Here is a 69954-nt window from a genome sequence, read left to right as displayed (position 1 = left end):
GACTTCCTCCCTGCACAAAGAACCAGCTCAAAGCTTGCGAGGACGTTGCGGAAAATTCGCCGCGTCTCCGTCGCGACGAGCTTCGTTTAGGGACGCCATTAGTAGCGAAAAGTGGAAGCTTAAAAAAAAATCAAAGAAAGCCCATCGTGATTCCGGAAATTCGAGACCGTTCTAATATCTCCTTGGACTCTTATCCAAGAAAGTAATTATTCCGCCATCATACCGCAATACCTGCGCCAACACGATTACATGTTTATTTAATTTCCTTATTAGAAGCACTTGCAGTGAGAATAAACATTTCTTCGATGGAGAGAAAACAATTTTTTTGAATAAAACTCGATTTCGAAAAAAAGACAGGGTTTAATAGAAAGAACATGTAATTACCCCAATGAAATATTTGTTTTTCATTGAAACAACATGATAATATTCTGGGAATCTCTTGAAAACGGTATAGTGTTTAATTGCAACAAATGCGGTAGAATATTTTATTCGACCCATTGAAAGAAATGGTTTCTCAGGTATCAGAACATTTATCATTTCATTGGACAAATGAGCAACATATAACTTTTTGTTGTCAGAAAAGAATATTGCAACCATAAATAGAATTTGTGTTGTCCCGGTAATCATTTTTCTGTTCTCAATATAACAAAAATGTATCTCGATAAAAATGTTACTGGTCCATTTTCAAGGGTTCGGATTCGTTGAAGCAAGTAAAATTTCTTGTTAGGACTATGAATTCTTTTTCCGCGTGCAGCCAGGAGTTTTCTAGCACCACCGCGAGAATGCACTTTCCAGGAGTTCCGAGCTCCTCCGGAAGTTCATCGATGGTTTCGAGGAGTGGGGACTTCCGGGCAATCCCGGAAGGTCCTTCGGCGTATCCAAGTCCGAAAATCGCATTGTCGCCCCCGCGGTTCCCCGGCAACGGGCTACTTAAGCAATTTGTCTGCGGGGAGCGAGACTCTCAGTGCCCCGAATCAGATTTCGAAAACTTTACCTCTGCTCCTAAACTCGGCGGAGCCTTCGCCGCTGGCAGCATGCACCAGCAACGTCAGCAAACTCGGCAGCAACGCCAGCTCCCACGTGCGCGGCATCGCTTCCGGCTCTCCCCTCTTTGGTTTGTCGAAGAGAGAGAGGAAGAGAAGGAGAGACTCCAAACAGCAACGCCTGGAGGAGCAGCACTTCCCGACTTGCTCTTTCGAGCTCTTCGAGGTTCCCTTCAGGGTCGTCGGGGCGATTTTCACCTCGCGATCTCCTCGACCGCTATCGGCGTCGACCGGAAGCTCCGCGTCTCGACTCTTGCATCCGGAAACGGAGAATCCTTCCCCGGACACGAGACATTCTCCGATGACGACCCAGAAGTCCCGTCATCTAGTCATCGGACCTCGAAGAACGAGACGCCGTTCAGGACCCTGTCCTCCTATATCCACTTTTTATTCCCTGTACTTCACCTGTCACTTCTCATCTCAACTCGCAAAGAGAAGGAAATTCGAGCCCGCCTGTAACTCTAGCCAGGAAAAATATTTATTATCGAAAGGGGACCCCTTCACTTCTTGTCCCCGATTTCGGTATTCGGGACCTAGGGGCGCTTTAACTTTTCTCCTCCACCGAGATTCCACGGTTCAGGAGTCGAAATTTATTCAAGGTGGAGATTCACCATGCTGAAAGGAAGATGTCCTGGCGATTTTTGAGGTCCGCCTGGGTCGACCAAGGACTTTTTCGAAGACGCCTGATTTTTCTCCACGGTCCAGTAATGGAAATTTGTTCAGGGGAGAAATTCACCCCTCTGGACGAAAGATGTCCGACGCTTTTTCTATGGTGCGTTTGATTTAACTGGGGAGTTTTTGTCGGAGGCGCCAGATTTCTTCCACGGTCCAGGACTCGAAATGTGTTCAGGGGGGGAAATTCACCACGCTGAAGGAAAATGTCCTGACTCTTTTTTGGAATGCACGGTTGGTGACTTTTTGTCGGGGGCACCTTATTTTTTTATGACAGTTTTCGCTGTTCTTTCGGTCACTGCGTGGAACTCGTTCCCAATATTTATTGTATAGGACAGAGGAAAAGAATTTGGCAGTCCGAGGCTCCCATGGGACCCTATCGGCGGGAATTTCGAAGACGTCCCGAGGGACCCCTGTCTTCTTCCTTCGACTTTTCTTTTTGGACCCCTCAGAGTGGCGGCACCTCTCTCGACATGTGCTCGTTATTAAGCCGGACGCGTCCGGGAGCGACTCCGAAATCTTTTGATTGCCAAACGAGCCGACTTTTTGCACCGTCAAGCGCCTCCTCGCGCCTCTTCGGGACGTTCTTCATGGAAGAGCGAGAAGAGGAGTCCTTCCTCGTCACTCCCTCTTAATGTCTATTTAACGCAGCGAGAACACTTACGCCGTCTCCTTTCCCCTTCTTTCCGGGCCCTTTATTTCGGCTTCTTACTTTCGATGCTTTTTTCCGCCTTAAATCATAAAGAGCCGAGAGGAATGCCTCGGCGGCTTCGCCGAAGGAATTTAAATTCCGAGTCCTCGCACGATGGACGGAAAAAAGAGAAGGGGAGAGAGAGAGAGAAACTGAGATTTCCGCACGCGGAGAAACCCGCGAGGCCAGGTGAAGGAGCTTAATCGTCTCCAATTTCGAGGGGCACCGGCTAATTTCGCCGCTTAATTTGCGCCCCAGGAACTTTTCGCGTCCGGGGGTAGGGGGCGGAAAAAGAGATGATAAATCAGGAAACACGAGCCAGGACTCCCGGGAGATAATTCCCAGTGGATTTGCGACTTCCCTTAGGGAGGTCCTTCCTGATCCACGAGTCGACGACCTCGAGATTTCCGGCAATCCCTGTCGGAGACGATCCTCTTTGCGTCGAAGATGTATGCACACTCGCGTATATATAAACAAATAAATAAATATATATATAAATCCTTCTTGAGTGTTCTTTACGTTCTCTTGGCGGAGAGACGGAGCACCGGTCCAGAAGCGTCTCGATTCGGCGCAAACCTCGCACTTTCAAGATTCACCAAGGATCACGACACTCTCGCGGTCTCGCGTATTCGCAAATTCGCAGATTCGCAAAGTAGCAGTTCGCGGACCGGCCGCGAGGGGCGCACTTCGCGGGTGCCGCTTATGCGGGAAGCGACCCGCATCCCCGCGGTCACTCGCTCGCGGACCGTCGTCGAATACGGACGTCTTTGCAGTCGCTACCGGCGCCAAAGAGGAGTCGCCCTCGATGGACGCCTCCGTAGCAGGAAACGAGACGTCGCGACGCCTCGTGAGTTCTCTCGCACGCGCCGACTACGACTGTGGCCAAACTAAAACCAAACCAAAGACACGCGTGCTCTCTCTCTCCCCACTTGGCGGCGCACATGAACGCACGCATACACGAGAAGAGGCGCGCGTAGGCCTCGGAAATACACACGAGGCACGCGGCGCGTCACTCGGCCACTCTCTGGGAAGGGGCTAGGGGAATCGCCGAGCCCGAATAGGGGATTCGACCCGACCATTGCCTACTGTCTAGGCACGGTCATAATGGAGTCTCCCTAGGGGACCTTAGAGAGATCCCCCTAGGGGACCAGGGTGCGGCGCCAGAGACGGCTTCATCCCTGCTGCTCTTTCGATCCTCCTTATTGCGGAACGCTCACTTCCGTAATATCGTCATCGCTGCAGCTGCTCCGAGATAAAACTATCAATTTTATCAAAAAACTGTCAATTCTGCAGGTTTAAGAATTTACTTTACAGAGGAAAATCCAGATGATAAAACTTTGTCAAATTTATCTAAAGTGAATCGGTTTTGGGAATTTAAGCGTCTATTTTGCCGAGGAAAATATAGATGACGAGAAGTTATCAAACTTATCAAGAGGCTGTTGATTTTACGGATTTATGAACTCATTGTGCGGAGGTAAATGTAGACGACGAGAACTTATGAAATTCATCAAAAGACAGGGAAATTGTCGGATTGAAGAGTTTATTTTGCAGAGGAAAATGTAGATGACCCCTTGACTTCCAACTTTCACGTTTGATGAATAATTTACTGCCCTTTTTATTTCAAGTGGGGAGCCCTCGCTCGAGGTGCGCCCGCTAAGAAACTTACTCATCGTTTTATGATTCACTCCCCGTTTAACGCCGGGCCGCGCTTTAATGCGCAGCCGCGAATGAATGGACGCCGACCCGGCAGACGAGTTGAATTTCCACCCTTAGGCCACTTTCGCGATTTACTTCAAGAAGGAGGCGAGAATCTGAGACCGTTATCACGACCGCATCGTTATATCGGCGCTCGTCATCGAACGATGGCAATTCTTATTCTCGATCCATAAACAATATGGCCGCTCTTCACGGCGGTCGGGAAAACCGGGGCTACATCCTCGTTAAACCGACAGTATTCTGCTCGAGAGTTGGCGTTATATGGGGGAGTAAATAAGGGAAGGGAAGGAAGAAAGGGAGGGAGAAACCTCCTAACTCGGGCAGATAAGAAAATAAGTAAAAATGAAATCGCAATCGCACCCCTGATACCTCGAGCCCCACCCCCTGCGAAGACACGGAGGCACCAAGGAGTTCCTTCGTTCATCCGGGAGCAATATTTATCCCCCCTCGTTAAACTCCGTTTCATTTATTTTCCCTCCCGGCAGAGCCACTCGTCATCCACAATGACACCCGGCAGGAATTACAGTTATCGTGCCACCCCTTCGGAGTGAGCCGAGCGCGACTCCACCCTCGCCGATTCTGCAAGGGCCCTTATTCGAGCCTGTTGGCCCGACATGTGGTTAAGCCAGAACCGAGATGGACCACCATAGGCACCGGTCGTTGGCCAGATGGCTGCCCGTTTACAGGTCCATTCACAGAAGGTCAAAGCACGCCGTTTCCTCCACCCGCGAGGTCAAAGGCGCGTCCACCTCGAGAACGGTTCCCCGCGTCCATTTTCGGGAACCCAGGTCCGAGGAGGTTACTCTCGCACCCCCGGTAATTTCAATTATTTCGCAACCCCACTATCGCCTCCAGAGTAACGTTTGCTCATGGGTCCATGTGTACAGGGCATGGTAGAATTTGCCCGAAAAATGTACGTCCCTCTCCTCGAAAATGGAGTCGTAAAGCCCTACTGAATTTCCCTGTTTCCCCCGGTGCGTGTATTGAGAGAGAAGAAAAATTTCATTGGACCAAAGAAATATTTCTTTTAGTAGTAGCCCATTTCTTTTTCCTCTTTTATACGCTACACGTTTCTAAACATTTTCAAGCTCATGTTTGACTACGTATCATGCGATACACAGGTTTCGCCCTTCTAAGGGAATACACTGAATAAAAATCGCTCGGGGCGACGTCGGTCTAGGTGAAGAGATCAATCGCCGAGTCTCGTGGCCGATTTCATTCATCCTTTCGCGCTCCGTTCGCGAGTGACGCGGAATCGAGCGGAAAAATCCGTATGACAAGGGGAGGGGGTGGATGGGGAACCTAACCTAAAGGCGCCACGGAGCCGCGCGTATTTACACGCGAGGGGATTCGAGCTAGGGCCGGTAGTGGATTCTATTTCGAGAGAGCGAACTCTCCCTCCATCCTCCTCGCCTCTTGACCAGCGCGAAACCCGCCCACGCGTGCTCACGTGCGTCCGCCAAAAGCGAGGTCTCTGCTGGAATTTCTGGCCACCGAATGGTACGTGGCCTGGGCTAACCTCCTTTGCCCCCCATCATCCCCTTTCGCCTATTTCGAGAAGCGAGATTAACCCTTTCGCGCCCGGCAACACCGCCAAAAGGGGCGCAACCTTGCCGGTGAAATGGACTCGGTGGAAACGGCCTTGAAGATGCGCGTCACGTATGGACGTAACGAGGGAACTCTTGGAAGATTTTTGTCTGTTTCTTCATTCTTTTTTTTCTTTTCTTTTTTTTTCAGTGTTTCTTTAATTTTTTCTCGGTGTTTCTTTTCGCTCTTTTTTAGGTGCCACGGGATAGAGAGTCACGGGTCGACCCGGCTCTAATATAAATACTTGGGAATAATTTATTCCGGGTGGAGGAAGAGTCAATCCAGGGTTAGGAGCCCTAAGGAAGATCGGAGAACGGCTTAGACGAGCAGATACAACGCGCCCCTTTTTCTATCGTGCCCGTTCTTGTTTTCCTTACGACCCTCATTTACCCCTCTTCTTGTTTATTTATCCTTCCTCCACGGAGCCAGCGGAGAATATAAATGGCCCGCGAGATTTAAACCTATCGATGGCTCGCACCTATGCTCCAGCCAAGGCCCTGGACCGCCGCCCGATCCTCCGCGGGATCTTTATTAATAGCGTAATGCTGCGATTCCGATTTATATGCGGGGTAACTCATCCCTCGAGGCATGGGCCGATTTATGCGCGCACTTACCGCGAACGTCGAACTTTTCGACGAATCTTCCGGCGAGCTCGGATCGCTCGTAAATCTGGAGAAACGGGAGACCTAACCTGAAAAATCGGAGGCCCCCAAATCTGAAGAGAAAAAACGTACGAAATGATCTAGGGAATCGGAAGGAACGCGCGAAATAACCTGAAATAAAAATGCAATGCCCCAAAAAACTGAAGAAACGTACCACCTTATTTAAAAAATCTGATGCCCCGAAATCAGAGGGAACGCACAAAATAACCCGACAAAATCTGAAGAAACGTGCGAGCTAACCTGATGAATGTAATGGCCCTAAATCTGAAGAAACCTAAACTAACATTAAAAGCAATTCTTCAAATCAATGATGCCAAGAATTTCCCTTCCCTTGCCATCGCTGTGTATCGATAAATTATGATTCATAATCCGTGCAGTTTAACCGAATTCGCCCATGGCGCGCGCCCAAGGTCCACGCGTAGATTAAATCAGATCGGTTTAGATCGGTTTGCACGGATCAATCGGGGAAATTAATCGTAACACGTGTAGTCGCCTTACAACCGTAACGTCCCACCGTGGGAATCAATCCGCCGGAGATTCACCCAGCCGCGAAAAATCCCGGTAGATTGCGCGGCACCCCGAATTGTCTAGCCTCCCGGAGCTCCCCCGGGAGCGCAGTAAAACCTGCCGGGCGCAATTTCGCGGGCGAACTCGAACGTGCCAAGTAAGTGGCAGGGATCCGGCGATTTTTACGAGCGACCAACTCGCCAGGACTTCGGGTCTCGGAATGTCCCGAAGTTCGGCAGTCCTTGGAGAGAGGATGGTCGAGGCACCCCGTTAAGACTAGCCATAAACTACCGTGACATCTAAACCCCACCTATGCCTTGAGAGGGTGAGAACGCATGCCACGAAGTACGGATGCACAAGAACGGACAGTCGGGGGTGTTTCACCCCGTGGGGCGACACGATGCAAAGGAGACAAGAGAAGAAAAAAAGAAACACTGAGAAACAGAACTGCATGGAGGCAAAGGAATAATTCCTTGAATGGTCCCGAAGAAATGTTTTCTTAATTCAAAGAATAATGAAGTGGCCGGAATAAAGTGAAATAAATTGTCATAATTCCGAAGAAACGTCGCATCCAATTAATTCCAGGTCATTTCAGTCAAATAATTATTCTCTGAACTAACGAAATATTTCTTTCTTACTATTCCTGTTGAGTTAAATTTATATTCCCAGGGTACGACTGGTCGAAATCGACCAAAAGGGGGTGAGAATAACATCCCTTGTCTCCTTTACCCCATGACACCATTTCTCGGGTCCCTCAAATGGGCATCGATGGTTTCGATGCGTCGAGAAGTCGGATCGATATCCGCGGCCGGAAGTCGAGCCTCCGACCACCGTGGAGTTTGAATCCCTTCCAGGAAATAATAGAATCAGCGGGGGAGGGGGATCGACTTAATTGATACGAATTGGCCCGGAATTTATGGCCGGACTTAGGTGGTCCCGGGAGCGGCTACCGAGGAGCCGGGGTCCCGGGGAAGTGGTAAACTACCGGGAACGCTATGCGGGCTGCTGGAGTCCCTCGGGACCCCCTGGACCCCAGGGACCGGGACGCGAGTCGGGAAATATCGACGCACTCGCCGTCATAATTTAACCGGTCGCGATCGATCGGTTAAATAGTTAACCGAGACACGAGACACGTATAGCGACTGTTTGGCGCGCGCCCCATAAGTTGGCTGATTCGATTATAAACTCGGCCCCCCGGAGTGCCGGCAACTTGGCAATTCGATTCCCGCGGACTGATAATTTGATAAAAATGGCCCGCTAACGATCCCGCACTTCGGAATTTCATTAACGCCGCCGAATCGCCCGGTCCGACCAGTAATTAGCTAACTACCGAGCCCGGCGTTTTTGCGCTCGATTGTTCGTCCTTTCGATTTGTAGAGTACAGGGGAGATAGAAAGGTCCTTCGGGATGCTGGAGGAAAGACGTTTCTCTGGAATTTTGGAGCGGGAACGAATCTGCAGGATGCTGGTGGAAGGCCGTCCCTCTAAAATCCTGGAGAAAGGACGTTCCTCCGGTACGCTGGAAAATCGTTCTACCTTCAGGATGATTAAAAAAGATATTTCTTCGAGATGCTGAACATATGACGTTGCTACAGATGCTGGTGAAAATACTTTCTCTGGGATGTCGAAGGGATAGCATCCCTTTCCGATGCTGGAAGATGGATATTTTCCCGAGATCCAGGAGAAAGGACGTTCCCGCGGTACGCTGAAGATACATTATTCCTTCAGAAGGATGAGAATGGGACGTTCCTTTGGGATGCTGGAGGAATGACGTTCCTTCTGGATGTTGGAAGGTGATTCCTTTGAGATACTGGAAGAAAAATAATTCTTCTGAGATGTTAGCGAAAGGACCCTTTCTTGGGATGCTGGAGAAAAGACGTTCCTCTGGGATGCTAAAGAAAAGACGTCCCTCTTTGATGATAGGAAAGATCCTAGAGAATGGACGTTCGATCCGCTGGAGAAACACTCTTCCTCCATACCGATGAAGAAGAGACGTTCCTTCGGGATGCTGGAGTATCTCTCGTCCAGGAACCGCGGCTTCTGGGCTGCGTTCCCCCGGCAACATCCGAACACGTGAGCCCTTGAAGAGCCGCTTCATCAACGAGCAGTAATGTTGACTTAATTCAACGAGTGCGAGTTGCTCGGTCTGTGAAAATATCGCTAAGTACCGGGAATCTGGAAGTGTACCAACACGTATCCCGGTAAAATGACGCATGAGCTGGCAGGGGCTCCATAGGAGCTCCTATTACAAAACAGATTACTTGCTCGAGCCACCTCGTGTACTCTCGCCCTCGGTGCTCGTCTTATTATCCCTGCACACAACTTACTTTGCTCCCGAATAACATAATTCTCTCCGGCGGGCTCGTTATTCCACCATGAGAAATTCGGCCCTTCGAATTCGGGCTTAAATTAATCCGCCCTGTTTATTTCGCAATTTCCATTCAGGTTACAGAGCGATTACTCGGAAATGGAGGCTCGAAATGCTCCTTTGAATGTAAAAATGTGTACCGGTTAATCCTTTGGGAAAAAAAGAGGGAGAAAACCGACGCGATTTAGTTTCGCGGGTCGGGGATGCGTATGTATGAACATATTCATACGTGTGGTCATACGCACATGTAGCCGATTATTATCGGACGTACCCGCGGCCTGTGTTTGCGAGTCGATAGCACGCCTCGCTGATCCATTAAAAGCTACGGTCCACTCCTGGATCGCGGCTACAATTCGACTCTACTCGCGTTTACGAGACATAAAACGCCCCCCTCTGGCGTGCCCACTTCCGGTTAAAAGTGGCAAGTACTCGCACCTCCACCCGCTCTCGAAATGAACCAGAAAAACGCGAAAGCATTCTTCCAGTTGACGAGCTCCAGTCGACCTGAAAAATTGCTTAAAGTTCCCTCTCGCGCAAAACGGACAACAACGTCGCTTAACGTTAACGTTCAACGTTCCCTGTTAATAATTGTTCACCCCCGACCACGTCTTCCTGAGAGAAAAAATTCATTAAGGCAAAGGAATATTTTTTCGGATAGTCCCAAAGAAATGTTTCGTTGATATAAAAAATAATTTGCCTCAAATAAACTTAAGTAAATTCGATGCACCCCTTCTTTCGGAATTCTGACGATTTATTTAAGTTTATTTGAATCAAGTAACTATTCTTTGAATTAACAAGGTACTTCTTTGATACTATTTAAAGAGATATTTCGGAATATCGTGTTTAACAACCTCGGATAAAATGCATTAAAGGGACGATTGAAATGCAGAATTTCATATTGATCAATCGAATGAAGCTCGGTCCTTTTCCCCACCCTGTCCCGATGACGAGGACGTCTCGCGAGTTAACCCTCGACCCCAGATTTTCAGTTTCTCTCTCTTTCTCTCTCTACTCAATCGCTCGGGAGTCTTTGCAGCTTTACCGGCGAACGTACTTAACACACCCCGGAGGCTCGTACATCGGTAATACCCGCTCGAGTATTTACACGAGCGGTACACCTGGTTTACGTGAGAGCGCTCCGCGTTCTTACCCGCCGAGCGGGTGTAACGAGACGTAACGAGATGCAACCGCGGTAATTTCATTAGCGCTGAATTTCCGATTACTGGCGCCCGCCGGCTATTGTCCGCCGCGGTAATTCACGGGCCTCGTTAAATCGGCCAGCTAATCGGCCTCCGCGAAAGTGGCCCTCATTTATTAATGAATCATGGCCCCGCGTGCGAAGGTGGAGAGTCGAGTCGACGAGTCGTGGAAACGATGACTAAGACTTCCCGCCGGGGAAACGGCCTTTTTTCTATTTCCATATCTCCACGTCAAAGCCGACCTCTCCTTCCCGGAGGAGCATTAATCACTCGAGGGGCGTGCTGCAATTAGTCCGTCCACGAGCGATCGTCCGATCGAACGAGGGCTTTCTAATTTCTGGTTACGATTCTGGTTACATTTCTGGTTAAATTTCAAGTTACGACGAAACCGACGACCGCTCTTAACGAAGACGTCCGTCGTTCCGACTTCCTCGAATCCAATGGACCGCATGAATAATACCTCTGCCTCATCAAGGTTTTCCACTTCCCATGTCGAAAAAGGCCCCCAACGTGAAATTAACGACCGGCAATCAATCCGAGATAATCGTTTTAGGTGACTTTTCTATGCGTTGTTAATCGATCTGTATTAACACAGCGCAAAAATTCCTGGAATCCTTTGTCCCCGTTTTTTATTGCTTTTATTCCGGTTATGGTTTGGGTGGTAAAGGGTGAAGAGGATGTCGAAGAAGAGCAAACGTGGTCCTCTTCGGGATATGTTCATGTCCGCAGTCAAAGAGTGGCAATTTTTTCTTCGCGTCGTCAATCAGTCCCTATCGATGCAACGCAAAATTCCTGGAATCCTTTCTCGAAGGGTTTGTTTTTTTTATTGGTTTTCCGTTGATTTGTCAGAAGCGAGTCCTTCATTCTAGTTACAGCCTGGGTGGTAGAAACCGAAGAGGACGTCGATGAAGAGAGGCCACGTTTCTTCTTCAGGAAATGTCGATGCCGCAGTCGAGGAGTGACCATTACTCCTCGCTTTTTACGGCCCTCTGCAACGCGGTAAGTGCGCGAATTATTTGCATTGTTAACCGGCCGCCATTATCACGTGTATACCCATGGAATTTATTTTACACCTTCCTTTATCTCCCGGTGCCTTTGTTCACGTATCCTTTTATTTGTTTCAGGTCTACGGTGGAAAAGCTCCGGGATTGCGAGACTTCTGACGCGGCCAAGTGACAAAGGAAATTCAGTTTCGATGTAACACTCTCTGTTGATCAATTTCGTTATCACGAGTCCATGTAAAATACGTGGCAAGTAATTTCCCCCGTGCTTCCCAATTTCCCTTCGTCGCCGTGCACGTCGACGTTCCCGATATGGGGAAACGAAGAGGATCCACTGGAAGATCCCCTGCAACGAAACGCACGATTCTCCCCTCATCTAAGGGTTTCAGTTCTGACGGCGTCATAGGGCAAATGCATTTCCATTGTAACGCACCCTATGGGGGGTGGATGGGGGGGCGGTCGATGCAATCTACGGAAGTAAGATCCCGAGTTTCCACGGCTCGGCATGGATGACTCAGAGAGTCCATAACGTGACACAGGGTATTATTTTTATGGTGTTTCCGCGTGGCACCATGATTCACGGGGTTTCCATCCCTCGTGGCCGTCACGGTGCGGCGATACCCGACTCGCCCCCGCGGTGCGCCCTAACCTCCACCCCAAGACAATTGGAACGGCATGGATCCCGTGGCTAGTCCTATATGTAATTGCTTTTTCGACCGCCTAATTGTCGACGTTTCCTCAGGTTCACCGACCGAAAAACATTCTTCTCGAGAAAAATGATGTCATCTCCTGTGACGAAAACTGGAGCAACCGCTTAAGAGGAACCTGGCTACTTTCAAAGAGAAACACCTAGCGGTCGATATTTTACAAAAAAAATAAAGATAAATATGAAAAACTCACGCAAAACTGATTTTGACCAAGCCCCGCAATTGTCGAGAAATTTGATTGATCCCCCGATTGCACATTTTCATCACCTCATTTCAGGGAGAATTACTTCCTACCCGTCGACATTTGTCGAAAAACATTAAATCCGATATATCCACGGTAATTTCTCATGTCCTCGCCAACGACATCGAATGAGAGCACGTTTATATAACGCAAATCGATACCATTACATATAATTACCCTACTAGTAGCTTCCGGCTCGGGGTGATTAACCGGAGCCAATCGGACGCGAATATTAAATTAGAACTGGTGGGTTCCGATCAAAGATATCAACCGATTGGCTGACATGCTAGAAAAAGGCTCTCACTACGTACTCTAGGTACTCTAGGTACTCTAGTTACTCTAGTTACTCTATAAGTACCGTGCTCTGTATATAACCCACACTAGATAGGCTCCGTATATGTTACACATTCATGACCTATACTAGATAAGCAACGCACGTGTACACGTATATAACCTACATTAGGTAGGTCACGTACGTGTTCCATGTACATTACCTACACTAGATAAACCACATACCACGTACATACATCCACGTACATAACCTATACACTACATGGCATACGGCTACACAAAGACGGGCGCTTTCTGGCCGCAAGCGGCCTTACGTTTGGCGCTCCGCCGACGCGTTGGAACACCTGTTGGAACGGCGAGTTCCAGATGCTCCGAATATTAATTAGCAGGTTAAGGACGATCTTAGGCTATGAATATTTCAGAACGGCTCCCGGGCCGACGTATCCTGCGGTGCGGCGACGTCGGACCCCTTCGCACACGTCGCATTTAAATTCCTCTCGTAAACCCGCCGGCGTCTGACGCGTCGCTCCCGAGGGACTGCTTTTAATTGCTCCTCGTTACGACAGGAACGCGTGTACCGGCGTCCCCGTACACGCCGTTTGCGATATTGCTCATGTTTCCGACAATCGATCGCACCTCGCAGATGCTCCGCCCTGGGTAAACCGTATTTACCCCGGGAGGGCGTGGATCCAATTGCGAGGGACGACGTCGGCGCGTCGAAAGGAGGGGCGCCGTTCCTCAGGATAAAACTGCACCCTGAGAAAGTATTGGCCGAAAAGTCTTACGACACCTCCGACAAGATTTTCGCATTTATTTTGCACTCTTCCAATTACGTCGGTCCGCGATATATATTCTTGACTTCTATACGCGATCAATGATCTCCGATCTATTGGCTCCCATCGCCTCTCCACTGGCTTCCCTGAAATTTTTGAAATGATGATTCCCTGATTAAAATGCCCGTTTGAATTTACATGATCATTATTTCGATGCCACAATAAATTTCTAATTGATATCACGTTCGGCATCTAAGTTCAGTTGAAGAAGATTATAATGTAATGTTAAATTTATTTATGATTATGAATAAAATTCACGGTCCATTTCTGAGGGAGAAAGGACACGACCTCTCGCTCTAAACGTTCAATCCTCTCGCGGGCTCTTGGGGCAAAGTGATCCCGGGCGATTTTAAACGCAAAGGAACTGAACGTCGGAAAAAGAAGGCGGAAGAGCGCGAGTCTCTCCACGAGGGTGCCATGCGTCGGGGGAGCGAGAGAGTCGCCGTGAGGGCAGCGCCGCGAGTGGGAGGGAGACAAGGCGAGCTCGCTCGCCGCCTCGCGGCCGCCAGCGCAACGAGGTTTCCCGTAGGAATCGAGCGTCCCCGTATCCCAGGAGACGCAACTCCGTTTTCCGCGGGAAAGGCCCGGAAATTGGGAAGAATTGAGAGGACGGACCGGCATCTGTTTCCCACTTTACATAATACTCCTTGTGGGTATCCGTGGAACGGGATCGGCTCCTCTCCCGAGGGAAGCCAGCGCCATCCCGAAGGAGATCTTTTAGTTTCGCGTTAGTCGTACCAGTTTAAACGTAGAACCGTCTTCCTCCACTTTTTCAAGACCCACTTCCTCCCTCAGGACTCGCACGTGTCGAAACTCCTTCGACTTCCGGCCGTCACTCCTTTCGACTAGTTTCCCGACAAAATTTTAATCACCTCGTAAAACCTCCCTCCTCTCTTCTTCTGGTCCGAATTCCAATCGGACCCCAAGGTGCTCGGGACTCCCGTGAAACATTTCCACAAAAGACCCCCCGCGGTCTGCCCGAAAGAATTTTAAATGACGAATTCTCATCCCAATGAAAAACTGGGCGTTCATTGGGAATGCTAGAGTGAGACGTCTTAAAACGGCCGGATCTCGAGTTCCCCGTGAGAGCGCGCGTTAACGCGCGAGGCTTTCTCATTACGTAGTTTGAACCAATTTAGGGGATTCCATGATTCCCTTCGGGACCACTTAACTTCCAGGAGGAACCGAGCCACCGGGCGTTTCGACTCTTAGGCGTTTTCGGGGTACGATCCACGTGTTGCGCCCTCGGTGGCATCCAAATTTCGGGTACAATTCGAGCATCCACCCTGAGAAAATAAAAATTAGTTCACTTAAATATATACATAGGCACAGCGACAACAAAATCGTACAATCTAATACATCCCATGAAACCTCAGATTGAGTAATGAAAATTCGTTTAAATAAACATCAATTTTTCTTTTCAACGAAATAATTGTTTCTTGCAATTATATATGATTCAGATAAAATATGTCAACGATATATATTTGTTTCAGTTAACTAGCTTTTGTTTTTCAGGAACAAAATAACGTTTAGAAGCAGAATANATATATATAGTTATCTAATCTTTTTTCTGATCATCGGCTCATATCCTACGTTGTCTTCCAACAGCCTCCCATTGACATTTTCTAAATACAATAACGTGGTACATGGGACAGAGCGACATCAATTTGTCGCTCTTGGATCCACCACGTGTTCCCTTAGAAAAAAAGGGAAAATGGGGGAAAACATTTATTGCGCCCCACGAGCCCACTGGCGACACATCGCCGAGCGCGACATAAACTAGAGAGCCATACAAACGTAATAAAAGCATGACTACGAATAATGTGTAAAACATTGGAACGCGTCCCCGCGTCAAGATCGAGTCCGCAGGGGCCCCGCGCGGAAATCGCATCGCGGGGAAAAGCTCCCCGTCCAAGTTTCGTGGAACGCATCCCCTCAGCATTACGAGCGCGGTATAAAAAACTCCCTGGTGGCAGTAAAAGCACTTTACGGCCCTATGCGCAAAAGGACGCCCGATGTGTCAGGTGCACGAGGTTTCCGCAAGCGGTGCGCCGGCGACGCATGCGGAGCGCCGTCAACGTAAGCGATGCTCCATCTACGCATGTACTGCGATGCTCCGGTGCTTCATAGACGCGTGCGTCGCAGCCGCGAAATTTCCCCTGGATTTGGAGTTCCTAGAGCACGACGAGGCCGTTCTCGTCAACGGATCGTCGATCGATCGATTGATCGATCGCCTCTCGTCGGGGTTTGCGAGAAAAACGAAGGAAATGCGAAAAAGAGGAAGGGAATTCGAATGAAAAAGAAACGACTCCGCAACTTCCGTCCTCCCGGAAGCGACGAGGGAGTTTCCGCGCCAGGTCCTATCCGGGGCTGGAAAAATCGCGGAAAAAAAGAACGCGGGGAGACAGGGCGAGGGGACGTGGCGGAAAACCGGTGCATCGATTTAAAAGAGCAACGCGCCCGCGATAAATTAATTCCCTTTTTTTTTCGTCGGGACGCGAACCGACGGGGAACGCCTCCCGGAAAACGGCAGCGTCCTTGCCGGACGAGCGGTCGATAAATCACGCGGATCGACGGAACAGGAATGTGTATTATATTATTGGAATAACAAGCATAAATTTAAAAGGAATTTCAAATATTAACTTAGCAAGTGAAGAAAGATATTTCAACGTCCTTGAGGAAATCTTCGGGCGCCCTAACTTTAACCCCTAACCTCAACTTTATCCCTCCCTCTTACGTAAAGCACCGCCTCTACCAACTACCGCCACGTGCCGGCGTTTGATTTTTCGTTTCCCCCTTTCCCACTTTTTTCTTTTTTTTTTTTTAAATGCCCGCCATAGAAGGGATTCCGCGCATTTACGCCCGCGGGTCGGAGCTTTAAGCCGCGGCGTGTGAAGGCACGCGGCGCGACTCGCCCTCACGGGCGAAACTTTCCCTCCGCAAAGACGCGGGCCAAAATAGAGGCGTGCACCTGTCCCACCAGAAAAGGAGAAACGACGGCCCCCGCGAGCCCCTCGCTTTGATTCCGCATCGGTGCATCCCCGATGTACCGGCGTCTGCCCTTCTCTTCCTCTCTCTCGCGCCCCTTCGAGCGCGCCTCGCGCTCTCTCGCTCGCTCTCGAGTTTTTAGCCTTCGCCCCCTCCCGTGTTTCTCCCCTCCGGCCTCCAGGGGCTATTTCAGTCGCCGCGCGAGCCTGAAGCTCGCCGGACAAACGATCCCGCCGACTTCGGATAAATCCTTAGAGGAATTCTACGACGTTAACCCCTTCACTTTCCTATTAAATCCCCCGAAAAATGGCGGACTGGTCGAAGAAACCTCGATACGCCGGGGGATTAATTCACGGGCGGGACAATCCGCGAACGTGCGTCTCGGCCGCGGATTCTCGAGGGGATGCAGTTAGTGCGCAGTCGACGGAGTGCACTGACGGAAAGGAACGGTCATTAAAAGTTCCAGCCAAAGGAAATTGCGCCCAACTTGAGACGGCGAGTCGGGGCCGGGGCGCGATTAAAACGTAGAAACTCGTTAATCCTTCGGCAAACGAATCCGAGGGGACGTTCCCCCGGATTTCGTGGCAGATCCAAGCTCTCGAATCTTGAGGGACCGGCCTTGGCGCCGACATATTCGCGGCAAACAAACGCCCATCAAAAGTTCCCGGCAAAGGGAGCGTCGAGGAACAGCCGAGCTCCGGCTGAGCTTGCAATTAAAATTTCAGAACTCGCTAATCCCCTCCCCGAGAAACAATCCGAACGTGCAGTTTACTCTATGCACATTTCGGCCAGGATATATCTTCGGGCTGGGGCAGTTACTGCAGACTCGGCTTGCAAGTAAACCCGGTCATTAGAGATTCGAGGTGCAGCAGTCGATAGTCCCGCGAGATGCATTTCGTGACCCATCCTGCGTTTTTCCTCCATAACCTGATTTTTCCTCTCCACCGACTGGGCACGAAACTGCATTTTTCGAGCCGACAAATCCGGAACTAACGAACCGCCTTGTCGCTAGATGGAAATTTTCTGGGGTCCGAAAGGCCAAGTCGAGCCGCCAGGTTTCCCGGGAAGAGCTTTTTTTTTCCCTGGGACTTTTCCCGGAAACCCAACTTGCTCTTCGAGCTCTCGGTTTATTCCGCCTTTTTTTTTCCCTCTCTCCCTCCTGGCCAAAGTAAACGGTACGTTCTACTGATTAAAGTAGAAAGTAATTAAACGTCCGATCGGTCGTCGGGTTTTCCGCTGTCCGATGGTCCGGGCGACGCTTCGCCGCGATGAACTCGCCACAGCGTTTCTTCGCTCCCCGAAATCTACGTCCCGTTTTCTATACATACTTTTTCTTTTCTCCTTTTTTCCTTCACTTTTTATTTTAACGTGGCAACGATTATCCTGGGAAACTGAGTGAGCTCGAGTCCTGGAAATTCTGGACGCTCCCCCTGTGTACTCAGTGCGCGTGAATTAACGTCCTTCCTCTCGTAATAATCGTGTTTATCGAGTGCTCGTCCGCTCTCGTCCTGGGTGAAATATGGAGCACTAAACGGCAGGCTGACGGATAGGCGCGATTCCAAATGAGCCCTATTTTTAAGCGGCATTTTTTTACCGCATCTCCGTTCACACGAGAGAGCGAACGCCGGGGTGGCTCTCCTTTGAGCGGCAAAAGAGACCGATTCGATGACATCCCTCGAGAGTAATAATTACGACGGTTAAGAGAGACCCTCCCGAGGGATTTCAATTTCCAAAGGCCGTAGTTTGACAGGGGAGCTGGAAGAAACCTTTCCCTCTTCTGCTTTAGGTTTTTGCCATCATCCTCATTCCAAACGCAGCATCCGAGGCCTCATGGACCAGCCAGTCAAAATAGCCCGTACACGTTTCTGAAAAAATATTTCGTTGATTCAGTAAAATGTTCTATTTATTTAACCAAAAAATATGGTTATCACGTGAACGACCAAATATTCGGTAGACACGAGTAAAGGTTAATAATTTAATTGACCACATTAAATATTGCGTTAGAAATATTAATTAGTGTGGTACATTTAACCAAAATACCCGGTTTATTGACCAGAATATTTTCTTTAATTAACCAAAATATATCCATTCAAACGATTTTTATGAACAAACTAAATATTTTTTGTTTTCCTGCGCGTAGAGAGATTCGTGCAGTGGAAGAAAAAGGAAATATATGGAAATAGAAAATATCTCGGAACAATTCCATGTGAACATTACGTTCTCGTCCGTCTTCGATTCGTTTGGATTCTGGAGTTCCAGGGAGGCGACATTCCAGAATTCTTATACGACCCCGAAACGAAAGCCGTACCCGTCGTCGTCCACCTTTATTAAAGTCCTGGCCTTCCCCTCCCCGCCCCCTGGGGGGTCCTCGCGTCCTGAGGGAGGAATTTTAAGGACGAAGGTGCCACCGTCCGAACCGCCAGTTTTTTCTCTCGGCCAGAGGAATTCGTATTTCTAATTCCATTCGTAAAGGGCCACGTGTACCTCCTGGAGGCCCCTTGTTCCTGGAAAGTGACTTATTCACGAGCTCATCGAGCCCGCCCGATGACTCCTGATGTCACATCCGGCCGTAATAATATTCGGACGGCTTCATAGACCCGTCCGCGCCTTTTACGAGGTGCTCTCCCCCGGGGTAATTGCCGTCAAAGGACCACTCGTAAAAATCCGAAGAACATTAATTCCCTCCCCCCCCCCCCCCCCAACAACTGTAATTGACTTCGCGTCCGAACTATAAATTCCAAGTCCCTGCCTTCGAAACGTCTCCGTACGGGAATCCCATCCACGAGCGACTTCCGATTGAGACATCGAGACGAGCACTCTGGGGGATCGAAAACTGGGGCAAAAGTTCCGATGACTTTCCCCTGCAGCTTTTTCCATTTTTTTTTTCTAATTTTTTTTCATTTCATTTTAAAAGATTCTTACGTAATTCTATGTACAATACTACTGTACAAAGGATCGAACCCTGGAAGTTTTGCATTTATTTTTTTTTCACGTAGAATTACGTCGTTGCATATGGAGGTTCAATTTAAAATTCAAGTGAGACGGAAATCGGATACGCGGGATCGTGAACAGGACGAAAAATCCACACAATTCTACAAACATGTTAGCATTGCGCTACTGTTCAAAAAATCCAAGCTTCAAATTTTTGTTATGCATATATATGTATTTTTTTTAATTTTAATCCTTCAGGACCCGGTATGCTCGTTAAAGGGGAGCTACCTCGCCGAGTCATCAGCCCTGCTCGGCACGATCGCGCGGACAATAATATCGCGACATGGCCGACACGTGGGTTGGCAGGGCCGAAGGCGCCTCGGAAATGTCGCGGAAAAGCATAACCGGCGCATACTAATCTCGCGCGAGCATCGCGGCGTGAATTAAAAGAGGATGTACCGGTGGGGCCAGATATACGCGTTAACGAATCGCCGCGTCTGCCGGTCGTCTGCACCTTTGCGACACCTTTGCGAAATGATATTTCGGCTGGGGCCAAAACTCGACCTGACAGGTGTGTGTATATAATGCATGCCAGATTTACAGCGTGCGTAGGACACCGAAATTTTGCCAAGGAAATTCACAGGTGCCGATGGCGGATGCGCGCATTACCTCGTGAAGTGCGCATAACCTCGCACCCCTCTGTAACAAGAATTTTATGTACACCCTTTTGAGAGTTGGAGAAGGGCACAAATGAAGAGCAAAAATACAGAACCAAGAGAATAATTGATCTGGATAATTTAAATGCATCTTCCTCTCGATATTCACATTTACTTCTGTATGACTGATCTTTTTTTTTTTTCTCTCTCCCGGAGAATTTCATTTAATCTAGGAAAGCGAGGACGTCTCCCCGAAATCTTGACGGCCCGTGGATTAAATTAAATCCGCGTCTTACGTCCCGGAACTGCAAGGAGGAATTTAATTTCCACGGTGGAGGCACGCATTCCCGATACTGCATAGTTGCGGCGCACGCAGTTGCACTCGCAAGAGAGGCCTGCAATTTTCCCCTTTGATTTATGCGAGGGGAAAGTTACGTGACTTGCCGTCATTGGAACCAAGGATTCCCTTGGCACTTCACTCACCTTTGTTAGTGCAACCGAGCCGCGAGGTGTCAATGAGTTTATCTCTCAATCGGACCTAAAAGTCAAGGCTTCGAATATTCGAAACTACCATGCAAGCGTCAGATGCACCGACGACGCAGCGCGCTGCATCCGACTCTGTCGAAGCCCGGCGAGAGTACTCCACGGTAGTAAAACTAAGGTTAGTTATAAATATACCGGGTTCAGAAATAGCCGGAGTAAACGAACAAGCGGGACGAAAGGTCGCGGATATCATTCTAGGCTCGGCAGAAATTCGAATCGCCCGAAACACGGCGTTCCTGGCGCTCCTCCATACTTCCAAACCCCTCCACCCGAAACTCGCGATAAATCAACATTTGCATATGTTTCCCCGGTCCCCGGGTGTATCGCGAAAATAATTGGGGACTATGTAACCGGGGACTTGTCGGGGGAGTTCCCTGCACCGCGGCGTGCTCCCGAATAATTGGGATCCCTGGTCTATTCCGGGAGTGAATTTTCGCAGGATCGAGGGAAGGCGCTTAAATCAAGATCGCGGGGTTTTTTTCCTGCACATTTCGCCCACTCCAACGGAATATTTATACGTCCGAGTGCACTTCGCTCCCCGACTCGCCGATTCCCTCGCGCCTTTTTATCCTTTACTTTCCGTATCCACAAGAGCGGACCCCGTCACGCTGGATAAGACAAAAAGTGGAGAGAAAAAAGAGACGAGTAAATAAAGATCCCACGATTCCCTAGGCCGAGGGACCGGAAATGAGTGAACGCGTATTTTTAGCCGGCATCTTCCTCGGGGAACTTTCTTCTCGAGTGCCCGTAGCCCTCTCTACGAGTACTCATAGCCCATTCTCGGTGTAATTGTCATGGGCGACGCCGGAAGGCGGTGTCGACATGGCCGACGACAGGTTCGAGGGGCTTCACGATGTTCCAGGCCCTGATCCTCCGAGTCCGAGAACGTGGGATTATGCACGTTCCTGGGGGAGATCCTAAAAGATCTGGGAAAAAGATGACGTGCACCTGTCTCGAGGAAGGGTTCTTTTAATAACCCCTGGGACTTTCATGGGTGGTAGTGCATTCGCTTCTTACCAGACGCGTTTTTCCTCTTCTCCCGGGGGAGCTTCCAGAGGAGTCCAATTTTCCGGGGTGGGAATTCACCAGAATTCGCCTGACTGTGCCAGGATTTGACACAATTCGCCAGAATTCGACGGAGTCTAATCCCCGGACAAGTTGACATGAATTTCCACACGGAGTGCCTAAAACGTTTACACGTAATTACTCGGAAGTACAGCTTTAAAATAATCCTAACGAAATTACTTGAAACAAGGACACAAGAAAAGCGTCGAGATTCGCCTCTTACGAGCCGGGTTTTTCCTCTCCTCTGAAAAAAGCTTCGATAAGGGTCCAATTTTCCCTCTGGAAAATTCGCCCAAAATTCACCGGCTCTTCTGAACAACAGACAAGTTGACTGGAATTTCCACGTGGTGTTCCTGGAACGTTCATGCATCAATATTCGGGGGTATGCCTTTAAATTAATCCCAAAGAAATTACCTGAAGCGGGAATCCGTCGACGTGCAATATCAGAAACTCTCGAGACTCCCCTGGGGTCGGTCTCGCAGGGTCTGCAAGAGAAAAGGAAAGCGTTTTGATTTGGGCGCTCTACGTGGCCTCAATGCCAACAAGTGGGCGCGAATCAGCGGGCTCGATCCGAAATGTTCGCTAGGTAAATCATCGGTTAATAGCCCTCGAAAATCGCGCTTACCTCTCGGCAAATCGCTCGAAATTCGCCGAATGCCTGAGGAACGAGGGCTAGCGCCGAATCGGCATTCCTTCCCGCGCGCGTGCAAGTCCCCATCGAATCGTTCCCCATAAATCAGGATGTAGAGAGGTTATGGCGTCGGGCGCCATGTGTTTACTCGCCGTGCGGCGCATAAGCCGCGAAACAAAAAGGGATTAATGGATGCATTCCTCACTCATTGTCAGTAATTTATTACTCCAGAGGAAGGCGCTCAAAGTCGGAAAGAGAGGTTAGGATCTCGAAACTTTCCCGACTGATCCCCTCTTCCCGAAAAATCCTTATCTCCCGGAGTGGCTGCGTCATTTCTGAAAATTGAAAATATCCAGGAATTAATATCAGTTAAAAAAGAATTCTCGATAAAAGAAAAAGGTGAGATAGAGAGGGAGACGACTCTCCCAGCATCCGTTCCACGTCGCGATAAATGTTACATCGCGCGGTGAGGCAATAAGCGAAAAGAAAAATAAATCTCCTTTTGGAACATCCTTGCTCGCCGGCGAATATCCGTCCGCGTTTTCTCGTTAGATCCAAGGGGTTCCGCGAGCCTAGTTCTATTTTTGACAGCCGGGCAGGAAGCCATCAAGCAGCGAAAACACCGCGAGCCGAACTTCCTGCCCAGGCTGAAGAAGGGTGTCGTTTCACAATACGGTAGCACAGCATCCCGCCTGGTCCAGCCCTAGATCCAGATCTGGACCATCCGGAAGTGCCGCGACCTCGCGTTAAGGTGTTATGAAAGGGTCATTTGCTACATATCAACGCGTTAAAATATTTATAAATTTTTTCTCCAATCTGGGTACACTGAAACACTTGAAACTTCACCACCTAATTATGAAGGCCCTAAGGAAAACGTGATGATCATGAAATGTCATTAAAAAAAATTCTCTTACTTATCCCCTAGAAATTCCACCGCACCTCCTCGCGCCAAAATCCCAATGAACTTCTCAGAGATATTCTGAAATATGTTCCCAAAAAACGAGCTTTTGCAAGGCCTCGTATCCCCAGGAGTCGCGATCGCGATCGCGCCCTATCCCGGCGCTTTCGCCTACTTTAGAGCTTCATAAAAAGCCGGGCTTTCTAAAGTTTCCCGTTTAACGGCCGCGCGTAAACCGGAAACCGCGGCCTCTCTCGCGGCGAGTAATCTCGCCGCGCGGGCTACTCGCTTATCTCGCCGATCCGGAATTCATGGCACCCCATAGGAACCCAGGGACGCCGGGATTCCGGGCCACCGGGACGCTGGGGTGCGTCCGACGGGATCTGCCAGGTCCCCACGAATGCCATATCGCGCATGCCTAAAAAAGGAGCTTTGCACTTGTGACAAACCTTCGTTGCAAACGATGTTTCGCCCCTATTCCAATAATAATCGCACTGACAACAAAAATGTTTACGGTTGAAACTACACAACCAAACCACAGAAAGACTTCCTTTAAACGTGGTAAAAAACATTACGACCGTGAATAGAATTTCGGTTGTCTCGGTAATGTTTTTTTTTTTTATTGCCTATACAAGAAAAACATTTGTATAAACAAATTTTTCTGGCCCATGTCCAAGCGCTTACATCTGCTGAAGCCAGTGATATTTTTTAATGTGACAGTGCAGGGAAGATATTTTATCAGTACGCGCGAAGTACAAACAAGGACGAACAAGTATGGGGGGACCTCCGATGTAACGACGGCGTTGTTAACAGTCGCTTTTGCCTACCGCGGCTCGTCGTTAACGAATAACGACGGGATAACGAATTTCGGCCGCTGCCGAAGATCTTTGTCCGATAATATATGCACGCCTGCGCGACGTTCGGGAGTCGGCCGGACCCGTAGAAACACCTATGAATATGAATCCGAGCATGAATATGAATCAAGGGACCCCCACGGTGAAATCGGGAAAGAAGTTCTAACGTTTGTACTTACAAATGGGAGGGCATCGATACACAAGCCCCTCATTCTGGAAATCTGCTCCGAATATTCGGCACCCTCGTTCCCAAGAAGCTCTTCACTCAGAAACCAGTGGAAACGATTTCCTTCTTCGAGAACCGATTGCCTAATTTCACGTAATAAACAACAATACGATTCGGTAACAAGTGACGGTCGGCCTTAAAATTCTGACAGTTTGGACAATTTCCAATGATTACCAGCTGATTTCCACGTGACTTAGAGCATTGAGATGATATGAAAGTAGCTTTTCGTTTCCACGTGTCGGACCTAAAAATCCGGAGAATCGGTTCACATCGATGGCGTGCCGAGGAGTCCAATTAGATGAAACGAGGGCCATCGAGATCATTTTTAAGTGTCGGAATTCGAACCCCATGGAGAAGCATTTATAGAGTCCAGGCGCATAACGACACCACGGGGTACCAATTTCGGTGTGAGGCGAGTTTTCCAAGATGCATTGATAAGTCAATTTCGGAAATAGCTCTTGGCATCGACCTCGCGCCATACCGAGGTCTACATCTTAAATGTTACACGTTTATTCCTATTTTCATTATCCCCGGCCATTTCTCGACACACAAGGCGAATGTATAACGGATCCCCAGGGGATAAATCAAAGTTCCGATTAATAGAATATCCGGGCAAAGTGAAGGGGGGGGGGGGGGTCTTCCCGGAATTTCGGGCCGGCATTTGCCTATCAATTACGGGGAACACGGCAGAGAGGAGAGCTCTTATTAGCGCGATTAAAACTTGGGCGAGTTCGTCGAGTGCCGACCCGGCGCATTCCCTCGAGCGAAATAATCGTGTCCGGCCGCCATTGCCGTTCTTTTTCCCCGCCACGGCTCGGCAAACTCCGAATATCAGTCGCGAAAGGCGAGCCGAAGTCTTCCGCGCACTTCTACCCTGAACTATCGGAAACCTCGGACCCCCTTTCCCCCTTTTTCCCCCGGGAACCGATCATAAAGTGCCTCGGGCTGCGAGCCCGTTCACGAAAGACGTCCAATTAATCCACAGCGATTAGTGAAATAAATCTAGCCACCTCGAAATACTACTAAACGGAAAAAGAAAAAAGAAAGAATGACCAGGAGAACCAGAATGGTGGTGCCGGTAACCACGTAGCGAGGCAACATATGAGATAACCTTGCCAGGAGGTTGCGGCAACCAGGGCGACATAATAAAAGAACGAAGAAACGATTACTTCACTGTTTACTTAAGTTAATCCAATTCCATAATTTCTATGGTTTATATCACAGCAATATTTTAGATTTGTTACTATAGTAGCTGTAACCAAATCATTTTTTCCTATGTGTGCATAGACATAGACATGACTATACGTAATCATATATACTTATAATACACATAGCTGCACGTAACTTAATAAACGTACATAACTACGCGTAAAGAACTGAATAACCTCCGCCGAGCTGAATCTTTTCAACGAAAGACAAAGAGTCGTTGAAGTCGCAGTAGTATAAGTCCCCAAGGGGTCGTCGATCGCCTCCATCTTGCGGTTTCCGGTCTTTCTTCTGCATCTCGGCGTCCTTGCAAGAAGGCGCCACTTTTAACGCGAGGGGCCCAGAAGGGAGGAGTTGGCTTAAATCGAGGGCAGCCTCGTGTACGCGATGGTTACCGAGGTACACGAAGCCACGATGTATACAGGCGACCATGATGGCTCGTAAACGTTTTACGTCCAACGCCCGGCGTCCCTCCTCTCGTCGGCGCAGGGCGCCGCGACGCCCGCACTCCGGCGCACGGCCAGCAAATTTGTTTCGTAACGCCGCGGCACGGCGCTGCCGTCACTAATTATTTTCAGTAACAAGCATGAAATATTCCCTAGGGAGAGCCAGGGCGACGGTGCCGGCGGGATATTACGTAAGCCACCCCGGTGGGTAAAATACGCCCCGCCGCGGAAGATGCGGTGGGGAGGGGTGCGCGTTGCAGCATCCCCGAGCTCAAGGGGTAGTTAGCACGTGCCGATCCAACACTTACTCCTTATTACTTGGTGCTCACCGCACTCGCTGGCGCCGCACTTTCGCCAATTCTTTCGAGCTTTGCTCGCCCCGGCTCGCTCAGCATACGTTTCCGACGCTTAAACTGCTGATGGCGCCAGGCTAATGCGAGAAGTCTGCCGAACGCCTTCACCTGTGGGACGTAATGCCGAAGAAATGAGATGAATTTCATGGGAGGAACGTAATGGGGTAAAGGAATAGACGAGAGGTTAGGATCCGTTGGTCCTCCCACTAGCGGTCGGCCTGGAGAGTCCAAGCCGTCCCATTGTGTTGCCGGCTTCGCAAACACCATTTGCGACATCCATGGCCACGACCGACAATGCACACTTTATCCCCCGGAGGCGCGCTTTTATACCCCCGAGGACCAAGCGCAATCGACCAATCAGGAGCCGCCTGCGGACGCGGGACCAATCAGATGCGTTAGACCGCGACCCGTACGCGGCCTCTGATTGGTCGATCGCGCGCCCTCACCGAGACTATAAAAGCGGGCCGCCCGCACAGTCGGACGCTCATTAGCTCTTAAACCGAGGCGCGGGTCACTCCTCTCGAAATTGGACTGTTTTTATCGGGAGGGTTAATAAATGCCGAAGAAAAATAAAGTTACGACCTGCCGCAAGAAATGCACGCTCAACGGGAGAAACGGAGGGACCCGATGCATTATTCGCGGAGCATACTTCCCCGAAAAACTTACTTCCAGAAAGTGCACCGCTTACGGCGAGCACCTGGCTCGTCCGAAAATAAGATCGCTCCTTTCGAGAGGAATTATTATTTCGAGCTGGAAAGTCGGGGCAGCGCGAAGCCGGACTCTCGGAAATCGGAGGAGCGGGCTGCGAGGTCGGGTCTCAATTTTTGCGGGTTTTGTTTCCCCGGGTTATTGTTATACCCCGAAGGTGCGGCCGTAATTTTAGTCCGGGCCCTCGCGCAAAATTTCGCCGCGGATAATTAAGGCGAACGCCGGCTTGGCGAGGAACATAGGAGAGGGAGGAAGCTCCTCGGCTCCTCTTGGCGATGAACGAGCCGAACTCTTGGAAATTATTCACGAATCATGCCGGCATATTCGGCGACCCTGCTCTTCCCGCCTCCGGAATCTCGGGAATTTATGGATACCGAGACACCTTTTCCCCAGGCTTCCGAAAACTCATTTTCCGAGAAGACTCTCAGTGCGTCTCCGAAGGAACGCCGGCGATGGAACGGCCGTGAAGTAGTGTAAGTAGAAATAACGTCCATGGTTGATTTCATAGAAAATGGCCCTAGAATCGGGACTTAAGGTTTTCGAATTTTCACTGATCTCACGATGAATTCTTCGAATTATTATTCACTCGAATGAACCTAAATAAATTGCCGTCATTCCGAAGAAATCTTGCATCCAATTTATTCGAATTGACCTTTTGTTCAATGACCCTTTTGTATCACCTTAACCGCGTGAATTTTCGCAGGAAATGACGAACGCTTCGAGTTCCTCGAAAATTGAATAAAGATTCCGCCCTTCCGCCCCACTCGGAATATTTCAAGTTACTCGAACTACGGGCAGAATTTTCGCCTCGTCGTGTAACGTTTCTAACGTCACGTGATTTGGTACCGAGTGAAGTTGCAAAGGAGCAGAAAGGAGGAGGGCAGATCCCAAGGGAGTCTCGTAGGATTCTTTGTCGCGATTGCTCGACTCCCCAAAGAATCGCCGAGGGAATAACGAGCACTTCCGGGACGCCCTTTAATTACAAATAATGGAGAACGCTTCTTAGCCGGGCGTATTGTTACCCCGGATGTTTCATTATTCCCCGAGACGGTTCCCGGATTCTCTGTGCGAGACTTCTAGGTTTGGGCCGGCGAAAGGGGGGCAAAATAATCTCGGGCAAGCCCTCCCCCGACGCGTCCTTTTAACCGTTTAGTTACGAAGCGACGTTATAGTGGTTTCCACGCGACCGACGTTTTTTACGAAACGCCACGAAAATGGCTTCCGCGTGATCAACGTTTTCTTACGAAGCGCTACTATAGTGGCCCCCTTTGTTCCCATGAATTCAAAGCGACAGATGAATATCGAATAATATAAAATATTAGCACTCCGTGACCGAGCTATCCGTACAGATGGTACATCTCCACCCATCTGACTCCGACGTTGTTAAAGGGTTAAAAGACTTTCGGCGAATATGGTCGCGAGAAGGCACCGAAATTCGAGGGGCGATGAATCAACTCGCGAAACAATTCCCCGGGTCGTCGGTTAAGGGACGTCTGCTCGACTTCAAAGACGCTCTAATTTAATTACGGGGGAGGACGCGAGACCGAAGAAAAGCATTAACATGGACCCGACGGGGTTCTCGTCTCGCTGGCAAAAACCTCACTATCCGGCGGGTTATCTCGAAGAGAAGTCGCAAGTTAATTTCCGTAGATTCCGCGCGGCGTCATCCTTTTTCGGCCGCCGTTCCAGAGTTTTTGGTCCTGGACGAGATCAGGTTAGGTCCCCCGACTGTCGCTTACGGTCGAAAAGTTGCCCCAGTAATTTAGCCCGCGTCTCCAGCCCTCCTTGGAGAATCTCCACTTTTCCCCATCCCGCGAGCCTCCCCCGATCTGCATTCATCAACCCCCGGAGCGTCGACCGGCACATTTTTGCAACATCCTCGAGGCTCCGAGCCGACCCGGGTAACTCGGAGTTTCGGTGCTTGGTGGGTTGTTCTTGCCGGAACTTACTTCATGAAACATAATAAACCAACCCCTGGAAGCCCCTCCGCTTCCGCCCTTGGCGATCATCCCACTTCGGGATCTTCTGACGGCACCCTCGAAAACTAAACGTCCTTCCGCCCCTTTAGGCAGGCCGCACACCAAAGACACATCCTTTAAATTAACAATTCTTTGGTACCATGCCACAAATCAACATTTTTTGGTACCATACCACAAATCAACATTCTTTGGTACCATTCAAAGAAATATCTCTCTGACTCAATGAAATTGTTTTCCAAGGGCAAATGCACTACATGCGTCCTGAAACATGTGCCGTGTGCTTAATCTAGCCGTATTATTCGTACAACCCAACTTACGATTAGGCGAACCCTGAATTTACTTCGACAACGCACTTAGAAAGTCTCTTTCTCTGCATAAGTACTTTTTTCTTCGTCACCCTGCCTCAACCGGTCGAATACTTCTTTCTTCTCGGTGGGGACCGAAATCTCGAGGAACCGGGACTGCGGTAAACGAATGGTTTACGCCGGAACTCGACATCGGGGACGTCATAAAGCTTTCCACAGCCAGGGTCCTCTTCCTCGGCTTCAAGTTCTCTTGAGGGCCCTCTCGCTCCTCCCTCGCCGACTCTTAATTCCCTCCTGCAATGAGATGGAAATCAGTTGCTTCGCCGCCAGTTAGCTCAAACTTTCGCCCTGAATGCGCAAAAATATTTTTCACCGGACCTGATTTGAAGCAGGGCAACTCGTTATGAGGGACCAAGGCTCCATGACACTACCGTAAAGAACCAATAAATTTCTTTTTACTTATATATGTCAAAACGTGAAAATATTTATACAACTTTTCTCCGAACTAGGTGCATCGGATCATCTGAAACTTTAACACGTGATTATGGAGATCCCAATGTCTTGAAACTCACAGAATGTAATTTTTCGAGTAAAAATTTTTCTTGGTTCATGTCTGAAATAAATATAACATTTTTTTTTCGAAAAATGAAATTTCACGACTTTCAAGATCTTTATCAGGACCTCCGTAATCACGTGTTACAGTTTCAAATAATTCGACGCGCCCAATTTAGAGAACAGTTTGATAAATATATTGGCATTTAATACATTCAGAATGACCCTTTCGTGACACCTTAACATTGCATCGGAGTCACCATATAGGTAATAGCTCGACCGGCGAATTCATAGATCGCCAGTGACATAAGCTGCATAAAACAGAAACCGACGTAGATTCGTGTCGCATTTACATAGCCATAAACTGTACATCACAGTGCCGAAGCGTTTTGCAAAATGCACAAAACAAACCATCTTTCAATTTCGCTGTAGCCTTTAATATTTTGGCACCACCTTGCCGAATAGTCTGATTTAAAGATGCCGAAAAATCAGCAGAACGCGTCCGAGCGCCTCCGCTCTCAATTAGGGGGACACGTAGGTACGGTTCTTTCCGCGCGGCCGGAACGGCGGAATCTCGCATAGCAGTCACTCCAGGAAATGAGCAGTCCGCGGCGGAACTCAGTTTTGAGAGCGTAATAAAGCTCTCCGCAGCAGAGCACCCCTCTCTCTCTCTCTTTCTCCTCTCCGGCGACTTCTGCTCCTCCGTCTGCGCGACCGCTGACTCTTAATTCCGCCGGCGGTCCCGATGAGACGGAAATGAGTTACTTTACTTCCGTTTGCCGAAGATTTCACGGTGAATTTGCGTCGCAGTCCTCGAGAGGTGCCGTATCGGCCGGCGAAGCTCCTCGAGGAGCGTCGATCTCGCCGATTGTTAAATCCTCCCCCCCATTCCCCAAGGGATCCGTGAATTAAGCTTGACTTTCCGCGATCGCGGCACCGGAAAGCTCGAGATTAAGTTTAACCCTCTCCGAGCAGAATGGCGCGCCGAGTTGGTCTTTTTCTCGCTATCTAGGTACCTCTCTCGATTCATCTCTTCTTCGGCCAGTATATATACCGGAGTTCTCTGCAAAACTCCGTCGGAGTCCATGCCGACCGGGAATAATTGCGAGAAGCTCCCGAGAAGTTATATCGCCTATGAATATCGATACAAAACGCGGGTATTCCGCGTCTCCGCGTTTTGTATCTACCTGCAGGACTCTCTCGGCACCGTTCTCGTTAAAACGCCCACTTAAGTGTACCTTACGCCCGGACGAGTTGCGAGATACACGCGCGGAAAAAGTATTCGCGGTCATAACGAGAAATTTCACTTGCTTTGACAAATGCAAACGAAATTTCATGGCTGCCCTACGGCCTCCATATTCACGTTGTAAAGTTTGAAACGATTCGGTACGCCCAGCTCGGAGAAAAGTTTCACGAACGAGACCTCTTCGACGCTACTTTCGTATCACCCTGACGTTAAGGATCCAAATTTCAAGAGTGGAGGAGTCAGAAATACAATTTCTCCATTAGTCACATTGACGATTAATATTTCTCTAGTCGTTGCGACAAATTCATTTGATAATGTAGCAAGCATTTTTCCTCAAGGATGCGCTACAATGATTAAATTCACGTTTGATATAATTGCAAAAATTTTTGCTATTGGTGCGATTGTTCCCGCAGTAAGAGAAAAATTTTCTCGGCAATGGCTGTCCTTTACTAAATGTGCAAATGTCTTTTCTTTACGTATATACAAGATGAAGCCCGATTCGGGTTGCCGCCTATGTGCAGAAAATTCACGTGCTAGAAATCATTGCACGTGACGGTGCACCTAGGAGTCGCCGATCCTGCGTAAAGTCGTTTACGTCATCTTCCTCGAATAAAGGGATACGTCAACGGCCGTAGCGATACTTATTGTGAACCCGGTGGTGCGCGTCCACCCCCAGGCCGTCCCTCCTCTGCTCGATCCCGTCCATTGCGCCGAGCTTCCGCTCGATAAACCGGAAATGCATCCCGAATGCCCGGAGCTGCGGCGCCTTTTGTCGGAAAGCTCGCCATGGCTCGTTACAGGCCGCGGCCCCGTCGACTTTGTAGTCTTTCCATTAAAATTTCGATTAAACGACCGAAGAAGCAGGCCGAAAGTCGAGATTGGAAAAGCCCTGGTATAGACGCGTCCACGTATCGGCGCTGCGAAATTGCGAAGGCAGCAGCCCCCCTCGATGCAGGAATAATTCCACCAGGGTGAATAAACCCCAAAATGGAGTAAAGTCGTCAGGGAAGGGAATCTTCCACGTCTTGCTCACCATTCCAAGGATATCTGCAATTTAAAGAAATTATTAGGTCTTCCATAGACTCGAAAAAGTCGCTCGAATTTTACAATCATCTCAGACTGATCCCACATGAACGTTAAAAGCGATGAACGTTATGTAGGAATAATTCCACCAGTTTGAGGATATACGCCATTACAGTGGAAAAGATCCGCGCGCGTAGAATCGACGCTTGTCTATTGACCGCCGCCATTTCTAATTTCCCTGGGCGGAAATATAGAGGCCGGAAATATTTCAGAGCCACCCGGCCACGGGACGATAACGATAATGCCGTGGCGCGTTACAAAGTATAATGCAATTACTATCGACCATACAGGAGTCCCGTAGTGCGTGGGTAATCATATTCCTGAGCGTGGCCCCTGCACTGTGTATCTTCATTAAGGTACCTCGCGGCACTCGAATGTCCTCCATGTCCTCCCTTCGAAATCACCGCTGATGATGCTGATGAACTTGCTCGCACCCTCGCGATCGGTTGCGCATCGCTGAAAATCGGACTTCTATTTGCGTCAATAAGTTACCTGCTTCAAAGACTGTCCCTGAAATTTAAGGAATTAACGAACCTAAAATAGGGAGATAAACATTGGCAAGCAGGCACTCACGAGATCGATGTTTATTACTTCCTTTGTTGAAAGTCGAGCCTGAAGAAGACGCGCAGAAATTTCGAGAATATTACATCTCTCTTCTCCCCTGTGATGCTTTTTTTTTTAATTGCTCAGTGACTTAACTTGGACTTACTTTGTGCACAAAGTAGGCCTAGGGTAAACCTAGATTCGTACAGTAGCGCAATCTTGACAACACGTAAGGAACTCTATACATACATACATGGTAAGAATCCGCAAAGGTAAGTTCGGTTATTCATAGCTGCGCGGTCGATATTTTGCTTCATTATCGGGCAGCGATAATATGTACATACCACAGATGACTCCACGATCGCGAGTAGATAAGTCGCTAATAGCGCTTGTTAGATGGCACCACTATCGTAATTGAAATAGAAACTACAGTCAGGCTGGACAGCCCGAAAACCGACTGAAAGTCAAGGACCCCTCGCAAAAGCTTCAATCCCTGTATCTGCCATCGCGATCACGCAACCCTGTCCGTAAACAATCTCCCAACTCAACTCTGATCAAAATGACTATGGACGTAACGCACGAAAATAAACGGAATTTCGATTGGGTGTTTATCCTTAACGAACTGCACTCTATGCAGAGATGAGTTGGGAAATTGCTCACGGGCAGGATCTTGCGATCGCATCCTCTGCTGCCCTCTGGTTTCGTACAATAGCTTTCACCGTTTTTTGCCCCCAAGGGCGGCGCAACGAATTTCGGATACGAGCTCGCGCACTCGCGATGGCGGTACCATCTACCAGTCGCCGTTGGCGGCTCACGTACTCGTGATTGTAATACCATGCGGCAGTTGACGGTGGTGACTTACCTACGCTTACCGACACTGCTCGCTTTTGATGGTAAGGGAAGAACAATCGTGACGCTCCATTTGACTTTATCTACTTATCTACTACTATTAAGAACATTGTTGCCTCGAAGTCGACGTGATGCGGAGCTTTGGGGCACACGTCGGTGTCGCGTACGGAACCCTCATGCAGCGAACCTGTGTGAGTGCGATCGCTCCTAGAAATCTGTACCGCCATCGCGAGTGCGCGAGCTCCTATCAGAAATTCGTTGCCCCTCCCTTGGGGGCAAAAAACGGTGAAAGCTAACGTACGAAACCAGAGGGTAGCACAGGATGCGATCGCTCGATCCTGCCCGTGAGCAGTCTCGCAACCCATCTCTGTCTATGCACGTATCTGATACCTACTGTGGTCTATGGATCTTCATTCTATAACTGCCGCCATATTGAATAAGCCGCTAGAATTCCTCACCGAGGGCAGCACAGGACGCGGTCGTATGTACACACATCCTACTCGTGAGCTATATCTCCCAACTTATCTCTGCTTATCTCGGGTTAGATATTTGAGCGGGCGACATCGTTGTCGCATATCTCGCCTGTTGTTGCTGTTTATTCACGATTATCGGTGTCAACCGCCAGCACGATCGCCGAAGGTGTTACCATCGACCGTCGACACGGGGATATCCGTCGCGCGTTGATCGAGTGCGATCAAATGCCTCGTAAAGTGTTAACCTTACCGAAAAGTTTGGCTACCAAATCGAGACAGATACCCCGAATTTTCCAGCACCGGCGAGGCAGCATCCCATCTCTTCCTGGTGTAACAAACGACGGGTTTCAGGAGGATCGCGTTCGAGCGGAAGGTAACATAGATGTGGGTAGAAGTAGTGTCGAGAGTGTCGTTAAGGTTAACTCCAGATTCTGTCCCTGGGAGGGAGACCGTCGGCCGACCGACGGCAATGATGTGCTCGACAAGAGGGCACCGGACGCCGAGCCGGTACCTGACATTGAGAAGTGGTTCAAGTCGAGGACGGAGTCGGTGTCGAGCATGGACCTGGATGCTGTGAAGCCGGAAGTCGTGGAGGGGGTCGATCGATACCTGACGGAAGAGCTGCCGCACTCTTTTCTAGCGAAGGATTCCGATACCCTCTCTATAGACATCGACATATCGGACAAAAAGATGGGCCTGAGCTACGATCCGTTGCTGCATGAATTGCGCAGCGACAAGCTGCTCGACGTGTGCGAAAAGGATGAATTTGCCCTGGCCGACTTCAGACTCGATCAACTTGATCCAATGCCGCTCTCTCCTGACGATATGGTGGTGGCTGGGGAGATTCTGCCGAAAAACCTTGGGTGCTCCGAAGGGTCTGAAAGGAATGATGATTGTACAAAAGAAGAGACCACAGAGGAGGTATGCAAGAGCAGCGAACACGAGGAAACGTCTTCGAGTTTAAGACATTGTGGTGAGACGACAAATGGTGGATTAGTGGACAGTTCCAGCCAAGAAAGAGATATCTGTTTAAAAGACATAAATGATGAAGTTTCCAATGTGCTGCCTTCGATCGAATTAGAGGTTAAGGAAGGGTGGGAAAAAGAGCAGAAGTTCAGGACACAAACTGGTGGGGAATGTCGGATAACAAAAAAACGTAGGAAAATCGTCAGAAGATTGGAAAAGACTACAGCGAGGTGTCCTAATGATCCCTACCACTTAGACAGGAAGGATGCGATTATGGCAGTAGTTGCGATCTCTACGGACAAAATTTCTAACACGACTCAGATTGTAATAAATACTGGGAAAGAAGAGCAAATATATCAGGGCAAAACCTCAGAGCTCATCGAAGCGACAGGAAATTTTCCAAAGCTCCCTAACCTTGACGGATCCACTGCTTGGAATGGCATTGCAGAAAATGGCAACGGAGATGGTACCACGAGTAATCAACACGAATTGGTGATATCAAATGCTTTGGAGGAATTAGGTATCACTGACGATCGCTTGCAGCCTGTCACAATCACGGAGCAGGGAAAGGTCTGGCTGTGTCCTCGAGAGGACTGTGGCAGACAATTCACTAGACTCTATGCCTTAAAAGGACACCTGTTAGCACATTATGGCGTCAGACCATTCAAGGTAAGTACTCAACCGTACTCTACGTATTCTGCAATTTCCCTAAAAAATTCAACATCACTGTCATTCTAGTGTAACTTCGAGGGATGCGCCTGGGCCTTCTACTCAGACTTCAAATTGAAGCGACACAAGGAAACGCACCTGAAACGAAAAGACTACGTCTGCGAAGTGGCTGACTGCAACAGAAGGTTCACAACGATCTACAACCTGCTAAGTCACAAGAAGCTGCACAGCAGACCCAATCGAATGGCATGTCACGTGCCAGACTGCCAGGAGAAATTCCAGACGAAGAGAGCCTTGGAACTGCACATGACCAAATCCCACGATCAAAGCCATGCTCCATATGCATGCAAGCAGGAAGGTTGTGGGAAGAAGTACTACAGCAGCAACGCCCTGACATCCCACCAACGATGCCACAGCTACAAGGAGGTCGACGTCAAGTGTTCCTGGCCCGGCTGTGGCAAGCTCTTCGACAAACCTTGCCGACTCAAAGCACACCTACGTTCGCACACCGGCTGCAAACCATATCCTTGTACCTTCCAGGACTGCCACTGGGCCTTCTCGTCGTCGAGCAAGCTGAAACGACACCAGAAGAAGCACACCAACGAGAGGAAGTTCGTCTGCGACGTCTCCTCTTGTGGCAAGGCCTTCATGAGGTCGGAGCACCTCAGGGAACACGGACTCACGCATAAAGAAGGCAGGTACTTCCGGTGTTACGCCTGCGACGCCAACTTCTCCGCCAAGAGCAGTCTCTACGTCCACCTAAAGAAACACCGAGCCACGGAGGCCGCGGGTGGAACTGTTCGCACAGTGCCGGCCAGGGGAGCTGCTAGGACGGAATTGACCCGGGAAGACGTAAAAAGGCTCAAAGACGATCCCCCTGATGCGGCTCTGGCTGCTGCAGATCTTGCCGAGGAGCTCTCATCGCTGTATTATCAAGAAGACCTGGTGGGTGCCGGCGAGTGCCAAGTTCTCCTGCTAGACCCGGGTACCTCCGAGGAACCCGATGGCCTACGCGACCTGCGAGATCTACGCTGAAATCCGCTGAAAGAGGTCAACGCCCTGACGATGACGTTTCTTCCCGATTAGACCGATAGACTATCATTCGGTCGATAGATTAAATTTATTTACACTGCAGAACTCGGCGCAACTTTGATCCGGTTGGGATGATTGTTCGGCACGTGGCGCGTAGATATTTGAAGCGAAAACAATTGGTAATTCCGGCATAATTGTCGCTGAATTAAACCGATCAAATGGATCAGAATGTATATGATTAGGTAAATAGGAAAATTTTCTTGTTTGGTGCTTAGGTGAATAGTGCGTCTCGTTGAATGAAATTTAACGGATTAACGGTGAAGTCGACGATCGTTGCTCCTCCTCCCATTTTTTTAAATCTAGATATATATTTTCGACGTGTCTGTGATTGAGGTTGCGATTCGGCCTGATGTTCGTTTGTACGACGGTAGGCAATTACTTTGAATTGTTATTTTATCAATAAAATTGTTGATATTTTCTATAATTGCGAGGTGGTTTCCGAGTTATTCAGAGATTTTTCAGGATTTCGAAAAAGCAACGGATGCTTGTTGATATCTAGGGATCTTAAGTAAATTTCGTAATAAAATGCATTTGATTTCCTAAACGGGCGTTAGGTGGCTACTAAAATGGGAATTTTATTTTTGGAAATTCTACCTCGTAATGAATATTCTTAGAAACAGTTCGCAAATGCGTTTCCGAAAATGTGCCATCGTTTTTCATAACTCCGTAGCTGCTTTTCAATTGTAATTGAAGATTACATGAATAATAATTCTGATATGGTTATGGACAATAGTTTTATTAATGAACTTTGGTATATTTTCGTATAAAAGTTTGACCTTTTAAGGTAATATTGTACGATACAGTTAACAACAAAATGGATGACTTCTACATAAGCTATACTATGGTATTTGAGAAAATGAAAATTGCAGTTGGATAACGTAATCGTAGAAATTAGCGCTTATACAATACTTGTCCTAGGAATTATATCGCAAATACTGACAACAGCCTATAATTGTTTTATATGATTTGAGCAGTTATGCAACAGATGCTATAAAAAAAAAGTGAGCACTTAATCATAGGAACTTCCAAAGGCATTAAGTGCAAAAATACAATCATTTATACAATATTTCCTATGTTTTTCACGAGGGAGGACGGATGGTCGTTAGAAACAGGAAATGTTCTTTCCAAACGCCTATCGATATTGAAAAATAATCTATCCCTGATCCTAGTTAGGCAACATAGTAGGCAGTGTACGATCATTGACATGATCATCGTACTGACAATCCATAGCAACGTTACCTGTGGATTCGTCCAATTAATGATCGAGTATATATATGGTTTACCTAAATTGTTGTGACCTCCAGCCAGGTGATAAATTACTGTGAAAAATGCATACAGTATCTCAACGATAGTGGCCCACCAAAAATACTTGAAATTCAAGGGGATATTAGTAATACAGACATCCATGATCATGAAAATAGAATTAAACACATGCGTAGATATGTTGAGCGGGTCGTTTCTATTCTCCTTTGGATTGTAAACCGCTCCCCAATACACTATCGATATACTAATAGCTAAGTTGGATGAGACGGTGACTAGATACCAATATGTCTTTATAACTAAGGATAATTTCATTAACTGTGGATCAAAACCTGCCACTCGTTGTCGTCGCCACCTTTTCGTTACCAAGTACAAACTAAACAACGATTGCACTGTACATATACTTAAACCCCAATTGGTCAAATAGATGCCCCACTTGTATCGATCACCTCTGGGAGTGTAACTGCCGAGCTCCAAAATTGAGCAAATAGTTATGGATATCCAAACAATGGATACTATCCATCGATACAACAAATACCACATCGATACATTGTTTTGGAATTTCGGCTCGGAGAACACACGAGCGTGAGGAGGTTCCGACTTGGAGCGAACCCATCTGCGTGCCAATTCCCTCCAGCAGAGCCTGTTGACCATCGCTCGTCGTCCTGCAAATAATTAACATCTCCTTAATTACTCGCAACAGCCACTTATTATTACAGGACTTCACCTTGAAAACGAACACGTGACTCGAGATAACAGGTAACAATGATATACAAAAATTAAGTTTCAAAGATAAAACGCCGCATTTTGTAATTTCCTTATCATTTATCGGCTTTAAAGGTAAAGAAGCTCATTTGAAAGTAGCCAGTGCCGTTGTTTGCCATTAAGAAGAATTTATGATGCCCACATGAAAGGAAATCCCTTTGATCATCAAGCCGAAAATTAAATTCAAGGAGAAGGATGCGATTTTAAAATTGGAACTTGCATAAATGCAAGGAGAACCAAAGGCTTCTTTTAAATCTTTCCGCAGGCGCGGGAATGCTGCAATCCTATTGGCTTCCGGCATCCGGCGTGCCTCAGCCGACCAATCACGGGACTCCGAGAGGTGCGCCAAGCGAGAGATGTCATGCCCCAGGAGAGGTTAGATTAACGACTCTTACGCGTGCAACATTTTCCGACGAGTTCCAGCAGGTTCCGCAAGGACGACGGTCCATGTAACGTCAAGAGCACCATCTCGAAGCCGACGGGTTGGCTAGTCAACGAAAATACTATCCGAGGCCGACATTACAAACGTGCAAGGCTTCGGTATGCCCGGAGATGGCAATAATGTCGATCACCAGCCCGCGTGGAAGCCCCGAACTCTGTAGCATTTCGTTCATGAACATGAACACAAGCATCGACGCACGTTGAATCTAGTTTACTAAATAGCCGCTACAATCGCTGTTAAACGTAGGGGCGCCAGACGGGATAAAAGAGCCCGCGCGCGAAACGCACGTCCCCTGCATCAGCGAAAACGAAGCCGAGAATTTCCAAGAATTTCCGAGAATTTCTCGAAATCACGCGACACCTCACGTGACGTTCTTAGAACCCATTGTTGTAAAATGAACTTTCATTAAACCCTTGCGTGAGCAAAATTTGAAAGCTCATCCTGGACTCATCCCATAGGAACGCCGTCTCACTCGACTTAATTAACCGTGGTTACGCGAAAGCGAAGAATCTCCCTAATTCACCACGTGTATACATTTCCAGGTATCCAAGAAACATGGAAACCGATGACCAAAGCCCCACGAGAACCACAAATCCATGCGTGAATCAACGAATCAATGGTTCAATGAATCACCTGCCTCTAACTCAACGTATCACCACGGTTACCTTCCTCCGAGATAATTTCAAATTATTCTCACGTAGCATGACACGGCTAAATTTAGGGAAGAAATAGTAAAAGAGAAACTGTTTCAGTGACCGGTGGAATGGATGTCGCTGGTCGCGAGTTGAGGTGCCACGCCTGGTGTCGATGTCTCCCGTGATCCAAATCCAGAGGTCACGGCACATTGATTGGCGATAATTTCGAGCCGTGGTGGACTCAATGGCCGAAGGAATTAATTCGGTTACGGGGGATTATCTAACCGCTGAGAGCCGGGGTTAGACGACGGTTGCCAAGGTGGAGGCACGCCACCCCCTGGTCGGGTTTTCCTGCGGGGTCCGGTCGGTCGCAAAAGGGCGCGATATCAGCGGAGTCGTAGCAGCCGGTCGGACGCCGAGCGGAGAAGACATGGACGCGAGAGCTGGCGAGCGGAGCGACCGTGTTTGATCCAATTAACCCCCGTGGCCCATGGCCGAGGTTCGCACGAGGCGCTACTCACGCGATGCACCGCGCCACGTATCCTTTGGAGGTCGGGTCCGGTCAATCGGTCAACGCTAATTCGACGGTTCGACCATTACGATATTCCGATTCGATCGGCTCGATTTATTCGCCCCCTCGCTAGGAAAACCGGCGTGGACGGTCCGGCCTTACTCGAGGGAGTTCCCACGACGCGACGGGGCATTCTAGGGAGAGATAACAGATTTTTCTAATTTTCCAGGGAAATTAGAAAATTCTTTCGGGCGCTCGATTTCAAAGGCGGATGAAGAAAGAAGGGCTCGATTGATATTATCGGATTTGGAGGATCTTAGAGGATGAGGCCTCAATTGGCGTAAGGGAAGATTTTGCAAGATTTTAAGCATCAAGGGAGGATGCCGTGAAGTGTGACTGGTAAAAAATTAGAGTTTTCGATTAATGTGATGGCATTGGCCGATTTCGGAAGCGCAACGAAGGAAGAAGAAGGAGGGGTTTGGAGGATCTTCAAGGATAAACCCGCGCGCAGTATGAAGAAAGAAAACAGTGAAGCGTAGCTGGTCAAGGACAAGAGGTTCCCGTTAATTTGATAGTGTAGCTCAATCTCAAAGGCGCAACGCAGAAAGAAAAAGGACTCGGGTGAAAATCACCGGCTTTGGAGGATCTTCCAGAATAAGCCCACGTCAGCATCAACTACAGAAAGAATGAAGTGCGTCAATCAATTATAAGAATTTCCAATTAGTACTTTGTCCTGGAAAAAAAAGTGTCCAAGTGTTTTTGTTTCAAAGTCGTCACGACGTGTCGTACACGTCGACAGACAGTTTTTACAGTGTAGCGTTTTGGCACATGCATTTATGAATTAGTCGCTAGTGCAAGTTTTTAATGTGACCAATGTTGGTCGATTTCAGCGGCTCAACGAAAATCAAGAGCTCGGTAATAAAATTACCGAATTTACAGGATCTTCAAGGATAGACTCACGCTCTGTATTGAGGAAGGAAACAATTAAATGCGACAGATCAAGCACTAAAGTTCCCTGTTGCCAAGGACAAGTCGGAAGCAATGACGAAGAGATCGTCGGTCAGAGTGTTTTTTGAAACAAGACTCGTTGCGAGAAGTGATTTAGCTTCAGCCGAAATTTGTCAAAAGTTGGGATACACACACGAACGGACCACAAGAGAGTCGATGGCAGCCGGCGTCGAGGTCGATGTTGTGGGCTAAGAGAGTCTCCTCCTGGGTGCGAGGTGGCATCGACTAGCCTCGATGAAACCGGCGGCGACTCGGGCGACTTGAGGCGACTGGAGGCGACTGGACACGCGACAGATGCGACGAGACTGCCTGCCTGTCCGCTTGCCGACTGCCGACCGGCCGGCTTTCGGCCAATGGAGGGACTCTGCCTTGCTGAAATCAATGGACGACCCTATCGCCGTTCGGTCGTGTCATAACCACGCGAGCGAACTGCCGTCACCCTCTTGGCTAGACAGAGGGTTCACCAACCCTCCGCTTCCAACGGAAGCCCGCTCTTGGACTCTGCGGACGTCGTGACTTCCCCGAGGGGTAACATTGACACGATGGATAATTTTTTTTTTTTTAACGAGCATATGGAAACCTTAATGTACTAGTCCATAATCCTCTGAGAATATTCATAGAGGAACAAGGGAAAAATTATCGGCAGTCCGTGAACAGCCCTATTCCAAGTGTTACTTGCGGAAAGACGTCATTGTTGTCTAAACACCTGATAAGGATGAACTAAGGCTGTCCCCACGAGGAGTGGACAGAAAGGGCACTTAGCACCGGAATTAGAAAATTCGTAATACAATCTGTAATCGAGGATTACTTAAAGCGTGATTAGAATTATTCGCCCAATTTCAGATGGGTAGTGTTGGCTCGGCAACTGTCGGTTAACGGACAATTGTTAGGGCATCATGGAAATAAGAAGAACGAGAAGAAGTGGGCGACTTCCGGTCGGCTACTCGCCTCTTCGAGGTCTCAAGTGCGCGCGTTCTTTCTTATCGCGATATTATGCTTAAAACGCTCTCAGAGGTGTTAGATGCTCTCGAAAGAGCCGCTCTTAAGACAACCATACGACCACCCCAGGGACGTTGCCAGGGAAAACGAGTCTGGCACGATAAGCCACTTCCTCCACTTCCGGGCGTTGCGAGAAGCCGAGGAAGAGGCTCTTCCGTTATCCTCTATGAATCGGTCGAGCGATCGATCGAAGAAGCCCCGATCGAACCCGATACTCGTAAGACCGTTTAATCGTAATCCTCGCTATAAACTCGCGGTAGTACCATAAATCTCGACAGCCGTAAGAACCAATATCCGAGGGCGATATACGTCCATGATTTGCCGTTTTAACGAGTGGACGTGCTCGAACGAGATCATTCTAGACACAAGGCCCGACTCGTTGAGATCGTTAAACCGTCCTTCGATGCTTCGATTATCTCGTCGTTCGGAGTTCTTCGACTACCCAAGAAGGGCGCCTCCTTCAGGGAATGAATTACCCATCCCCGGCCTCGCTCGGCGCTGCAGAAAGTGTGATGCAAAAGAAGCAAAATGTGTTCCCACGGAGGTCTTACTCGTCCTGTGCCTCCCAAAACACCGCCATATTGCAATATATTAAGGACCTTGTAACCATGAGTCAGCCTCCATATTAACGTTGCTAAGGTTTAAACGATTCGGTGCACCCAGTTTGGAGAGAAGTTTCACAAACGAAACCGCTTTGACGCCACTTTGGTATCACCTTAAAAGAGTCATATTTGATCATCAAACGTGTCTACCTTTTGGCAGTACGATACGACTGACCCGTCGAATAGGCTGCTCAATGGCACACCTTGTCTCCTGAACATCATAGCAAAAAGCGTTTCATCCTACTTGTTTCCGCGAGGCACCGTTTCCGATCGACATTCCGCGGTTTCGGGGAACGCCGCCTCAGGGCCGAAAGTGAAGGATAATGGGCCTGAATGGGCCCCGGGAAGAGAAAAACGAGGAGCGCGAATGCAGACAGACGGAATGGTCGGAAAGGTGGTCAAGGGCGAGGAGGCCCTGGGACCGGCGTTCCGCGAAGGGTTTCGATCTCGTCGGTCCCGATTCCGTTCCCGATTACGCTCGGCCGAGGCGCGGCGCTCGGGCTTCTAAATATACCCGGAAGTTCCTCTGGCTTCCAGTCACGGGGAGCGAGCGTACCAAAAATAATCGGGCCTCGCCGGCCGCCGCGTGGCCGCCCAGCGGCGAGTCGGCGCTAGTAGGCGCGAGTAGGCGCTAGTACGCGTGAATCGGCGTTAACAGGCGCGAGTCACCGCCAGGACATGGCAAGAGCCTGTAGGACGACGCCGGTCGTCGCCGGGCGCCTTCAGGCTTGCATCGTCGCCGCCGTCTGGGCGCTCCTCCTCGCGACCGACGTCGACGCCCGTGACGCCCAGACGTGAGTGACCAATGGACGTGGGAGATGTGGACCTCGAACATCCGATCGCTCCTTTGATACCCTAAGAAGAAAAAATTCATTGAATCAAAGAAACGATTAATTCAATTAATAATTGTTTGACTCAAGTAAACACGAAAAAATTAATATAATTCTTAATAATTCTTTGGGACTGTGACGATTTAATTGAGTTCATTTCGGTCAAATAATTATTCTTTGAATTAACAAAACATTTCGGTGGGACTATTCAATCAATTGTGTCTTTGGTTCAATGAATTCTTTTTATTAGTGAACGCTTGATATACTTGATATCCCTGCAACCATGACGAGAATAACAGCGAACGAACGAGGAACCAACCTTCCTCTGTAACTCTCACAAGACCCGCGAAGATTACACCGAGATGAATAGTTTATTAAACCGAAGCAATGTTGCATTAATTCAAAAAATAATTATTGAACTCCAGCTAAATTCGTTTTCAATTAAAAAATTATTAATCCAATTTATTCGAGTCTGAGTCAAATGGTTATCCCCTGAGATAGCAAGATATTTGATTAGTACTGTTCAAAAAAATATTTCTTTGGTTCAAGGACATTTTTTCTCAGTGTATGCCACAGTGAGCAATGTTCGTCTCTAATGTGGAATTCGTGTAAAATCTACGAAAACAATCAGTGCGGATTTTTTTGGTGACTCAGTAATACCGTGTAGGAGTCTTTACTGTCAGATAGCAAATCGCCATATTGCGTTGTGTAGCAGTTTTGGAGAATTAAAGGGAACAGGAGGGAGAGAGAGAAAAAAAGAGTCTCTTGTTTTCTGGCCTTCGGTGTGGAGATCGTCATGATCGAATCGGTGTTTGGGGTTCATTTATCTCGAGGGATTATTCACTCAAGAAAACGTTCATTTCAATACTCGAAATCACGTGGAAATCAGGTGGAAATCACGAAAAAAATCACCAAACACTCTCACAATTTTAAAGCCGAACGTCGCGTGTTATAGCATTTGATTATCGTTAATCGTATGAAATCAAAGATGCTCGATTCTCAAAGAAGGAAATTCTTTTCACTGATTTCCAAGTGAATAGACCCTCGATATGTCTTGTGTTCATGGAGTGACTCCTCGGATTCGCGACTGGTTGCGGTCCTTGATTGATCAGAGTGATCGGTGCGATTGGTACTCATCGAATAACCCAATAATCGGAGCGATCGGTACCAATCGAACAAGCCAATAATCGGTACCGATTTGTACCTGTAATTTTGTCCAGTGTCAGCGAATGGGCGGAGACCCTGGGGACCGAGCTCTGGGACCTGGCGAACGCGGTGGCGAGGCCGGACGAGCTCAAGGCTGTGAGTTCGGGATTCATCTCGCCCCCTGACCCTGGTCGTAAACCCGAATTCATCCCGCCCCTTGACCCTGGACATGAACTAGGCACTGGAAGAGACCGACCGCCTCGCCGTTTGCACGTCTTGCTTTTTTCGGGGAACGACAGCTGGCCGATCGGCCCTTCCGGCACCTGTCGGCCCTGTTGTATGCACTATGTGGTACCGCCTCGGTAATCTCGATGTAACGCGATACGGTCTATCGGGTACGAATTTAGTCCGCACGAAAAAGCAAAAAAGTCGGGATGCGTCGAACGACCTGTCGACTCAACGGTCCACCGGCCTCTTTTCCGCGACTCGATCGAGAGCGATCCCCCGCGGAATTGCGACGTCATTCCGCTTCTTTTTCCTCGGTACCGCACAATGGCTTTTTCTACGGGAAAAGAAAACGAGGACGGACCAAAGCGAATCGGTCGTCCGCACCGCAGGTGGCCTAATGATCGAATAATCCTCTTGCCCTTTGTCGTCCGGCCTTCCGCGGTCATCCGCGTGGCTTCCGCTTGCCGCTGGACGGTCATCGCAGTGGATTTTGACTCCCCACCTGAATGAACGGTATAAAAATTCACCCCTGTGAAGTTTCAATAGTGAAATTCCCCCCCGCGGAGTTTTAGTTGTAAAATTCTCTCTTGTGGATTCCTGCCGCTGAAATTCATCCCCTTGAATTTCCAGCGCTAAAATTCATCCCCCCTGAGTTTCTACCGCTAAAATTCGCCGCTAACCACCGTTTAATCCTTTCAGAAATACAAGGAGCAGAACACGCGGGTGGAGGAGAAGTCCGGCGAGGAGCTGATAAGCGTGATCAGCGAGAGCGTCGGTCGAATGCTCAGAAGAAAAATGGACGCCGTGAGGTGCATCCTGCAGGTGGCCGAGGAGGCAGCCGAGGAGTGGAACTCGTCGGCGCCGTTGAACCTGACCTACGTCTCAGGGAAGTACAGCACTGTGGAGGACGTAGGGCCCGGGTCCGACGTGCCGGAGACCATGAAGCCCGATCAGTACATGTACAGGTATAAAGGCGATGACCTCGACTTAATACAACAATTATACATCTCTATCCTCTTCCAGGAACATCTCGCTCAATCGAGACTCCCATTTCTACAACATCCCCGTGAACACGAATTTCTCGTCCGTCCACGTGCCGACGATCGTCTACGATAAGTCCCCAACAGTCGCCGAGGCGATTGCCTGGTCGGAGACCCTGGACGACATCTTCCGACAGAATTACAGGACCGACCCGGCCCTCTCGTGGCAATATTTCGGCTCGACAACAGGAATTTTGCGGCAATATCCTGCCATGCAGTGGAAAACCGGAGTCTCAGGGGACGAGGTGGACCTCTACGATTGTCGAATCCGTAGTTGGTACATCGAGGCGGCGACCTGCAGCAAGTACGTAGTCATCCTCGTCGATAATAGCGGCAGCATGACCGGCATAGGAAAAACCATCGGTAGGTCCTGCGTCCAAGGGGGTATCCCAAAATTTCATTTAGGTGCAACCTACTCCTTTGAGTCCTCTTCTTCGTTCCCGCTCAAGCCAGGAGAACCGTCGACGCCATCTTCGACACCCTGTCGAACAATGACTTCGTCACTCTGCTGAACTACTCGAAGAGCACCGAGGACGTGGTAGACTGTTTCAAGGACATGCTGGTCCAGGCCACGCCGGAGAACCTGGAGGTCTTCAGGAAGCACGTCATGGACTTCAAGCCCGATGGTATGGCGAACCTCACCGAGGCCCTCACCAGGGCCTTCGAGCTGCTGGCCAATTTTAGGGAATCTCGCGGTTGCGGAAGGGCGACACCTTGCAACGAACTCATCATGCTCGTAACTGATGGCGTCTCTGGGAACATGACCGAGGTTGCTGAACTCGGGTTTCTTATGACGTATCTACCCTAATTAAAAAATGTTTATTTAACCAAAAAAATATTTTGTTAAATCAAAGAATTCTAGTCAAACTCGAATAAATTGGACGCAACGTTTCTTCTGAAATGATGACGATTTATTTGAGTTCATTTGAGACATATAATTATTCTTTAAATTAACAAAACACTTCTTTGGTACTATTCAAAGAAATGTTTCTTTGGTTCGATGAATCTTTTTCCTTGGGGTAGGGGCTTGTCATTTATAGATTTGTAATTGATTTTTTCGCCTTCCCTCAGGTGTTTCAGACCTGGAACTGGCGGGATAACGACACGTACATCCCCGTCAGAGTCTTCACTTATCTTCTGGGCAAGGAGGTCACCAAGGTCCGCGAGATTCAATGGATGGCTTGCCTTAATAGAGGATATTATACTCATGTTCATACGTTGGAGGAAGTTCGGGAACAGGTGTTAAAATACATCCCCGTGGTCGCCAGGCCGTTGGTCTTGCAGGGCGAGCAACATCCGGTCGTGTGGACCCACGCTTATGCTGATATCTCGGTAACTTAATATTTTATGCGAATGTTGAATGCGAAATCGATCTAGAGAGACGAACGAGGGAAAGTCGGAAACCGAGTTTTTTTCGACTTATACGTTGACAAACCCTGATTTAGCCGCGACTTGGAATTTCAGCTCTGAAATACTTTGCCACGGAGTGATAAAGTATTTCTAGGCATTTAAGAATACGGAAGTAGATTTGAGAACTAATCGCTCGGTCTTGATCATCGATATCTTGAAGACGCTGATCAGAATACGAATATTTGAAGGGGAAATGGTTTCGGCTGGCAGATGGGAAAGAGGCTTTCCATATTTTCTGATTTCGCGTCGGGTGACTTTTAGTATCCCTTGTCGGTGAACAAACTTATCTTCGGTCAATGTTTCCTCAGATGGGCATTATTAAATTTGATATTCGGATATTACCCCGCGTTGTCGGACGCGGATCATGTGTCGGCACAGAAGGAGTCTATCGCGTGTCACTTAAGCTCGCGTCTGAATGAAATCTAAAACAAACGCGATAAGTTCAGGGACATGGGTATGCCACGTGAAGTGTTTTTAAATTCTCGAGAATTTAAGTTCGAGTAATATAACCGAGAATGTTACGGTAACTTGAAAATCCCTGGACAATTTAAGAGGATTTAAGAGAAATCTGAGAATTCGCGTTTAAATCAACTTCTACAAACAATGTATTACTTTCAATAAGTAACATTCAAAAGTCTACAGGTTATTTAAAAAATTCAATTTTTATAAATTCTCGAAACTCCCAGAGAATTTAATCCTCGGTTATATTCGCGGTTATATTACCGGGGTAATAAAAACTCTAGCCACGTGTAGAAATGTAGCGAGAGCTAAATTAAGAGTATTCAACCTGACAATAAGTTAACCGAGTAAGGAAAAAAAGCATAACCGAATGAAATGAAAAATACTCGACGCCCTTTGTTGCGCGTAATCCCTTTTACCAAGCGAAGCAAGTAAAGCAAGAAATTCCATCAGAATCCGGCACTTGCCACGTGGTTGTGGCTTGTGATGGAGGAAGACGATCAAAAGTCAAGACTTCAGAAACACCTCAAAGGCAAGCAAATGGGAGTCCGAGTTAACGAGGATGCCAGCTACATTCAGCAGGTTCTTCCATTGACACGTAGACCGCTTGGAATTCTTCCCCGTTGGCCTAGGCGTCCCATAGAGTAGCTACATGGGCAATTCTCGACGGTGAAAATCGAGCAAAGCGAGGAAATCGGATTTACCAGAGGGGCAAACCTCGTTCAAAAGGAAAGAGGAAACCCAAAACGGACAAATCGACAGACCGCAGGGTCAAAGGCACGACAAGCAGTCGTCATCCGCCTCTTGCTTCCTTCCGTGCCTTTGAAATGCGTGCCGATTTCCACGAAACTTTTTTATTATTCACCCAAAGTGTCAGCTCGTGAACTGTCGAATTTTCCCGGCAGAATAGGCGAAACCAAAGAAGGAAAAAAAAACGAAGAAGGAACCTCTCGAGAATCGCTCATGCGACATGGTTTTAACTTTTAGCCGTCCTGAACGAGAGTTTGCTTTCCCTTCCAAAGGCCAAAGCTCGAGTGAACGAGTCCGTAGTCGAGTTTCTTTTTCCCCTTGATGTCGATGGCACCTTCATGCCTGTAACCTTTAACACTGTAGTGGTAACGGTTGACATTTCTGCCCAAGTTCCCAAATCCATGTTTCAGCAGCTTTAAAACCAATCAGAGATTTATCCCCCTCCCCCTCAAAAGTGGAGATCAAACGTACATAAGATAAGTCCTTCGCCTATAATCGCCAACTAATGGAACGGTTTAAATCTTTCCAGGAATTCAACAGGGCGGAGGTTTGCGAGTTCTGCGAGAGCTCCGGCAATAACTCCTATTTACAGGAGTACCGATTGTTGACGTCGGTCAGTATCCCGGCGTTTGACAAGAGGGGCAATCGAAACAACGCCACTAGGTTGGCCAACTTGCTGGGAGTCGCTGGCACCGACGTGCCGATCGACGATATCCGGAAGCTGACGTTGCCGTACAAACTCGGAGTCAACGGCTACGCCTTCATCGTGTCCAACAATGGATACGTGATTCTGCATCCCGACCTGCGGCCAGTTTCACAGGGGAACCTTAAACTCAACTACAACAGCGTGGACCTGACGGAAGTCGAGATCCTCGACGATGGTAGGGGACCAAGGTAAGGATTCCTATTAAGGTGACATAAAAGTGACATCTAAAATGTCTTGCGTATGAAACTTTTCTTCAAATCGGGCGTACTGACTCAGTTGAAATTTTACTACGTGAATATGAAGGCCCTAAGAAAGGTCCTATCAACCGTGAAATTTCTTTTTTTTTTTCAATTTGTTGATAAATACATCTTAATTTTTTATTTTGAAAATCGAATTTCATGATTGCTAGGACCGTCCCCAGCGCCTCCATATACACGTGGTAAAATTTTGGTTTCATACACCCAGCGAGGAGAAAAGTTTCATAAATGACTGACTCCTCAGATGCCACGATCACGTCACCTTAAATTCGTGTAATAATATAAGTAACCTCGTGATAGTTCATCCCAGAGATGAAATAACGGAATCTTGGATAAATCCAGAAATCCTGGACCGGAGGTGCTGGAGCTGCGAGCTGCCTTGGTGGACCACAAGTGGGGCAACTTGAAGGGGATACCGGTGAAATTGCATTACGATGACAATCGCAGAGTGACTCTGGAAAAACGCGATTATTTCTACGCACCTTTGCCGGAGACTCCATTCGGGATCGCGGTCACCATCCCCAATTACGGGTCCACGTGGATCAAGGTATAACCGTTTGAGTCCCAGGCAGCGCGATGGCGCTGTTCAGATTTTATGTCGAGAAAACCCAGCACATTTCGAGCGTTGTGGACAACTGACGGTGTGTCACCGATTGTCAAAGTCGCTCAGATTCACTGACCCAAGTACATTACACAGCTCTTTCTTTTAACCTCTTAACTTACAATATCGTGTGAGAAACGTGGTAAATCAATCGGGCCAAACGTGAACAAAACGTGTGAGAGACGTGGTATGTCAATCGGGCCAAATGTAAACAAACCGTATGAGAAGTTACGTTCAGCCAAACCGTGAAATGGACCGATGTATGACCGACACTTTTGTTGTTTATGGCACGCGCTATTGGAATTTAAATCGTAACGCAAGGGTGTAAATAATACATCTTACAATTCAAGAAACGCTATCGCGCCGAGTGGGATTCATCGACATAAAATAAACAAAGCGCTATCGCGCTAAAGCGCGGTTGCGCTGTTCGGGATTCTTCGACAGTGTTTTTTCAATACCCCTTAGGACTCAAACGGATAAACTCGAGTCGATATAACCGACCTACACTGGGAAAAATGTAGTTGCGAAATTGGCGCCAGTCCTTACAAGAGATATGACATACAACATAGAACGAGGGAATACAATCGTAGAATAATAGAAAACAATTTGCAAGGTTATTCTTTCTTCTCGTAGTAGTATATCGTACCATTTGTAGTCACCGACGCCCATTTTGCAACAATAGTGGTCGCTATTTTTTCGCAAAATATAAGATATGAAGTAAGACTAATCTCGACGCGATAATTCCATAACGCGTAAACGTCCTAATTTCAAGGTGGGAGACGAAATTCGTCGCAATCAGAACGCGAACGTGAACGTGTCGGCCTTGTTCGCGGGGACGAGGTGGAGGGTCCACCCAGGCTGGGTGTACTGTCGCTTCCATTACCTGGAGGGCCACGAGTTCGACAGTCCCGAGAACGAGCTGAAGTACTTCCTCTCGATCCTGGATAAGCCGGACTGGCATTGGTCCGACCAGTACGAGGCTTACCCGATAATGCCCGAAGGCGAGACCGTAGAGCCTAATTGCGGAAGACAAGTGCTCTCGGATGACGACTACTATTGCAACCGCGAGCTCATGCAACTCCTCGTCTTCGACGCCAGGGCGACGAATCGGAGCTTCGCGGGAACTTTCCACCACGTCGACAAGCAGTCTCAAGACCTGGCCAAGTTGTACGAGGTGTCACTGAGGTTTGTCGCGACACAGAGTGGGCTGACCAGGTGGCAGGAGCTGGACACGAATACGATGCCGAAGCAGGAGGAGTTTGCTGAATTCGGGGACCTCCATCGCAGAGCCGTCAACGAACCCTGGTACAAGGGGGCGATCTTCCAGCACAACATCGATCCAAACAGCATCTCACTGACGGGTGAGGGGAACTCGCAGAAAAATAATTCACAGCGATAACAAGAAACTTTACTCGTTTCAACAAATGGTGAACACTTGTAAATGGGCCAGCAACATTTTATTCCGGAATCGTTTTTTTTTATATTGGCAAGAAAACACGATTACATCACCGGAGCAATATAAATTCAATTCATGGTTGCAGTATTCCCTGCTAACGATAACAAAATATGTATATTGCTCGTTCGTTCATATAGTTGTAACGATATTTTTTTAGCCGCTACTTACAAATTCATTTGCTACTTTAGTGAATATTTTTCCTCAAGGAAGCTCTCCTATGGTTACATCTACGTTTTATTCCAGGCATTTTTTCTCTTAGTGCAATTATTAGTGCAGGAAGAGCAAAACTTTATCAGCAATGCTATACTGAGAAGATATAAAATTGATTGAACCAAGAATTATTTTGTTAATTCAAAGAATAATTATGTAACTCGAATAAATTGTCATAATTGCGAAGAAATATTGCATCCAATTTGTTCGAGTTCATTTGAGTTAAATAATTATTCGTTGAATTAAGAAAATATTTCTTTGGTACTAGTCAAAGAAATATTTCTTTGGTTCATAGGACATTTTTTCTCGGTGTACGCTTTACTAAACGTGTAAATGCCTTTTTTCGAGGAGACAAGAGAAGAGGATCAAGGAGTATGGAGAACCGTTTAAATCGAGTGCCTTGACAATTTCAGTACCGTGGGAAGCTGGCGTCAACGCCACGGTGACGGTTTCCCTGGGGATCTTCCCGAAAGACGGTGGAAAAGAGGCCCCAGCGGCTGTCGTCGGGTTTCAGATGCCAATGAAGGCTTTGTACCACCGATTCATCAACATTACGTCGTTTTCCGGAAGGCCAGACGTCAATTGCCACGAAGAATGGATCGACTGCTACCTCGTCGACCAGAATGGGTACGTCGTCCTGTCGGAGGCTCACAACGACACCGGGCAATTTCTCGGGACCGTGGAAGGCGCCGTCATGAAGTCGATGGTCGAGCAGGGGGTCTTCAAGGCCGTCGAGATTTACGACTATCAAGGATGGTGTTGGTACATGGTAAGTGGTTCAAGTATAAAAAAAGGACGAATTTTCGCTTGAAATTTCGGCCCTCGCAACACGATTTCACGTCGACTTCAAACTTTCCAAGCAAAAAAAATACACGACAACCTCCCTTTTTAAAGTCGATTAAAAACTGGGTTTAAGGTGACCGTAGGTGCCGGAAGTATCCCGTCTAATCCGTTCCACGGTGCATGGAAGCTGCTCGTGTGGACCATCATGAGAATCCTGTGGTTTGCGATGCAACTAGTAGACCTCCCGGAAGCTTTGGCGAAAGTTAGAGCCGACGAAGACGAGCCCGACCCTCCGCCACCCCGGGAGTGGGCCAGGAGGTACTACCCCTGCGACGAGAAGAGGACCCTGTACATACTGAACCAAAGTTTGGCGGAAACCGCCGTCACCAATTCCTCGCTGTACTGCTCGCGGCCGTTTTTCGCGCAAAGGGTGGGCAGCATCCGCATCGAGCAACCCTCCCCCCAGCCATGGATCTCATAATCCCATTCGAAATGTTCCCAGGTCTCGTACACGAATCTACTATTGGTAGCGGTGGACACGATGTACTCGAGCTGTTACGAGCGGTTGGAGGTGCTGCCGGAGGAGATCTCCCCGTTCGACTACACCAACGGAACCTTCGACAGGCCCTGTCACAAGATCCCATTGAACGACCTACCCCGAAGGCGCCTGAAGGTCTGCTTCACGGAGCACCCTCTGGAGCACGAAGTGGAGGCCTGCGGAAGGGGCCTCCGACAAAGCCCCACGTATCTCCTACCAACGGTCGTGCTTCTGCGAGTCCTATGTCAATTTATTATGTAATACACGCTCGCCGCATGGGCAATAAATGCGCAGAAATAACATCCGTCACATCCGCCAAGCAGAGTCCCCGTTTACGCACTTGGCGTATTCCACCGATCCAAGGAGACCCGACCTGACCCGACCCCGACCTCGTCTTCGGGTCGCCGTTGTTTTGGCCGACGACGCGCATGCGCGCGCTCTCCAGTCTCCAGTAGGAGATCGATTGAAGGCGATGCGCGAACGACGGCGTCGCGCTGGCGGGAAAGGAGGGGGAGAGGGTTAGTACCTGCTGCGAGCGGCGCGGGAGGGTAGAAGCCCGCCGACCCTCGTCGCGCGAGGACGCGCTTCAGCACCGCGCCTCCATGTCACCGAGGTGGTCGACTCGGTCTTAGGAAGGACTCTCCGCGCTCCGTCCACTCCTCGGAACCGACATGAGGCACCTACGCCTCGTCTTGGTCCTCGGGCTTGCCCTCACCCTCGCCGTATCCGTCGGCGCCGAGGGCATTTCCTTCAACATGTAAGTTCACCCCGGGTCCCCACGAGCCGCGCGCACCTCGCCGCGTCCGCAGCGGCGAGGCCGCCGCTACTCGCCTGCCGTTCGATCGGCCGGACACCTTACGTCGCGGTTTCAAATTGACTACGGTTGATCTTAACCCCTCTGTGGGAATAAATGTAAAAATACAAACTAAAGTCTGCTCGTCTCTTAACGTTTTATCGTGCTATCGGCAGGTTTTCTATTGTTATTTTCATTTTTAGTATTTTATTATTCCTTACCAGGGTATGGGTTAAATTTGAGGTTTAGGGCGTTAAGCATGGTGTTTTGGTATATTCTGAATGATTCATTGCGGGTCTTTTAAGGTGTAAGGGGCTTCTTCGACGCCATGTCCGAGTAGCCAACCTCTGGGTGTCTTATCTTGAGTGGTGGTTATCGTGGGCGGGCGAGGGGGGTGAGTCTTGTGGTTCCGCGAGTTTGCTAATTGCGAGCAAATTCCTCGCGTCGCTGCGGCGCGGTCCCCTGGTGGGTCACATTGGACGCGGCGTGCCGGTCGGTTGGAACGGAATTCACGGGGACCTTGCGATGTACGTGGACATCAACTGTGGGAATCGGGAGCTACCTCGGTATCCGTCTCCGATATGTAGAATGTAGGCCGTGGGTATTGCGGAGGGGACTATGTACGGTACTCGGCGTGCGAGCAATTTCCGATTTGCGATCCTACCCTCGGAAGGGGGGGATTCCTTGCGGATACTTTGTTTACGGCAGGATGTAGAGATGACAAGGAATCTCGATAAAGGTAACCGATAGAAGGTCACTCACGGTAAACAAAGTAGCAAGGTGGTGCGTCGAAACTTCAGGAAAGACTTTATGGCGGGTCATATGGGGGGTCTTCTTATCCTCGATTAATCGACCTCAACCAGTCTCTCTCGTTGCTGAGACGTTAAATGCTATTAAAAGAATTTTGTTTCGTCATCGGATTTTTTCAAAGAATCACTGCATCACCAGATATGTCAAAATACACCAAAACTGGCGATAAATCAGCAGACCTGTCAACCCTGAATGTTGAGATTCCGAGGAAGGTTCCGATATCAATGAACTGCGTTTTTTGTTAAGAATAAAAAGAAATATTTGAAATTGATTATAAACAAAATGGAAATTTTATGAGCGACAGGACCTTTCTCGGAGTCTTTCATTCACGTGGGAGTGTTTCAGACTATTAGAAAGATACACCTTGATTTAAAAAATGTTTAACAAACGATCGACCCCTTGAATAATGCTTTTGAGTTACTTGGACGAACCGATTTTCAGGGTCAAGACGTGGGCGTACAAACTGGGCTTTGAGCTCTCCCAGCTGGGCAAGTACGTGACGAACGTCGAGAAGTTCCAGGAGAGCTACAGCCAGGCTGAGCTGATACCTCGAGACGGCAGTGCCCTGGTCCAGGAGATCGCCAAGGACATCAAGGCGATGATGGAGTCGAAGATCTCGGCCATCAAGGTCAGTAGATGAGAGCTCGCTTTCTGATCTTTCTTCATCTGGATATCGATGTCAGACGGCACAGGTGTTGTTTCAATTGCCAGTCGCGTGTCCATTGCTCGTTCGGTCCTTTTGAGTGTCGATTGGCCGAGAGTGGTCAATCACCGGGATGGCTTGATAATGTACAGGGCACCGACAAGGTCGCCTCGTCGCCGGTAAAGTATATTCTGGGTATCTAGAACGAGGAATTACCAGCTAAATATGTTTACAGAGAATCATGGACGTGGCCGAAACGTCCGCCCTCTCGTCCCCTGACGCGGATCCTCCGGACAGCTACACCTACGTGAACGCCAAGAACAACACCCTGGAGATGACGTACAGCGGCCACTTCGGGGGCCAGGTGAACCTGAACAAGTCCGCAGTCCACGTGCCGACCAACGTCTACGATCGCTCGCCGAACGTAATAAGGGCTATCAAGTGGTCTGAAGAGCTCGACAAGACCTTCGTCAACAACTTCCACCAGGACCCGTCCCTGTCATGGCAGTATTTCGGCAGCTCGACCGGGTTCATGAGGCAGTTCCCTGCGATGAGGTGGTACATGGAGCCGGTCGACCTCTTCGACTGCAGGACCAGGAGCTGGTACATCGAGGCAGCCTCCAGCCCGAAGGACGTGCTCGTCCTGGTGGACAACTCCGGCAGCATGACCGGGATGCGCAAGGAAATCGCCAGACATGTCGTCAACAACATCCTCGACACCCTCGGGAACAACGACTTCGTCAACATCATCACGTTCTCCAACGTCACCCACGAGGTGGGGTAACCCTCTCATCTACTCGCAGATGTTCCTTAGCTAGCTCGATATCTCAGGGGGGAAAAAAGAGGACATTTGCACTTTTAGCAAAGGACAGCATTGCTGATGAAATGTTACTCTTACTATAGGAATAATCGCATCGAGAACAGTGATTTTTGCAATTATATCAAATCATAGATGTAACCATTGAAGAGCTCTCTGTAGAAAAAATGTTTGATAAGTTAGCAAATGAGTTTGTTCCAACGACTACGGAAATATTGTTCTCCCTGCTCAAACAAATGAATTCTCTGCGTGCTTGTTAACTAATTCTCTGCGAATTTTAAGGTCGTCCCTTGCTTCAATGGCTCGCTCGTCCAGGCGAATCTGGCGAACGTGAGGGAGCTGAAGAACGCCATTGCTGATATGTCCACGGAGAGAATTGCGAATTTTTCGCTGGCGTTGAATCAGGCCTTCGAGCTGCTGGAAACTTATCGTACCGAGAGAGAAGGGGCGAGGTGTAATCAGGCCATCATGCTGGTCACCGATGGGGTCCCCTACAATTACAAGGAGATCTTCCAGCAGTACAACTGGAGGGATAACCCCAACCAGCCGAACAATGCCGACATGCCCGTCAGGATGTTCACGTATTTGATTGGCAGAGAGGTGGCCGACGTCAGGGAGGTCAAGTGGATGGCTTGTGCCAATAGAGGGTATTATGTTCACCTGTCAACCTTGGCCGAAGTACGTGAACAGGTGAGATGTCTCCTGGTATAGTTGGAAACTCTATACGGTATAGTTGGAACGTCTCTTCGAATTCCGTTATGACGAAAAGTCAAGTCCTACCCGAAACAAGATAAACATCTGCACTTTTAAGAAAAGGCAGCAGAAGTTCCTTCATTGTCCATGTACCAGAAAAATATGTGCACAAAAATTTCTCTAGTCCACTTTCGAGCGTTAGCGCAAGGGAGCATTTGCTCGAAAGTCATTGAAAACGATTTCCTGCTTTGAGAACCGATTGCCTTTGATTTCCAATGATAAACAACAATGTGATTCGGTAACAAGTGACGTTCGACCTGAAAATTGTGACAGTGTTCGGTGACTGCCAATAATTTCCAGTTTCTATTTGCGATTCCCAGCTGATTTTCACGTGATTTCGAGCATTAAAGGTCCATGATTCCCTGAGTGAATTCTGTCGACGTTTGCCGAAGGAGGTAAAATTTCTTATTGTAACTGGGAATTATTTTCATACACAGGTCCTGAATTACGTCCCGGTGATGGCGAGACCACTGGTCCTCGGCAGAACCGATCATCCGACGATATGGACCCCAGTTTATGCCGACGTGACCGACCCGAAGATGACCGACTGGCTCTGGGAAAGGAACGAGCGCAGGGAGCAACGAGAACGATTTCAGAGCTACCGGAAGAACCGGAAGATGTTCACCTCGAAGGAGGAACAGGACCGCCGTTACATCCAGAAACAGAAGAGACTTCACGACCAGCATGGGAACCTCCAGGAGTACAGACTCATGACCTCCGTCAGCATGCCCGTCTACGACAGACGAGATAACGCGGTAAGTTATCGCCCTAATCGATAGTGCACCTAGGTGAAATTAATGGAACGTCTGGCGGCGGCGAAATCCAATTGGGACCGACCATGTTGGATGTGTCTGCAATATGTAAACGTCTTCTCGGCTCGAGGCTGACCCAGCTGAGAATTATCCTCGGAGGTCTGAATGGATGGAACGGGTAAACACGATTCAAGACAGGACGTGGTAAACTCGACCAAACAGGGCTCTCACCTGTCCTCCATAAGGAGGTGCTAATTGCAGGACAATGTCGAGGAAAATTTCACGATTTTGCGAAACACCACCATGAGTCTGACGACTGATCGAAAGGGTACTTGGTAGGGGGAAAAAAGACCAGGCTTGTCGATCGGAGTTTTGGTGCCTTTTAACGGTGACGCGAAGTCACGGCTTTAAGTGATTCTTTGTCCACAGAACATCACCGAACAAGTGCTGGTGAAAGAAGCCTACTGGGTTACAGAGACAAGAGAGGTTGGCAGCCAAAGAACAACGTTGTTTCCATGCATAGAACACCCCACCTTTGACTTTTGACTTTTTACCTCTCGTATACGACGTACATACATATATATACATACATATATATATACATATACCTCGAGTAGGTCGATCGCGACGACAAAGTCGCGCGGATCCACCATCGGCGTCGAGGAAATGTGTGGTTGTTGGTGGGTTTTTTAAATGCTCCATTTTTATCAACTAATTGTACAATGTTGAAACAATCGAAGATCGACGGTGGACTCGATGGCCCGGTTGGTTGAAGAAAAGTATCTTTGGTTGTTGACTTTCTTAGGTCCTCGTCTCTCTATCTATCTCTCCCTCTATCTATCTCTTTCTGGTACACCTTACTTTTTCAAGTGCGATTAGTTGCCGAGTTTTACAGCTAGTTGACAGATCTAGGTAGGTCTAGGTTAATACTTAGTCCTCCCTCGCGAAAGCCCGCCTGTTGGATTGCGATCGGTGATTTACAAAGTACGATTGGCAAAGTACGTTGGTTACGTTTTACATCCGTTGTTGCATACATAGTAAGGCAGTCACGGCGAACATTCAGAGTTGGACTCGTGACGACGTTTATTTAATGCTAGATCCGTTAGACGATACAAGTAGTGAGTTCGGTCGGAGCCTCGTCGACGATCGTCCTCGGTCCATCAAAGATTTCCTCAATTTCAGAGGATCATTCACTCACCAAATCGTGCGTTTAAATCCTCCTCGGTTGGAAATCATTAAGAACGTAGTATTATATAACCGTTTGAGTCCCAGGCAGCGCGATCGCGCTGTTCAGATTTTATGTCGAGAAAACCGTTGTGGACAACTGACGGTGCGTCACCGATTGTCAAAGTCGCGGGCTCAGATTCACTGACCCAAGTACATTACACAGCTCCTTCTTTTAACCTCTTAACTTACAATATCGTGTGAGAGACGTGGTAAATCAATCGGGCCAAACGTGAACAAAACGTGTGAGAGACGTGGTATGTCAATCGGGCCAAATGTAAACAAAACGTATGAGAAGTTACGTTCAGCCAAACCGTAAAATGGACCGATGTATGACCGACACTTTTGTTGTTTATGACACGCGCTATTGGAATGTAACGCAAGGGGTTAATGTAAATAATACATCTTACAATTCAAGAAACGCTATCGCGCCGAGTGGGATTCATCGACATAAAATAAACAAAGCGCTATCGCGCTGCTTGGGTCTTCTCGTACTCATTTAGAGAAAGCACGGTTGCGCTGTTCGGGATTCTTCGACGGTGTTTTTTCAATACCCCCTAGGACTCAAACGGATAAGGGGCTAAAATCGTTCAAACTTATTAACAACGATACAACTGCCAAATGGACATTTAAATCCCGTTAAAGATACCGAAATTTAACGAACATGTTGTCGAAATTTTGTCAAGATGGAATATCCCGCCATTATTTTTTTTTTCACACATTTGGGACTTGAATTGTCATAATTGCAAGTAAACCTTGCATCCACTTTATTCGAGTCAAATAATTACTCTTTGAATGAAGAAAATATTTTTGTTTGTATTAAAAAAAATCGTTCCTTCAGTTCAATGATATTTCTTTCTCTGGGCGGAATGTTGGAAATCGCTCGAAATGTTATTAAAGTTTTGGAGCCAATCACTTCATATTGAACTACGCTGTTATGGAAAATTAATGGTGATCGATTTTGTTAAAATAGGACATGGTTTTGCCTGATTTTCGAGTGAATAGAATCTCTCGATCTACTCGCCGATTCGATCCGATCCTCACGGATTCTCATTCGGGCTTCGAGGATCACCGAAGGGACGATCGTCCGAATGGATGGCGTAATAACCCTTGATTTGATTAAGAATTAGGAGAGCCTGTGCCAATGTTTATTCTTGGAACGTAGTGCCAGCTAGTTGAGCGACCGGAAGAACCGCTTATGACTCCTCCATTCTAGACCTGTGTCTTAGAACGATTACTTGTTCATAGCCATTGTTGGGGAAGGTAGATACGCTTCTGGTAATGCGATTTTAATTGACCAGCCGTCGTTCGTTGCCGAGATAAAACACCGTCGCCCGTGATTCTAGCTGCCGTTATTTTTTCAGACCCGGATCGCCGATCTCCTCGGAGTCGCCGGGACCGACGTGCCCATCCAGGAGATCCAGAAACTGATGATGCCGCACATGGTGAGTGAACACAGATCGTCGTTACGGGTACCTAACTAACCGTCTGGATGGTAATTTGTCCCTTCCTTTCAGCTGGGCGTGAACGGCTACGCCTTCATCGTGACCAACAACGGTTACATCCTGATCCATCCCGACCTTAGACCAGTGGTAAGTCCCGAGCAAACGAAGAGCTGAAAAGCTTCGTCGAAATCCTACATCGTTTCTCTTGTTCGTAGCGATGAACAAAATCGATCTTGATCTCGAGTATGCACACTATGAGAAAAAAATCATTTACTAAAAAAACCAAATTCTCGGTTCGAATAAATGTTGGAAAGTTGCCGGTGAACTCGTTCTTCTATCGACTTCAAACAACATTTATGTGTCACTAACCACGTTCTATATAAAATATTAAATAGTCTGAGTTAAAAGTAAAGTTAAGACTGAGACCAATCTCGCCCATCGCTGTTTGTTCACCACCATCATTGCCTTGAATTCAAAGTTTCTAGCGACGAATTTAATAAAATCTGGACATCATGTTCGCCACCAGTTCCAGGGCATCCTGAAGCCCTCGTACAACAGTGTCGACATGGCGGAGGTGGAGCTGATGGATCAGGGCAGGGGACCCCGTGAATTCGAGGAAGGAATACTCATGGTGCGTCTTTCCGGGGAACACCCTTTAGCTATGTCCGAGGGACCTCCTTAAGATTAAATCCCGTCATGTTAGCGCTTAAAACGACGTCGAAATTAATAATCCCCTCACGATTCGTAAATGAGCACAGCTACGCGACGACGTGATCAATCAGGCCAACGGGAGCGCGACGCTGCACACCAAGTACCACTTCGACGACATGGTAAGTCCTGATGCTCGTCTTCGAGGTCCATATCAAGATTTAATATACCTCCTCCTGGTTTCAGAAACGTGTCGGCAGGGTGAAGAGGAAGTACGATTACACGGGGATCGACAAGACGCCTTTCACGGTGGTCGTGAGTCTGCCGGACCATGGGCATGGTGGGAGTTATCGGGTTTTGGCCGCGGAGGAGATACGTCGGTCCCATGCCGAGGGTAAGCACCCTTTGAGGGCTCTCGATAATGCCCCCCCGGGTCGACAATTCCGAGTTAAATCGAATTCTCATAGGTAAAGACGTGACCGACTACTTCGCTGGCAACAACTGGCGGGTGCACCCCGACTGGCTCTACTGCAAGTGAGTAAATGACGAAGATGGACTCATGTCCCATTACCCTAGAAATAAGGAGATAGAGTCAAGTAATTATTCCCTTCGACTGAGAAAATATTTCTTTGGTACTATTCCAAGAAACATTTCTTTGGTTAAATGAGTGTTTTCATTTCGTTAGGGAAGATTCCTAGAACTAGCCGATTAATTTTTATATCCCCTTTCCCCAGGTACCACTACGAGGGTGAGCACAGGTTCAACACCTCGGAGCTGCAGCTCCTGCACTTTCTGGAGCGAACCCGCCAGCCGGGCTGGAAGTGGATCGACACGAAGCAACGATCCCAGCCCCCGGAGTATTCCGACTCGAGTTCCGGTTACGGGGCTCCCCGTAAGTCCTATCGTTAGTATCACGTCGCCAGGCTCCCTGCCTCGCCCTGGTCGACCCTGGGCCCCTGCCCCGAAGAGTGACCTAGTGCCTTCGTTCTCTTTCAGCGAGTGCCAGCAAGGCAGACACCGACACCTACTACTGCGACCGGAGCTTGCTCCTCAGCCTCGTCTACGACGCCAAGGTAACCGAGTGGTTCGCTAACGCCAGCATCACCCGCGAGGATAACGGGTGAGCACGAGTTACCCTGACCCTTGGCAACTGGAATGTCGTAAACGATCACCACGAGTTCGAGCACGCGACACCGTGTGGACCCTTTCTTTTTCGTTTTCTCGACCTTTTTCTTTTTTTTTCCATTTCTTTGTTCTTTGCCGCGCGCGGTGGCGTCTCTCCTCTCGCGCCCCGCCAAGATGGCGTCACCTCTTTCAAACGATCGGTCGATTTAACGACCGGCAATCGATTTAAATCGCGAACGAGACGACGCCTCGCGCGCTAGTAACGGCGATTTTAATATACCGCTCGCTCGTGACTTTTAGTTGTTTCGTTGACGCACATTTCGACACGAATAGTCAGAGCACCTGTCCTTTTTACTAATACTTACCACTTTAACGCCATGCAGACTTTTAGCTAGGCTGATGAATCTCCTGCCCAGGTAACGCCATCACGTCGCACATTATGTTCCTTTTAGAGATTACATTTTACACCTCTGCGATTTTCCGCCCCGCGATCTATAGCGGGATTTTCAATTGCCTCGTTTTCTGTCTCCCTCGTCGTTCACGTACCGCGGGCGATTTTCGGGAGGACCGAGCCGCCATTTTGGTGCACCGGCCGCTACTTTGGTAGACCGGCCGCTCGAGTTAATAGGAAGTTTCTGTATGTTCTTGAAGAGGGGAATTTCTGAAATAATTCTCAGTTAATTAACGGTTCGATCGGTCCTCGTTAAAACCAGCCCTGCATGCATCTTTCACTCCCTCGATTACGCCTCCGTGTTATTTCGTTACGACCTGCGTCCATTGGCTTATCTCTCCCAATGCCTTTGTGTTTTATTATTTCTTTGTCGCACGTCCGTTGACTCTTCGCAAAAAGCCAGCGAGAAATCTTTTCAGGGTCGAGAAGAAGAGGAGGACGAATTTCACGTAATTACTGACACGATCGTGTAGACCCATTACTGTGTCGTTTTGTCCATATCAATTTTTTTTTTTGTTTCTTTGTCAACCCCGTCGACAAGTTCGACGACATTAATTACTCGGCTAATACTTTTGCGAGGACTTTCCTTGCCCCGGACACACGATGTCCGTTTCCTGGTCCCTTTTTAAAATTGTCCATGCCGCGTTGCGCGTTTCGATTTTCCTTGACAATGATAACGTCGCGTCGCGCGTTCCACTCTTGGAACTAATGGTGGCCATCTTCTAGGAAAGAGTTTCAACAACGCTTCGGCTTCACCCTCGCCTTCATGGCGACGCACAGCGGCCTCACCAGGTGGCAGGACTTCCTCGTGGATGAGGAGGGCTCACCTGAGGAACACTTCAGCAAGATGTATCCGAGGGCCATCGATGAAGTCTGGTATAAGCGAGCCGTGGAACAGCACTACGTTCAGCCTGATAGTTTTGTCTTCTCGGTGCCAATAGACGAAACCGGGGCTGACAACAACACCCTGGTCACAGCGAGTCGTGCAATCTTCATAAGTGCGTGAAATGACATTCAAAGCAGATTACCAAATCGATGCGTTGGTTTTTTTTTTTCATGGGAAATATCAGACGTTGCACGTGAAATTATAGCCGAAGTTGAGAATTTTTCCGATGACCAAAAAATTCCAGTCTCCCCCTTCAGGCAGGAGGCAAAAGCATGTGTATATATTTGTTCTTTAAGTGAACGCGCTTTAGTTAGCGTTATTTAATTTTAATTTGTAGCCTAGGAGAAGATCGGCATTAATGTTGATTTTATAGCGAAAGGGGAAGGGCATTTCTTGAATGGAGACAAAGAATTGATGACGTCTGTTGATTCTCGTCAATTTAAAAGTTTCACTTCCAGCGTGATTTATGAGGAATTTTATGATGAAGTAAATTGATGTTTCCTTCCTTCTTAAGGTAAGAAGCAGGCGAAGGCACCGGCGGCGGTGGTGGGTTTCCAGTTTCTGCACTCGGCCCTGCAGAGCCTCTTTCTGAATATCACGTACAATTGCGAGAACAACTGCCAGAGGCACTGTGGAGACGAGACCCTGGCCTGCTACCTGGTGGACAACAACGGCTTCGTGATCGCAGCCGAAGACGAGGGCGACGCGGGCCGCTTCTTTGGGGAGGTGCGGGGACCCATCATGACGAGTTTGGTGGAGTCGGGGATCTTCGACAAGATCAGGATTTTCGACTACCAGGCGGTGTGCTTCAAGAGCACCCAGACCAACAATCGAGCGACCTCGATGGTGACGGTGAGAGATCCTCGTATAAACATGGTTTAAACGCGACAGAGAAGAGACCAGTAACCCTCCATTTCCTCCAGCCCTGGAAGAGCATGCAGAGGTGGGCCTCGTGGATCTTAGGTCAGGTTACATGGGCTTGGGTAAAAGCTGGCATCTGGAGCACCGAACAAGCTTACGGGTACGCCTACCCAGGTGAAGAGGACGAGGGCCACGACGATTACCCGGACCGCAGGGAAAAGCCATCGGTAGACGCGAAGGACGAGCAAAACTTCGACGAGAAAGTCCTCATCAACCGGACGAGACCCGAGCCGTGCGACCAAGAGGCGAGTTATGCTCCGCTTAGAAAAAAAAAAAAATCGTCATTGAATCAAAGAAGTATTTCGTTGATTCAAGTTTCGTTCATTCAAACATCTCTTTGGTACTATTCAAAGAAATGTTTTCTTGGTTTAATGAGATCCTCTTCTCCCTGGGTATGAATGTGGACCTAGAAGAGAGACCATAATTCAATGATAACTCTTCTTTCCCGTCCAGGTCCACCTCTACTCGCTGGCCAACGTGTCGTCCAGAGATTACGACGTGGATTTTGACACCAACAACGGCTGCGACCGGCCTTACGTGGTGCAGCCCGTTGCCTTCAGCAACATGCTGCTCGTCGTCGTCGACACAATGTGCCCCGACACGGACGAGCCGGCTCTCGGTGTGCTCCCTGAAGAGGTAATCTACCCGAACGACTCGCTGGTCTGCCACAAGGCATTGAACGGTCTGCGGAGGCGCAGACCAAGGTCCTGCATCCGCAGCCACCCGAAGGAAAGCGAGATCAAGGACCTCTGCGGCGAGGCCTCGAGGCTCCTGCCGGACCTGGTACGGATGTTGCTGCTGGTTTGCTTCCTGGCCAGGATGGCTCAGCTCTGAACCAGCCGAGAACAAGCCAGAACCTCTTTCCTCCCCGTCGCGTTTGAAGCTGGCGAATACGTGGCGGGGAGCGCCTTCAAGGTCCTGGTGGGTCTTTTTCAGGGCCGCGGAAGTCCAGCTGGAGCTGGGTCCTCTCCACGCATGGACTTATTCCGAAACCTCGTCGCACCGTGAATGGCGACTCGCCGGGCCGTGTCCTTATATTTTCAACGTCGGATCCATTCCGAGAGAGATACTAATTTTAGGGGTCTACGTATCGCCTAGCCAATGGCTGCGGTCGTACCAAACTTGTCCGAAACTTGTTACTGCCCAGAATCGTGCAATACGAGGCGTGCACTCGGTGTACGCTCTGCTGCTCTCGTAATCTAGTAAGGTGACCAGATTTTTAAGATGGCGAGGATAGAGTGGGGAAAAGTAAGCCGAGCGAAAGTCTTCGCGAAGTCATCGATAACGATGAAATTTAGGAAATCCTAAATCGCCGTTGCGAGCTACAGAAATGAGGCTTTCGTAATTCGCGACTTGTTTTTGCGCTCTCTGAAGGAACCACGCAGATTTTTCTTTTTTTTTTTTTTCTTTCTTTCGTTTAGAGTGAAGTATTATAAAATGTCTAGGCAAGTGGTAGTTAAGAGGATGCGAAAATGCCACCTAAGGGGCCAATCGTTCTCCGAGCCGGGTGTACCGAATCGATTCAACCTCTACAATGTTAATATGGAGACTGTAAGCAAACTCCTGACACGCATGAAATTTCATTTATTATCAAAAATGTTGAAAGTGTCTATAAACAAATGTTAAAAAGAATTGAAATTTCATGGGTATAGGGACCTTCCTTAAAGCCTCCGTATTCACGTTGTGAAGTTTTATACGATCCCGGTATACCCGGCTCGGAGGAAAGTGTCCTAAACGAGACCTCTTTGCCGGCACTTTCACATAGCCTTAAGTCGTGGTTCTGGCAAACTGTTGACTTTTTTGGTCGTCTTGGACGCAGGAGGACCGTTATCCTCGACAAAGGAGGATTATATATCTAGTCACCTTACCGATCGACCAACGCAATGCGAACACAAACGCGGAACATGATACGGTGCTTTGTCGCTTCGTCTCGGCCGACCGCTTTGTTGTCACCTCTGGCCATTTTTTTTCTTTTTTTTTTTGTCGATTCAGTTATAAATGTCCTTATCGAGTCGCCGGCCGAGGGGCGCCTCATGGAAGGGCGAAGAAACGACCTGTAGTACCTTTTTCTATAGATTTTGTATACGGAGACTGTTACCACTTTACCTGCTTCCAGCAATTTTTTGACGAAACCTGTGCCACCGGTCCTGAACAATGCCACGGTCAGCTCTCTGGAAACGGAATCAAATGATAATGGCAAGGTTCAGTTTTCGTACGAGGTATGCAACCGCGATAAATCGTTGCACTCGTACGAGCGCATTCGTCCTAATTGAAGATGAACGACGAGAGACGCGCTATTTGTTGGTTTCGGTCAAAGGCGTCTTCTAAGACGTGAAGGAGTACAACGTGAACGATTAAAGACAGAATTTAAAAAATATTACTATTATATATATATTTATTGCAAGATGAGTCGTATATAACGAGATACATTCACGGTTCTCTTCTCTTCTGGAAAGTATTATGTGTTATCGAACGTAATAATCGCTCTTGGGTCTCGACAATAAAAATTTTTCGAAAATCGTTCACGATCGATGTGGTTTCCTGCGTCCATCTTCCGATGAACGACGCTAGATTGAGAAATTACGGCGAGATCGGGAATTTTTACTAGGTTTGGTTAAGGTGTTACAACGCTCTGTTGAAAAAAGAAAAGAAAATAACCCGAGTGACTCGCGATTTTCGCTCCCAGGTTCTCGATTGCGCAACGTCAATCAGGAAATTTCTCAATTAATTAAACCTCTCATTGTTACTTCAATTTAATTACCTGGTGGTTTTGTATCGACAGTACATCGAGATCGCAAGTGTCCTGTTAGCCGTGCAATCGGCGACGAGAGAACTGATCTTAAAGAGCGGTGATACGTTAAATATGTCTTTTGGAGCGGTAAATCGCTCTTATCTGCACCGGTACGTGGACGGGAATGTCGCGAGCTTATGTCACTGATGACGCGTTATGTGATTTAAGTATAACTCGACACTTTCGAGGTGACGTTGAGGTGTAAAAACCGAAAACAATACAGGTTATGTAGGTGCAATCGGCGAATCAACGGAGCAGGAGTGCATACGACGAGGCACGCTCGTTAAACCATAACTAAACGTTCATACTCGCGCTTTGTACATTAACCGATAATAGACGACGATTCCGAAAATATATGTGGTTTACTACTTATAGAGTTTATTAGCATTAATTTTGTAAATTACTGTAAGATACGACGTAAAGGTATAAAACGGTGTGCCTTTGGACACGCGGCTATTACACGAAATCTTGTTGTATGTTTTACAAATTAACAGGAGACGTCGATCTCGGAATATTTAAACGTTATTGAGTTAACGTAACGACATTCGTGCCGATTGCTCGTCGAGGTGATTACTCGTAGGCAGAACGTAACAAAGGGTCGACTCTACACTAATGTACAGTATTTATTAAGAATTGTTATTTACAATTACGAGTCTATTTGTGAGCAGCACTGGGACGTAATTAAAAGATGTGAGAATCAATGGGTGCTTTCCTTTAACCCGTGACCTGAACTTCATCGTCCTGCTTTCATCTCCTTAAGAATCTCGAAGAAGATCTCTTTTTGCCATTCATGCTGCAATTGTTCCTGCAGCTCTTCGAACAGTTCGCCTCCCTCTAGAAATCCTTTCAAATTATGGATCGTGCCATTGGTCAGTCTGTGGTCCGTTACACGGTTTTGGTTATAATTGTAAGTTCTTATTCTTTCGTTTCTATTTCCTAGACCTCTTTGCTTTTTTCGCAGTTCACTGGTCGAAGCAATTTGTTCTTCGAGCTGTCGTTGGTAAAGGATGGTCCTTAGCTTCAGGAGGGCAATGTCTTTATTTTTCAACTGCGATCGAGTCTCCTGACATTCTACCATCGTGCCTGTAGGTAAGTGAACGATCCTTACTGCCGAGTGCGTTGTATTAACGGACTGTCCCCCAGCTCCAGAGGCATGCTTCACCTCTATTTTTAAGTCTTTATCTTTTAGTACAATGTCTATTTCACTAGGCTGAGGTAATATCACAACAGTGGCAGTACTCGTATGAATGCGCCCAGTGCTCTCAGTTGCAGGTACTCGTTGCACTCTGTGTACTCCACCTTCGTACCGTAATTTCTGAAATGCTCCTCTGCCAGAAATGAGAATGCTCGCATGACGAATGGCATTGTAGACATCTCCAGTATCGGTCTTTGCAAATTCATAAGTAAATCCTAAATTGTTCAAATATGACAAATACATATCAAGAAGCTCTTTTGAGAACAGCATTGCCTCTTTTCCTCCAACTCCTGCTGTGATTTCCATTATAACGTGGTCCCAATTATCGCCAGATAAACTTGATACTATGGAATCTAATAATTTTTCGTTGAGATGTACCAATTCTTCTTTATAATTGGTTACTTCTTCCACTGCAAGTTTCTTCATTTCCTCATCCTGCTTTGCTGAACATAAGAGCAGCAATAATGCATTTAATACTATTTTATCATGGAATTAAAGAGTACTTTAAAAAATACTCTAACTTATAGCTAAAAAGCCTTACCCAGTTCTTCCACGCTCTCAATATTTTCAGTTACAGCTATTCGCTTTCGCACCAAGTCTGTTATACATCTGTCAAGTTTGTGTCCAAATTTGTCTTCTTCTCGATACTCTGAAACGACTCGATCCAAATATTTTCTGACATCTGGATTATCGAGTGACAACTCAGGGAAGGTGCTGAATTTGATCGTTGAAGTGCATACAGCTCTTTTGGCATTAGCCAAACCATAATCTAAGAGACTGGCAGGTCCCAAGAAATATCTTCCCTGCAACCTAACCAGTGAAATACTACACTTGTGTACACAGGTTAGAAATAACATTTTCCACTTTAAATTTACAACTTTTCGCATTTCTATGCTCTATGTTGTATCTTTTCAAAACAGTATTCAACGAGCATTTTTTGGTAATCATGAATACTACGTATCACTTCAAAGATTCATTTCACTGCAAATAAATGACTGACAAACAGCAAAATACCCTTTCCTAACCTCAAATCCCGTACAGTTCCGTTCCGTCACTGCCATTACATACCAGAGATGAGTAGGGAGATTGCTCACGGAAGGGATCGTGCGATCGCATCCTGTGCTGCCCTCTGGTTTCGTACGTTAGCTTTTACTGTTTTTTGCCGCCAAGGGCGGCGCAATGAATTTCTGATATTGAGCTCGCGCACTCGCGATAACGGTACCATCTACCAGTGACCGTTGGCGGCTCACGTACTCGTGACGGTAATACCATGCGGCAGTTGACG

The 69954-nt window shown here is 48.1% G+C and overlaps 6 protein-coding genes across 12 annotated transcripts in view; 3 read left to right on the top strand and 3 right to left on the bottom strand.

Annotated features, from left to right (window-relative positions):
* Positions 1-3212, bottom strand: part of LOC105697345 (neural cell adhesion molecule 2) — an 81373-nt gene extending 78161 nt beyond the window's left edge. The window contains exon 1 of the mRNA XM_012420591.1: positions 995-3212. Coding sequence (XP_012276014.1) covers positions 995-1091 — 97 coding nt within the window. The 5' untranslated portion in view covers positions 1092-3212. The remainder of the gene's footprint in view (positions 1-994) is intronic.
* A 28879-nt stretch (positions 3213-32091) lies between these two features.
* On the top strand, positions 32092-37203 carry LOC105697215 (zinc finger and SCAN domain-containing protein 2). The gene is made up of 4 exons (XM_012420343.1): positions 32092-32096; positions 34291-34425; positions 34481-35687; positions 35757-37203. The coding sequence occupies exons 1-4, from the start codon at positions 32092-32094 to the stop codon at positions 36720-36722; spliced, it is 2313 nt and encodes a 770-aa protein (XP_012275766.1). The 3' UTR covers positions 36723-37203.
* Positions 37204-37345: 142 nt separating this feature from the next.
* Positions 37346-50396, bottom strand: LOC105697310 (protein rolling stone). Of its 5 annotated transcripts, none has more exons than XM_012420525.2 (2): positions 50310-50396; positions 37346-38704 (listed from the first exon to the last, which is right to left on the bottom strand). In XM_012420525.2, exons 1-2 carry the CDS (start codon positions 50344-50346, stop codon positions 37836-37838), a joined length of 906 nt encoding a protein of 301 aa, XP_012275948.1. In that variant the 5' UTR covers positions 50347-50396; the 3' UTR covers positions 37346-37835. The 5 variants fall into 5 exon arrangements, with proteins under 5 accessions (XP_012275948.1, XP_012275946.1, XP_023290575.1 ...); XM_012420523.1 differs by lacking the exon at positions 50310-50396 and adding an exon at positions 41544-41714; XM_023434807.1 differs by lacking the exon at positions 50310-50396 and adding an exon at positions 41534-41607.
* On the top strand, positions 43663-53700 carry LOC105697309 (voltage-dependent calcium channel subunit alpha-2/delta-3). The gene is made up of 12 exons (XM_012420522.1): positions 43663-43795; positions 45052-45133; positions 45905-46170; positions 46229-46608; positions 46695-47014; positions 47317-47577; positions 49394-49758; positions 50170-50374; positions 51201-51789; positions 52508-52863; positions 53011-53307; positions 53380-53700. The coding sequence occupies exons 1-12, from the start codon at positions 43680-43682 to the stop codon at positions 53674-53676; spliced, it is 3534 nt and encodes a 1177-aa protein (XP_012275945.1). The 5' UTR covers positions 43663-43679; the 3' UTR covers positions 53677-53700.
* A 253-nt stretch (positions 53701-53953) lies between these two features.
* Positions 53954-68175, top strand: LOC105697283 (voltage-dependent calcium channel subunit alpha-2/delta-3). 3 transcript variants are annotated; one of them, XM_012420471.2, is made up of 17 exons: positions 53954-54172; positions 55460-55646; positions 55897-56436; positions 56761-57168; positions 57669-57986; positions 60572-60652; positions 60725-60799; positions 61179-61283; positions 61411-61482; positions 61547-61694; positions 61774-61834; positions 62035-62204; positions 62297-62420; positions 63603-63874; positions 64277-64614; positions 64686-64928; positions 65137-68175. In XM_012420471.2, exons 1-17 carry the CDS (start codon positions 54087-54089, stop codon positions 65515-65517), a joined length of 3609 nt encoding a protein of 1202 aa, XP_012275894.1. In that variant the 5' UTR covers positions 53954-54086; the 3' UTR covers positions 65518-68175. The 3 variants fall into 3 exon arrangements, with proteins under 3 accessions (XP_012275894.1, XP_012275895.1, XP_012275893.1); XM_012420472.2 differs by having other exon boundaries at positions 61768-61834; positions 62035-62192; XM_012420470.2 differs by having other exon boundaries at positions 61768-61834.
* LOC105697284 (peptide chain release factor 1-like, mitochondrial) lies at positions 67423-69710 on the bottom strand. The gene is made up of 2 exons (XM_012420473.2): positions 69211-69710; positions 67423-69112 (listed from the first exon to the last, which is right to left on the bottom strand). The coding sequence occupies exons 1-2, from the start codon at positions 69554-69556 to the stop codon at positions 68208-68210; spliced, it is 1251 nt and encodes a 416-aa protein (XP_012275896.1). The 5' UTR covers positions 69557-69710; the 3' UTR covers positions 67423-68207.
* Positions 69711-69954: the final 244 nt, after the last annotated feature.

Source organism: Orussus abietinus, unplaced genomic scaffold, assembly GCF_000612105.2.
Source record: "Orussus abietinus isolate OABI.00-Male unplaced genomic scaffold, Oabi_2.0 scaffold110, whole genome shotgun sequence".
NCBI lineage: Eukaryota > Metazoa > Arthropoda > Insecta > Hymenoptera > Orussidae > Orussus > Orussus abietinus.
This window is presented reverse-complemented; position numbering and strand designations above follow the sequence as displayed.

Coding starts and splice junctions, on each gene's coding strand:
- LOC105697215 (XM_012420343.1), top strand. Junction 34,426..34,480: donor GGATCGCGTTCGAGCGGAAG/GTAACATAGATG, acceptor GGTTAACTCCAG/ATTCTGTCCCTGGGAGGGAG. Junction 35,688..35,756: donor ATGGCGTCAGACCATTCAAG/GTAAGTACTCAA, acceptor CTGTCATTCTAG/TGTAACTTCGAGGGATGCGC.
- LOC105697310 (XM_012420523.1), bottom strand. CDS start 41,622: ATGCCACCTCGCACCCAGGAGGAGACTCTCTTAGCCCACAACATCGAC. Junction 38,705..41,543: donor CTGCCATCGACTCTCTTGTG/GTCCGTTCGTGT, acceptor AATTATTTGCAG/GACGACGAGCGATGGTCAAC.
- LOC105697309 (XM_012420522.1), top strand. CDS start 43,680: ATGGCAAGAGCCTGTAGGACGACGCCGGTCGTCGCCGGGCGCCTTCAG. Junction 49,759..50,169: donor GACGATGGTAGGGGACCAAG/GTAAGGATTCCT, acceptor GGATAAATCCAG/AAATCCTGGACCGGAGGTGC. Junction 52,864..53,010: donor AAGGATGGTGTTGGTACATG/GTAAGTGGTTCA, acceptor ACTGGGTTTAAG/GTGACCGTAGGTGCCGGAAG.
- LOC105697283 (XM_012420470.2), top strand. CDS start 54,087: ATGAGGCACCTACGCCTCGTCTTGGTCCTCGGGCTTGCCCTCACCCTC. Junction 62,205..62,296: donor GGCTCCCCGTAAGTCCTATC/GTTAGTATCACG, acceptor GTTCTCTTTCAG/CGAGTGCCAGCAAGGCAGAC. Junction 63,875..64,276: donor GAGTCGTGCAATCTTCATAA/GTGCGTGAAATG, acceptor TTCCTTCTTAAG/GTAAGAAGCAGGCGAAGGCA.
- LOC105697284 (XM_012420473.2), bottom strand. CDS start 69,556: ATGCGAAAAGTTGTAAATTTAAAGTGGAAAATGTTATTTCTAACCTGT. Junction 69,113..69,210: donor TGAGAGCGTGGAAGAACTGG/GTAAGGCTTTTT, acceptor TCTTATGTTCAG/CAAAGCAGGATGAGGAAATG.